The 63,231-nt window shown below is 32.0% G+C and overlaps 1 protein-coding gene and 1 long non-coding RNA gene across 4 annotated transcripts; both read right to left on the reverse strand.

Annotated features, from left to right (window-relative positions):
- Positions 1-6,973: 6,973 nt before the first annotated feature.
- LOC110100358 (factor of DNA methylation 5) lies at positions 6,974-18,223 on the reverse strand. Of its 3 annotated transcripts, XM_028696552.1 has the most exons (7): positions 18,065-18,223; positions 17,091-17,995; positions 16,387-16,568; positions 12,175-12,264; positions 11,777-12,061; positions 11,489-11,701; positions 6,974-7,421 (listed from the first exon to the last, which is right to left on the reverse strand). In XM_028696552.1, the coding sequence occupies exons 2-7, from the start codon at positions 17,980-17,982 to the stop codon at positions 7,194-7,196; spliced, it is 1,890 nt and encodes a 629-aa protein (XP_028552385.1). In that variant the 5' UTR covers positions 17,983-17,995; positions 18,065-18,223; the 3' UTR covers positions 6,974-7,193. The 3 variants fall into 3 exon arrangements, with proteins under 3 accessions (XP_028552385.1, XP_028552386.1, XP_028552384.1); XM_028696553.1 differs by having other exon boundaries at positions 12,175-12,219; positions 17,091-18,223; XM_028696551.1 differs by having other exon boundaries at positions 17,091-18,223.
- A 26,636-nt stretch (positions 18,224-44,859) lies between these two features.
- LOC110100356 lies at positions 44,860-60,570 on the reverse strand. Its single transcript, XR_003701387.1, has 3 exons — positions 60,430-60,570; positions 59,696-60,296; positions 44,860-45,230 (listed from the first exon to the last, which is right to left on the reverse strand). It is a non-coding gene; the product is annotated as an uncharacterized LOC110100356 (long non-coding RNA).
- Between the last annotated feature and the right edge of the window lie 2,661 nt (positions 60,571-63,231).

Here is a 63,231-nt window from a genome sequence, read left to right on the forward strand (position 1 = left end):
TCACCAGCTTCCAACAACCACTGTCAACCACCTTCACCCGACATAGCTACCACCTGCGGCCGACCATCACCGCTGCTGACATCTCCACCAGCCTCTGACCACCATCACGGGCCACCGCCACCTAATAGCTAGCATAACCTCCACTCACCACTAACTATGCCTAGTCGCTACCCTCCGCCACCTCTGTCACTCGATAATCACCACTGGCCGCCGCTCGCCGATCTTCAATGCCACCATCTACTGGTTGTAAGAACTTAAAAAAAAGAAATTAAAATAAAAAGATTTTACAACCATTTGCAAATATTTAGAAGTTTTTTATAGCTTGAAAATGATTGTGTGTGTTCTAAAATGAGTCATAAGAGTATGTAGTGAATTTTGATAAAATCTTTAAAATGTTACTATTTGAGAGCTTCAGTATTATGTGTCCGAGCGCCTTAGCGGTACTATAATACCAAATGCTAAATAGTGACATTTTAGCACTATGCTCTCGGGTTTGTAAGCACCACATCACTCTTATTGAGCATTGTAATACAAGGCCATTATTTGAATTTTTACATATTTAAACTACATTATTTATATTCATTTGAATGCTGAGTCAACCGATGTAAAGAGAGAGGGAGAGGGTTTTTATAGAGAAAAAGTTTGATTTGAGCTACTTTAAGTCATTTTTAGCCGTCAGGACAATTGAGAGAGTTGTCCAGATGGAGGTAGGTCACATTATGCCTATCTATATTTTCAAAAGTTCAAAGTTTTTTGTGGATTTCTAGATTAAATTTGTACTTCCATTAGTGAAAAATGTGAATAACTTTATACTGATAAAAATTTTATTGTGTAACTTTTTATATGTTATTGATATTTAAATTATAAACATTTTGAGCTTTTTAAGAAAATTTTTACAAGGTATTTTGAAATTTGTGTAGTTTTATTGAATAAAAAATAAATTGGACTTCAAAAAATAGTATTTTAGTACGATTAAAGACTTGAAATGATATTTTACATAATCCTTGGTAATTTAATTATATTTTGAAACTATGTATTTTGGCTTAGTAGATATTTTATTTAAGCATATTATTATTCAAGCTTTGAGAATGGAATGGAAAATGTGATTGAGTATTAGTTGGTTGATATTGCTTTTATTGGATTGTGTGAAAGATAAGTAAAGACTGGTTGACCCATTCGATGGAGACAAATTGATCTATACAGGATGGTGAGCCAGCAGGCTCTCCTTTAAATATTATAGTTTTTGTTATCCGATACATACAATGATTTCAGAGCAACAATTAGGAGTTATAAGGAGATGATTACCGTAAAAACGGGCAAAAAGTGACGGCTCTATGTACTGAGCTAATGGTTTACTGATACTGTTATAATACTAAAAAATACAATGAGATGTAGGACTTCTTACTTATTTTGTGTGACTATTAAAATGTATGCTAAAGATTTATTATTTTATACAACCTCACTGATATTATAATATTTTACTACTACTAACTGTATTTCATTGATTTACTATTACTATTATTTGATTTACTAGTATTGATACTGACATTGTTATTGATTTTCTGCACTGAATATTGATCCTAACTAAGTATGCGATACACTGAGCATGTGGTTAAGATACTGATATGGTACTGATATAGATTTATTGGATAGCATATGTACATCAGTATAAGATTTGAGTCTAATAGGCATTTCTCGATGCTTTAGTTGTTTTGCTTTATACAATTGCTTTACCGATTGATAGTATTATTACAATGATTGTTTTATAAATTTGAGCCTGCACTATTTTATTGAGTTTTCCCATAGTACTAGTTTACTGGCTTTTATATCATATTGTTTTACTTCTTTACCGATTATATTACTATGACATATAAATTTTACTATTTCTACACCAATTCTTGATCATATGACAATTATTGTTACGAATTGACTAATAATATGCACATTACTTATCTACCATATTTTGAAGTCAATTATAAAGTTTTAGTGTGACATATTGGACTATTTAACTCATTATATATGGTTTAAATGATTTCAGGTCATGGCAAGCTGACAGGAGTGAGAAATTAATCAAGATCCTTAAGGTTCAATTTCTCTTATTAGCCATTCTTTTGTACTCAGAATTTGAATTAATATGATATGATTGAATGATCCATGAATATTGTATATGATTTTGGAGTAATGAATATAGATGTATATTGATATTTTAGATAATATAATTTATTTATATTATTTGTTACTGATAAATAATATTAGATAGCTTTAATATTGTTATTAAAAGATAAAAGAAAGAATTATTTTAAATTAGATTCTAGTAATGACAAACTTGGTATCAAAGCAGTTGTTACATGAATTGATTGAATTATTATCATAGCTATATGAATTGATCGTGAACTGGATAAATTTAGTAGATTAAGGTGCATTATTTTGCATATATAATTGATTGCATGTATGTATGAATTATTCAGATGATATAGAAGGGTGCAAAAGTGAATAGCTGACATGGTTTTACCAAAGCGAGATGTACCAAACAAGCAAAACAATATAACTCCGGTATCGTTATATACTATTATTCATCGGTAATAATTTATTGATACAAAAAAATAAGATATATTAAGCATGCGATTAAGTTATTGATTTAATACTAATATAAAATATCAGGATAACATGTGTACATTCCTATATGATTTTATTATATTAATTTGATTTCAACAGTTTTTATTAATATTTTAATTTGATGCTTTATCTAATTTTTGTACTTCTTGGTATTACAGATATGATAATTACTTTATAGATTTAACACTCATACTGATTTATTATTTTACTAGCTTCCATATTATAATATTTTATTATTAATAGATTCTACTATTATTATATGTGAATTTTATTATTTTGCATTAATTCAATGATCATATGAATGTAACTATTATGATTTGATAGTTAATATACATATTATTTTTTTACCATACTTTGAATTCAGTTATAGATTTTGGTGATCTGCTGGGCTTTTTAAATTATGATATATGATTAAATAATTTCAGGTCAAGATAAGAGAGCTGGAGTGTAAGGCTCGTTAGAATTTTTCAGATTTTATTTCTTTTTATTCTAATTATTCTTTTGTACTCAAGATAAAGTAGTTGTGATATGATTATATAGATCATGAGTAGTGTGTATGATTTTTTAGAACAAATATAGATGCATATATTAATATTTTGATTTATAGAATATATTTTTTTATTACTGATAGATGATATTAGATAGCTCTGATTGTTATTTATTAAAAGATTAAAATAATATTTTTTTAATTTAGATTCTAGGGTATCACAATTGGTAGATTATAACTACTAAAAAAGAGAAATTTTTAAAGAAAAAGATTTTGCACCCATTTGCATATATTTGGAAGTCTTTTAATGCTTGAAAATGATTGTATATATTCTAGAATGAGTCCTAAGGGTCTAAATCAAATTTGGTAAAATCTAAAAAATGTTACTATTTGAGTGCCTCAATATTGTGTGTTTGAGCCCCTTAGCAGTGCTACAGTACATCAAATAGTGACATTTGAGCACCATGCTCTCAGGTTTGTCAATGCTCCGATTGAGTACCACAGTGTTAGGCTATTATTTAAATTTTTATATATTTTAAAAATAGTATTCTTATTCAATTGAATGTCAAGCTAGTCAAAGTAGAGAGAGGAAGAGGGTTTTTAGAGAGAGAAAGTTTGATTTGAGCCACTTCGAGTCATTTTATCCATTAGGCCAGTTGAAAAAGTTGTTCGGATCGTGGAAGGTCACATTATGCCTATCTCTATTTTAAAAAAATTTGAAGTTTTTTATAAATTTCTCAATTAAATTTCTACTTTCATTATCAATGTGGATAACTTTGCACTGATAAAACTTTATATATTATTGAGTATTTTTTTTTAAATTTATATATGGTATTTTGAAATTTTGTAATTTTTATTGAATACAAAATAATTCGAACTTAAAAAAATAGTGCTTTAATACGATTAAAGTCTTGAAATAATATTTTACACAATCCTTGATAATTTGGTTATGTTTTGGAATTGTTCATTTTGACTCAATAGGTATTCGATTTAAGCATATTATTATACCAACTTTGAGAATGGAAATGAAAATATGATTGAGTAATAGTTGGTTGTTATTACTTTTATTGCAACGTGTGAAAAATAAGTAAAAACTCATTGACCCATTGGTTGGAGATTGATTGACTTATACAGGATGATGATCAAACAGACTTTTCTTTAAATACTATAGTTTAGTTTTATCTGATACATACAATGATATCATAGCAACGATTGAGAGTTATATGGAGACTATTATTGCGTCGACAAGCAAAGAGTGACGACTCTGTTTACTGAGTCAATGGTTTACTGATATTGATACGATATTGAAAAATATCATGATAGCTAGGACTTCTTACTTGTTCAGTGTAGCAATTGAAATGTATGTTACATATTCATTATTTTATACGACCTTATTGATATTGTATTGATTTTTTGTTATTGTATGAATTTCTATTATAACATTAATTTATTGTTACTACTATTGGAGTTACTAGTATTGATACAGACACTAAAACTGATTCACTGTACTGATTACTGATAATGATTAAGCACATTATACACTGAGCATGTAATTAAGATACTGATATAGACTCACTAGATAGCATATGTACAACATTATAAGATATGAATCTGACAATTACTTCTCGATGCTTTAGTTTTTTTTGCTTTATATAATTGCTTTGTCAATTGACAGTATTGATACGACAACTGCTTTATAAATCTGACACCATACTACTTTACTGAATTTCCCCATAATACTGATTTACTAAATTTCATACTGTTTTGGTTTACTTCTTTATCTATTCAACTGCTATTGCATGTGAATTTTATTATTTTTGTATAGATTATTGATCATATGATCATTGTTGTTATGAATTGACTGATGACATGCATAATTCTTCTCCATCGTGTTTTAAATTAAGTTATAGAATTTTAGTGTGGCCTGCAAAGCTTTTTAGCTCATTATATGTGGTTTAAATGATTTTAGGTCAAGGCAATGTGCAAGAGTGAGAGATTGATCAGGATTATTATTTTTTATTAGTGTATCCTTTAGGTTCAATTTTTTTTATTAGTTGTTCTTTAATACTCAGGATTTGGATTGACATGATAGATTGAATGATTCATGAGTATTATATACTATTTTTGGAGTAATTAATATAGGAGCACATTGTTGTTTTTTATTATATAATTTATTTATGCTATTTATTAGTAATAAATGATATTAGATAGCTTTGGTGTTATTATTAAAAAATAAAAGAAAGAATTCTTTCAAATTAAATTATGGAGCATGACACATGTTGCCACAATCTTTAAACTTTATACTACATTCATTTTACTTCAAAAAAAAAAAAAAAAAAAAAAAACGACTGAATTTACTTTACACTCATCTATACAACTCTAAAGTATTTCTTTTATATTGTATTCTTTTTACATTACATTCCTTTTACACTGCATTTCTTCTTTAGCCAACCAAACAACCTCTAAGTTGATTAGGGTCATGTCGTTTATGAGAGTAGTCAGCATTTTGTAAGATGGAAGGTTTGGCTGACTGTTCATGTCTTGGATTCATTTTGCATGTTTGAAGAAGCACTTCAATGTAATTATTTTGCCACCCAATGTTCTTAAATTAGATGTAAGTTTATTATGTTTGATGGGAAATTGCAGTCTTTTGTAAAGGTGGTTGTAGAGTTGTGAAAAAAAAAATAATTATTTTTTTATTATTATAGTATTATAAATTTTTTTAAAAGAAAATTAGAAAATATTTTCTTATAATTATCGTAGTTTAGGCATATTTAGTTGTAAAAATCTGCATTCCATAGCAATTCTTAAAATAGTAGGAAGAAAATAATAGTCAAATCAAAATATGGCTGACATATGGATGTCATTGAATTTTATAATGTAAGCTTCATTTGAAACAACTTTCTTATTAATTAGCCCAAAGCCCTCTAATGTAAATAATGATAAGCTTGGTTGCTCTCTGCTAGTCATCTAAATTCAGCATAACAATGAATCTCAATTGGCCTTTGGAGCCTAAGCCATTTTTTAGCAGTAGACATTTTGCTAATTTCCTTTGGAAGTTTGTATTATACATAAAAGCACAATTTCCACTATGGAAATTTATGAGCTTCTAACTGTTAAAATTTATCATTAAAACTTTAAATAAAATATCATAGACGGCCATTGCAGTCTGTTTGAAACGACTGTAAATCTGATGCAAAAACTAATAGTAACTTTTTTAGAAGCTGTTGCAAAAATATTTGCTTTATAGATTTTTTTTAAATAACGAAAAAATAATAGTCAAATAAAAACTATAACTATAATTTAAAAAATAAAATATTAAAAAAATTATTTCAAACAAACCCTATATTATAAAATTAAATGACATCCGTTAGCTTACTAAGAGTATATGAGAGCAACTTTTTATCTGCTTTACTTTTAAATGCTGTTTTTTACAACTAAATATATCTAAATTGTAATAATTATAAGAAACTATTATCTAATTTTCTTAAAAAATATTTATAATATTATACACCAACAACAATATTATCAAACCTTTGTCCCACTACGTGAGGTCAGCTATATAAAACCTATTTCATCATTGTGTCATGTTAAAAGTCAAATTATCATTTAAATATAATAAAAAAAGATCATTTTTAATATTTTCTAACCAAGTCTTTTTTGGTCTACCTTTAACTTTCTTAATATAAGACAAATCTAATACCTCAACTTTTCTAACCAGGTCATCAGGAAGGCCTCCATTTAATACAATCAAAACGGAGGCCTTCTGATGACCCGGTTAGAAAAGTTAAGATATTGTCGAATAATCATGATATGAATCCTCTAAAAAAATATTTACAATAATATAATAATGAAAAATAATTATTAGTCTTATCACAACTCTACAAAAGACTGCAATTGCCCATCCAAATATAATACATTAATACTTAACATAATAAATGTGCATCTAACTAAAGAACATTGGGCAGCCAAAAAATTACATGGAAGTGATTCTTGAAACGTGCAAAAGAACGGTCAGCCAAACCTTCCATCTTACAAAATGTTGAACACAGACATAAACGACATAACCCTAATCAACTTAGAAATGCAGTCATCGCTTCCGCTTCTGCGACGTCAAATGCTTCATCACAAACTCGATAGCCTCTTTCAGAGTTGCTCTCCGTCCCTCTCTGTAGCTCCAGAGTTCATTGATGACGTATCTGCCGCTTGGATTATACTCATTAATCTCCAATAAGGCCGATGTCACAGCCCTGTAGGCCTCATCGCCCAGCTCGCATCTTAAAGCGACCAATTTCTCATCATCTTCCTGTATGACCTCCTGCATGATGAATCAATTGTGGCAATCATGAGGCATATTAGAAAGAAATGATTTTTCGACTATTTTCACAGAAGCATTATACCATCCCATTTTCAACTTTTCATGATCAGCATGACAAAAGGCTTAGGGCATCTCCAATGGAACAACAAACAACATTTGTTGTTTGCCGTTCTTCTGTAGCTCCAACTGAGCGGCAATTTTGACGCTCTTTCATCGCAGGTGAACAGTGTGACGCCAATATTTGGCGTCGCACGTTTACCTACCATTTAATTATTTATTTTTAATTCAAAAATTAAGTATAAAGAATATAGTATGAATATTCTTTTTTTGATGTTGAAAAATGGAGTTCGGTTGGAGACAAGTTATCGCATTTTGGTGTATTACTGTATTTTGGAGTGAAAAATGAGTTTTTCGGTTGGAGATGCCCTTAACTGCATTCATTCTGAAGAGATAGAGAGGGAGAGGGAGAGCATGAGAGAGAGAGACAGATAGGAGAGCATGATATAGGACTACCAGATTCCAAGTTTTCAAAGAGGCATTCAGCTATGCATAAAGCCACAGTTGCCCCCATAAACTATGCAGTGGATGAACGGTGAAAACAATATGGAAACCACACATAAACGTATTCACTTGTACGATTAGAATAGAAAATTACATCAAGAGTACTAAATAATAAGAGAATATGCTAAAAACTGAAGGTAAATTTTAGAAACTAACAATTAGATTTGCATTAGGGGAGACTAAAGCAGTGATTAAGTTTCTTCAAGTATAAAGATTAGCGAGGTTAGAAGCGGAATAGGTTGTAATTAGAAGATTAAAATGGGCGAATTTTGATAAGCAATCAATGACTATCAAAATAGCAGTAAAACCTTTAGAATTAAGCAGATCAGTAATGAAGGAGAATTATCTAAAAAATATAAAAATTTTAGATTTTGTTTAATATACCTTTCATGAATTTATATTAAGTTAGGTAGATCTAATATCCATTGACCTAATTTCCTAATTTTAAACTTCCTTATCTCTATTGGATTATCTCTGATAAAAGTTGTTCTAGAGGATGCCATTCATCCCCTGTTCAATCCTTATTTTGGTTTTTACAAAAGGGGAATCGTAAAAAGGAACCTTACATTTTGCATTAGTGACCCCGTAACATAGATAACAAAGTGCTTCGAATGCTTTAAGTCTCATTCCCACAGTGTAGTTCACGTTGAATGGGGCTGGGCCACCAAAACACCAAAGCTTTCTATGGCCAGTTTTAACTAAACCTAGAACTCTAGAATCACGATGATTATCTTTGCACAAAAATATCAAGCATATGCTTTTAATTCCCAAGAGGCACCCGAACTTTGCAAAAAGAATCCTAAACAAAATCAAAACCACACCTATTGGTGGCTTTTTTTGGTAGACTAAGTACTAAGAAAAGAGAAAATGCAATATTTAAAATAGCTATGATAAGCTAAGGAAAATTCAGAGATATTGATTAAGATAGATATATAAAAGAAAACAATAACAACAATAAGTCTTTATCTTATTATGTGAGGTCAACAACATGAATCATTTTGCTCCATTGGGTCTATTAATAGTTAAATTCTCATTTAAATAGAACAAAAAAAAATCATTTTCAATACTTTCTAATAAAATCTTTTTAGATCTAACAAAGGCCAGCATTTTATGCGACCAAGCCACCTAAGGCGACTATCTCTAATCTTGTCTATAATTTGAGGTTGAGAATGGAAGTTTAAAGAAATAAAATTTTATGGAAGTGCAAATAAATGCAATAATAAATAATATTACAGAGTGAACCAAGTAAATTTCACATAGCTTCCAATAAAATGCATAATAACAATTTTTTTTTTAAGGTGAGATACCAACTAAGACTTTGAGAGAGAGAAAGGAGATGGTTGAGAAGTTTGTGGGCATTAAAGAGAGAGCGACAAATATATATTAAAGTTACTTAAGTGAGTAGATGCAAGAGAACAAGTTTCTAATTAGTAAAAAGAAATATGATAGAAAGCACTTAAATATACACTTCTTCTAAATAAATGAAGAATTAGAACAATCCAGCAAGCTTGCAGAAGATTAGAGACACACTATTAATAAGAGATAATTTGAGTAAATTACATGATGGTGGATGTGAACTTAATAATTATTACCCAAATTATTGGATGATCAAGTAAAACTGATGTTTAATACATTTAAGTATTTTGGAAATATTATGTAAGATAATGAAGATACACATGAGGATATAATTTCTAAGGTTAAAGCTTTACTTTAGAATAGAAAATTACATCAAGAGTACTATAAAATAAGAGAATATGCTAAAAACTGAAGGTAAATTTTAGAAACTAACAATTAGATTTGCATTAGGGGAGACTAAGGCAGTGATTAAGTTTCTTCTAGTATAAAGATTCGGTGGTTAGAAGCGGAATATGTTGTAGTTAGAAGATTAAAATGGGCGAATTTTGATAAGCAATCAATGACTATCAAAATAGCAGTAAAACCTTTAGAATTAGGAAGATCAGTAATGAAGTCTATAAACAAATCTTTCCAATTTTGCAAGGGTATTGGTAGAGGAGAAAAGAGTCCAACAAAAAGAAGGGTAGATGATTTGATTTTTAAAATAGGAGAATTTTGATAAGCAATCAATGACTACCAAAATAGCAGTATAGCCTTTAGAATTAGGCAGACCAGTAATGAAGTCTATAAACAAATATTTCCAATTTTGCAAGGGCATTGGTAGAGGAGAAAGGAGTTCAACAAAAAGAAGGGCAGATGATTTGATTTTCTGACAAGACAGACATTTTTGCTAACAAAATTGGCAATGTCTTGATGAAGGTCAAGCCAATATAAATTAGCGGAGAACACCTTGATGACCTGCAAGAGGTGTGGAATAGAATTTTGTGAGGATTTGTTGTTTGAGGGAATAATCCTTACTGAGATAAATATGACCTTTATAATAAAGAATTTGATCAGAAATTGTTAGTCTGTATGAGAGAGTTTGTCATTAGAAAGCTAAGAAGCTATATTAAAAATATGTGGAGAATGAAGAGATTCCTTTTTTTAAATCATTTATTAGAGAAAAAAGAAAAAAAGTTTTGGGAGCAAGCAAAAAAGGATGAAGTGTAGAAGTATCTTCCAGCAATCTAGATAACGAATTGGCAACAATATTTGTTTTTCCTGGCTTATATTCAATAGTGAAATTAAAACCTAAAAGCTTACAAAAACAATTTTGTTGATCAGAAGTTTGAATAACTCGAGTATGTAGTTCACGTAAGTTTCTATGATCAGTACCAATAAGAAATTAATTGCCAAACAAATACTTAGGTCAGTTAGAAACAAATTCTATATCCTATAACTCTTATAGATAAGTCAAAGATTTAGAGAGTTTAATGCTTAATTTTTTTACTGAAAAAGGCGATAAATGAAGGTCAGATTTGACGTAGGTAGAAGAGATAATATGACCCAAATATTAGTGGATGATTGACAAATCTATCATTTATTAATCTTGAGAAAGATTTCATTTGTCTATAAGCATTGAAAAATAGTTTTCAGATCCAATAAAATATATTAACGTCTAACAGTAAGCTACTCATTATAATAAAGAAAGCATCTCAAATATACTTCATGCCAAATTTAACATTATTTCACATATTTCTAACTTCTCTACATTTAGTCCTTGACATTTCCTAAGAAAATTATTCCAGCATCTAGAACCATTGGAAGGCCCGTTAAAGCATGTCACATGTGTGATTAATCCAACAAAAAAATGAGAAGGATCAGTTGATGCAAATTTTGGAATCCTGAGGAAATGAGAAAAGTCGGATATATACCACCTGATCAGGTATAATGCTTTTTAAAGAATTCTTTTGAAAATGTTGCCCAAAGAATGGAGAAAGAAGAAAAAAGAGAGAGAATTGTGTAAATATTGCAAGCAGAAACAGCATAGCTCCATAACTGAATCAATGGAATATTACCATTCTCAAGTTGTTAAATATCAAGGATCTGAAAATAAATTATAAATATCAACGGTTTTGTTGGGTTATAAATAAGAACAGTGAGAAAGATACCTTAAGCTTTCCATCAACAGAGGAAATTCTAAAAGGATGCCACTCTGGAATTTTCAATTCATCTTGCCACTTGGAGCAAAATTCAGCAGCTTTTACATCTGCCTCATCTTTCCGATATCTTTTTATACATGCAGCATGAAATATTTTTTCATCAAGTTCGCCCATCCTCTTGATCCCTATCATTGTTCGGTTGCCGAGTATGTCTGAAGCACCCTACAATGGTGAATTAATCTCATAAGAGCAGCACTTATCCTGTGGAAGAAAAAACGAACAGCCAAGTAAACTCACAGATATTAACTCTTTTCTAGCTTCTTGCAGCTCATCATTGCTCTTTCTTTCTTTAACAACCAAAGCTTGATTAAGTACTTCAAGATCTTCCAATTCTTCATTTTTCTCTCTGAGTTCTTCATTAAGCTGGTCTATTTTCTGGTGAACTACCAAATCTTGCCCTCCCATTAACTTCATTACTTCTAGACAGCCTTTCAGCTGCTGTATTTCTAGCTCAAGTTTTTGCTTTGCATCTAGTTGCTTTTGTAGATTAAGTATCTTCTTATTGTTAGCCTCCTTCTCTTTCTGCACGCTTTTTTATATTGATGAGGGCATGCAGTGGTACTCGATTTTGTATAATATTTTAAAAACAAAAAAGTCTCAGAAGAAGAACGTCTCAAGTATTGTAATAGACTGACCTTTTGTTCTTCAACGAGACTCAGAAAATCGTCATCGGCCTTCTTCTGCTCCAAGGAAGCCAACTCAAGTAAACTATTTTTCATAGCATTCTGCAAGGTCAGAAAATAGTAAAAATCATTTCCAAATAACTGCATGGGAAAAGGAAGTTGGTGAATATATGTTGCCTGGAACTTCTTGTCATGCAAAATTAGGTTGAAGTATGTGCTCATCTCACAATTTGGTCAAACGCATTAGCTAGCTAGCTAGCACATCAATCAACTAAAGCACAACATTTTTATTTTGTATTATCAACCATAAACTGTATGATTGCATAGCAATAAACCCTTCTAAAGCGCCATAAAACAGCTAAGGGTTTTATTTGAATTCGGGGAAATTCCAAAGAGAAAGCCTCATCAACAATCCGTGTGCTTCGATTAAATAAACCTAAGATGATGATCCACCTCAACAATCCATCGCTATTCATTCTTCCTTAAATGACTCCCATTAATTATTCATTATTCATAGGACTATAATGTATATATTTTAACACCTACAATTATGTACCTTTTCTACATGATGAAGCAAAGAAATAAGATTCAAATTATTCTTTTGTATTTCTTGACTTATAATTTTTCAAATGGTATTAGAGCATTGATTCTAAATAATCTTCATTCTCTTTCGTCTCTCATATCTTCTTTCATTGGCAAAGATTCCCTTGCGTGAAGATCCATGAGGCAAATTGTTCGCTTGCTGGTGTGCAAGCTCTACTTACCGCTCAGCCTTGCCAACTTTGTGATCCCACAAGAGTCCGCTTCAACATCATGATCTGGCATCAAGTTCCCGCAAGAGCGACCTTTGAACTTGCAACTCCACTTCTCTCCAACCCGCTTGCAATTCAGCCTTTTGGACGATCCCAATCTACTTCAATTCTTCTCTATTAACCATAATCATGGTTAAACACGAAACAACATCCAATAAAAGCTTCTCCTTCAATGCCACCTCAAATCATGAACAAATGATTCATGGCCACATTAGCAATCAAGAAGCTTCACCTCAAATATATCACTAATAAGACACGAACTAAACAGACAAAATTCTCTCCAATAGGCCCAATCAGTTATGATGGGCGAAAGTGATGCGGACATCCGACGGTGGACGATATTCAAAGGAAGAGTCAAAGATCGACGGCCGATATCATTCTGTTTTATTTTAGTTTATTAATTGTATTTTGATTTAATTTTGCAATTTTCATTTTTTACCCTTTTTATTTAAGAGTCTCGTCTTATGTTAGCCCAATGGGCAAATTTGTCTTTTAGTTTCTTTTGAGACTTATATATAGAGGCCCCTTCTCTTGTATTAGGTGTGATAGAATTATAATAAAAAATTGTGTTTTGCACTTGTGTTCTTTTGGGAGGACGTTAGTGAGATTCCTATAGGAAGGAATCAGAGCTTTCAAAAAGCCGCAGGATGGGTCCGGGATCGTGGCTTGAAGTTCCTTGAAGAAGGGCAACGTATCACCCGTCAGTCTTCGAAAGAGTCTAAAGCTCGTGGTTTTGTCTTATTATTATTATTATTATTCTCCTTATTTTCCTAACCGCCACTTCCCAATCTCTCTTTCTCCTATTGGCCGAAAACTCCACCCAAACCCTAGGCCAAAAGACACCCAACCGCCAACCCAATCCCCTCCCGAAAGCCGCCGGCCATCATCCATCTCTTAGCTCCAAGATTCAAAATCTAGCATTCAAATCCTTTGCTAAATTAGCTCCCTTTAATTTTGGAAACTATTTAAATTCATATTCAATTATATTTGAATTTGAATTTTACTTCCTAAATGAGAAAAACTATTTTAGGAAAGTTCCTCAAATCATGCAATTTTGAATTTTAAATAGGAGTTGATTTAAATCCACTTTCCTATTTTAAGATTCTAAATATAGACACCTTTAACCCCTCATATCAATCACCCATAATCAAGCTAACCACTGGCCCTACCCCCCTTCCCATTTTCTCTTTCCCTCCACTTTCAAATTAATTATTGAAGGCATTCCTTATTCGATGCATTTTAAGTTTGGAAAGTTTTTAAATTCAAATTTTAATTAATTTAAATTTGAAATTCTTTCTTAAAATAGGATGAATTATATTAGGAGGCTTTCCTTAATTCTCCCAATTTGAATTTAATTAAAGACCTGTCATAATTCCCCTTTCCTTATCTTAATAATTCAAGTTTGGAAATTCCTCAGGTCCACATTCACCGTATGTGGACACATTCACCGTATGTGGACACATTCACCGTATGTGGACACATTCACCGTATGTGAACACATTCAACGTATATGGACGCCTTCCCTTTTTCCCCTCTTTTGACCGATCCCCTCCGTTCTACATCAGAAAAAAGTCAAAAATGATAATCTCATGGGTGGCCATTCCTCGAAAGTAAGATACAAAATTCAGAACATGGTAATCTGAAAATAACGTTTTTATGTATTGGCTCATTAACACCATGAAAAAAGAAATTGGATAAAATGTCATGCTTTATTACATGACAAAAGAGATCTTCAAGGACATCTTTTTGTCACTAAATACTACAACCCTCTTAATAGGTATTGGCAGCAATTAGATATCTTTGAAGAACTAGATTTGAAAGAGAGGGTAGTCAAATTCCTTTACGGGCTAAATAAAAACCTTCATGAAGTTCAAGAGACATTTGGAATCAAAACCATCACGTCCATTCGGAGCAAAAAGATCATGCTGGAAACTATGTGAGATTTCTTCTATTTAGACATCATGGAAGTGTCTGAGCTTCTTAGCAAATAATAATGAATCCCTAAAACCAACATCTGCTTCCATACTCCCACCCATCAATCAAGACCAAATAGAGATGCTAAAAAAGGTGTTCAGTCAACTTCAATCCAACCTAGTGACACCTAATATCAACATCACATCAATGGCTAAAAAATGCATTATTATAAATGCATTTAATTCAATTATCATAAAAGCTCGTACTTATTATGCCTTTTGTATTATGCACTTGTAGTTTTAGTGCTATCTTTTTTAGCCTATCATGTTGTATAATTCATTTGTATTGTGCTTCGTAATCATTTACTCATTTGCTTGTTTTGTAGCATACAATATAGTTAACTTGTGTGATGACGCATTTGTAGGATTTAAGTATTTGAATACAAGGGTGTACACACTAATATTTCTAAGTGTAAATTTTTTAAAGATTTTAGTTATTATTTAAACACTCTTAATATTACTTTATACACATTGTGTATGTCATTTCATCTACACTTGTACACATAGTTGTGTTTAGTTAATTGATTTAATTATTAGCTTTTGTTTGTTCATTGTGAGGCGTTTGAAATAATAGGATATCAAAAAAAAATCCCAAAATATTCCATTACACACCTCCCTCCCCCCCCTTGACATGCCCTTTACAATGAAAGACGCCATAAATTAATTAATTTGACATGGCTTTTAAATAATATCCAATCATCACATGTGTCAACCCCTTAAAATCGTCTTGATTACACTTAGAAGAATATATTCATATTCCATTCATTATCATCAAAGCACATTGCTCACAAGTCCAAAAAAAATTAATCCTCAATGCAACAGTCGAGTACATCTCAGTTCATAGTCAGATAGTGGATTTGGGCTCTATTTGGCATTGTCGTTTTGTGTTGTACTCAGTTTTCCTGTAAAGTTTATAAGCGTTTGGTAAAATCAATCGAAATTGTTGTCAATAGTATTGTAAGAGTTGTCCATGCGAGTAAAAAATTGTTGTAGTATTGATATTAATTGATAGAATGATTGAAATGTATATAATATGAACTTAATATAATTATTAAATAATGTCAAATTTATAATTAAATAAATTAATTTTTAAAGATAGAAAGCAAAAATCCATATAAGTGAATTTTTTCGGAAGCTATCATACCCACTATTCCCTAAAAAACTACATTTCAATTTCATACAACTAGGCTTTCTCTTGCATTACACTAAACACCTTAAATCTACTTGTGTTGTTCAAACAGGCAAATGCAGATGTCAGAAAGCAATGTTGAACAGAACCTTAGTGAGAAATGATTTTGCAGAATTAAATTTCTAAATGACTTGCAATCAAGCATGCTATAAGAATCCACAGGAAATGTACAGTTTAATCTAGCAGTACCTTCACCAAGGAGTTAACAGGTTAAAAGCTATCTTGCAAATTAAACAAAAATATATTGTACCTTCTTCTTTTCATCTTCAAGTTTCCTTATCTCAGACTCACTTTGAGCTGCTAATGTATTCAGTTGCTTGGATCTGAATGCATGTTCTCTTCTCTTAGACTCCAGCTCAGTCCTTAAGTTCTCATTCTCATCAAATATTCTACGAGAATGATCTTGGACGAGTTGCTGCATTCTTTGAATTTCTAAGGAAGAACACAAGATTCCAGTGTTAACGATGGAGTGTAATATGCATAATTATAATCCAAGCCTGCACCAACCCTTTCAACTTATGTCAAAAAGAAATAAATTCAATCAGATGAACAAATACTAATGATCCAATTTAAAATTGAGAGCAAGTTCTTAGCAAAATTAAAAAAAAAAAAAAATTGAAGGCTACAACAAATTTAAAAGAGATATATCAAACATATCTAATACATAAATTTGAGATACACCACCATCTCACGCCAAAGAACGGAATAAAATAAAACAATTGCAAAGCCAGGTTTTTGTTTCCTCCAATACTTATTAAATCTATCAAATAGCAGTTTACCATGGTACTAAATATCTTAGAGAAAGTGCAGCCAAATTTCAATCTCAATTTTAAGGCTGAAATATCCTCAATCCAAAATATTCATATCAATTTGTAGAGTGGAAAATTCTATGTACTATCACTCATCAGTGCTATTAAGAGCATGAAACAATTAGTAGTCATCTAAGAGAATCACCATTATTATAAGATTCATGTAGTTTATCCCTTTCTTCCATCATCTTATTGAGAGACAATGTTGATGTATTGTATTTGTCCTCAAGCTCCTCAATGTGCTTTTTCTTGACTTCAATCAGAGTTGCCAAATCTTGAATAAGTTTGCTCATTTTATTAGACTCCTCATTAGTTATATCATCAACAGTTTTTAAATCTCCATGTTTTTGCAGATGTTCTCCAATAGGACCTCCTGAATAATAGTCATCAGCACGAGCCACCCATCCATATATTCCTGGAATAGAATTCCTTTTTTCAACCCAATTCATCTTACCAAAGTGATCAGCATAAAAATAGTTCTCAAAAGCCATTGCATCCCTAAATCCAATCCAATCTTTGCTGAAGTTCACAACCACATTTCCTGTATGGCCCCTGAAATTCCACAAAGAGTGGAATTTTATGGGATTGAATTTAGAGAGCAGCTCCTTAAGCCTATTGCCACTTTCACCAACATACTTTCCATTCTTGAATTCTGTTGGAACATTAACAAGGATTCCCATCCAGGGCCAGACAAATTGTTCATCCTGTTCAGCTTTCAGATGCTCTCTTTTAGTAATCAAAAGTTGTGACGGACTTGAATCATCAGAAATATCATTCTTCAGAAATTCTACAATGGCCTGGTGGTTTGCCTTCACCTTTGCGTTCTTGTTAGTAGCAGCAATATCTGTAGCATGCTGAAGCAGATCCTTGTACTTGTAATTTTGCGTCTTCTTTTTATGACAAAAAGGACATCTATAGATGTTGTCTGTGACTTTCACTTTGAGCTCTTCTGACTTCAGTTGCTGGTAAAAGTTGGTCGCATAAACATCTATCTCTGAGTCACAAAATTCTATAGTTTCACTGAAGCTGTAATCCATCAACGGAAGGTCACTGCAGAATGAAAAAGCTAAATCCTGCTCACAACGGCCGAGGGTCCTATCTAGGGCATGCGAAATGTACCTTTTCGCCGTTGAGAGTTGAAGCAATCGACGACAGGGAGAGCTGCAACGGAGAAGAGAAGAAGCTGGAAGAAACTCCAAGCCGTAAGGATGGAGGGAATTTGCGAAATCTCGAAGGAATCAGTTGGAGAAGAAGCTTTTTCACCGCCCCAATATCAAGATTGATGCAATCACGAATAGATTAAAAATGGATATTAAATAATTAATTAGTAGTATAACTAAGTTATCTAATTTTATTTTATTTAATAATAAATAGTATAATTATCATGAAATTAGTTTAATTAATATTTGTAATAGGTTGATTTTATAGTTATTAGTTGTATAATTATCATTAAATTAATATAATATTTAAATATTTAATAAAATCATTAATATGAGTATTAATTAAATAATTTATAATTTTAAAATATAATCAACAAATTAATTAGGATTTAAAAATATAATTATATAATTAATAAAATAATAAGTATTTACCATTATAACTTATTAACTTTATTTTTAATTATCTTTAATAAGTTATAATGTTGAATAATATAATTAGAAGTTGCTCAATTATTACTAATTATCAAATTACTAATTATATGATTAATTATCTAATTATCAAATAGTCCTACAATGCATACACAATTAAAATTTAATTTCCAAATGAATCAACTGTGTTAAATCCTAGATTACGTTGCCAAACAGTTTTTTAGGATTTATCAGTATTTAACTTAGGTCAAGCCAAACAGTTTTCGAGATTTAACATCCTCGGAAATTACTAAATTCATATTTAGAGGATCTACTAAATCCAGATAAAATTAAATCCTACGTGTTCTAAACAGCCTAGAAAAACTTCAATCTATTTCGCTGTTGAAATTTTAATTAAGCAAAAATACTATTTCATTCCATAGTTGAAAAATAAAACAAGCACAAAATTGGGGTTTTTAGAGAGCATTTTACTTGAGCGTGAGGGGTTGTTTGGTAGCGAGATTTAGGCTTCGTTTGGGACGGCTTTTTCTTGATTTTTAGGATAAAAAATAAAATCTGTGTACTTGAAAGCCGCTTTAAGAAGCAGGAAAAAAGACGTCCCAAACGAAGCCTTAACCAGGATTTACGCCGGATTTTATTTAAATCTTGCTAAACAATTTGACAACGCTCAATAAGTTCGAATCGATTGCAAATCCCGTATTTATGAATTTTTTGAAAGAACTTGATAGAATTGCATGATCAATTATAATTTTCTTTGAATGGCATTTCTCGTTACAGAATGCTCTATTTCATTCTATTTCCTCAAATTCTACTAGCAGTTTACACAATGTTAACTTCTTCATTTCTTTCTACAGTGACCTTCTGTTGATGGATTACAGCTTTAGTGAAACTATAGAATTTTGTGACTCAGAGTCAGAGATAAATGTTTATGCGACCAACTTTTACCTGCAGCTGAATTCAGAAGAGCTTAAAGTGAAAGTCTCAGACAACATCTATAGATGCCCTTTTTGTCAGGGAAAGAAGACACAAAATTACAAGTACAATAATATATTAAAATAGTCTCGTTTGTCGTCTCATTATCGGAGTCAAGAGTAGCTGCAAGATTAAAATTAAGAATGAAAAAAAACATGACCCGTAGAGCTTAGAAGACATAAACATTTGTCACGGATGGTCTTTGTTTTGGGGCGAGAGAGGAGCAAAAGGGAAAATGAAAGTCATGCTCGAAGTCGTGACTCGTAAGTCTGGAGAGAAGAGTGAAGGGAAAACGAACAATTGATGCTTTCATGTATCAAAAAAAAAATGTTGGTGGCTTCTCTGAATTAGTAAATAAATTTAAAAGGAAGAACTAAAAAAATTAAAGCATGTTTCCTCATTGGCAAACTTGTTGCTCGTTAAGTCACTAAAACAATCAGCTTTACGTCCCTTTAAGCTTTCAGTTATAGTTTTAGTCAAATTCTTTAGAAGATATCTCTTGTACTAAGTCCTCCCCAACAATTATGTGTCAAAATCTCTTTTTATCATTCCGTCCACAATGGAAAGTCATTCCATCCTCTCTCTTTCAATATTTTACTCTATTAGTCTTTATCTCTCTACTGCTGCATTGCGTGATACGAGTAGAAGGTGGATTGAAGACTTGAAATGGAAGAAGCCTGTAATAAATAACATGAATTAATATAGTAATTAACAAGATATATATATGTAAAATAATAATTAATTAGAAGTAATAGAGTTCTAAAATAATTAATAGTATAATTATTAATTTTAAAATTATTTAAGTAGTACTTAAATAGTTAATTAAATCAGGTAATTATTAAGATTATATTATTTATGATAAGATCTTCTCAGAGGGAAGAGTGCATGAAGACAACAGTCTAAAGAAAAACCCTGAAATATTACAATAAAGATATCAATCCTGTGTAATGGCCTTCCAAATTTTTTTAAATATATACAGAATATAGTATATAAACTATATTATATTATATATAATTAACAATATTATATTATATTAATAAAAATTTAACCACATCAATACTAGCAAATACGTTTATTTAATACTAAATCCGCATTTTTTACTTACTAAGTACACACTTTTAACATTATTTATCATAATCATTTTTTAGGACACACTCAAAATTATAAATCATGACTATAAAATAAATGGGAAAAAACTGTCATAGGAATCTTTGTAGAGAGAGAATATGAAGAGGTCTTGTTTGGCCAAGAAAACTCAAAAAGTTATGATAAGATCTTCCTAGAGAAGAGCATTGATAAGAAGAAAGTACATTGAATATAAAATGATAGCATTTTTAACTGCTATACATATTTTCAAAAAGTTAGGAGAAGCAAAGTATAAAATTTAGAAATTCAATTATGTAATAAATATTTTTTATGTTATATGTATAAATCCTTCTGATAAAATAATAAATATATTTATACAAATCTGTACCAATATATAAATTATTAAATAAATCAAATTATATAGCACACTATAAAATTAATCACGCATTTCACCACTAATCAAGAGATTTTGGATTTTAAGCTTTGGTATATGATGTATAAATTTGGCCTCTTATAGACTTGATACGTTATCAAAAATTACTTTATTAGGCACAAATCTCGAACCTATGTGAATTAGAAACTTCCATAAGAAAAAATTGGGGCCATCCCTTTTACAGAGGAGGATCGGAGCTTGCTCGAATGGACCGGGCCTTTTTTGGTGTCGACGACCTCAAAAATTTTGCAAGTGCGCTTCTCCCTCAATTTATCGGAGAAACATTAGGCAGACTCAAGAGAATCATGCTCTTTCCCCCTCCCCTATTGAGTGTATTTATAGATCAGTGAGGGGGCCAAGTTTGGATTTTTTTTTCTAGATTTTTTTTTTAAATTTTTTTGGGAATTTTTAAAAGCATAAATCATATTTTTCCTTTTTAAAATAAATAAAAAGGAAAATATTAAATTTAAAATAAATAAATATACATAGATTTAATCATTTCCTTTCCAAAAAATGCTCTGAATTTTTTTAATAAATTTCAAATTTTGTACTATTTTTGAAGAATTTTAAATTTGAAATAATTTAATTGAACTAAATAAAAAAAATTTATGCAGGGGCGCCAATACACGTCCCTTGACTTTGCAAGTGGCGCAGTGGACCCGCATGAGGGTGGCCCACCGGAAGGTTGCCGTTGGCTAGTCGGCCGGCCGGTTGGCCCTCCAAATTGCGTCCGGGCATGATTTTCGGGCCGGCCAGTCTGATTCAGGAATTTTTATTGGGTGCGGAGTGCAGACGTAGCTCAATTTTTTACAGACATTTTTTTGTTGTTTGGGGCCATTGTTTTATATTATGAACTCAATTTTTTACAGTTAAATAGAGTAATTTTGAGAGTTTTGCAGCTCAGTTTTCTGATAATTTTTACTCCAATCAATGCGTCAACTTTGAAAAATGTTAAAACTATGATCAATGATATTTTACTTATTATTAGGCTATAATTTAAGCTAATTTTATTATTAGCATCTTCATTAACTTAATTTTAAAATCACTTTAATGATTGTTGTTTATTTGAAATTTTTTAAATTTTCATAATTTTATATCTTTATGGAAATCATATAATTGATATAATTTTTTAAAAAAAATTATGAAAATTTGTCTAATTGAATTCATTATATATTTGATGGTAACTAACTTTTTTTTTTTTTTGCATGATATCATGGGCGGATCCGTGCTTAGCTGAGGGTGGGCAAATGCCCACCCTAAAAAAAAAATTAGTGTAGAGGAGGGGCAGTTTTGGAAATTTGCCCCCCTCAAAAAAAAATATTTGCCCTAAATCTTCCCATCGTAGCCAGGTTGCCCTCCCGTTCCCAGTTTTCTTTCGCATTCCATTTCGAAAAAAACTTGCAGCCCCCTTCGTGAAGAGGTCGCCGAACGGGCGGAGCACTCTCGTTGGCAGTCGCAGCCACCTTCATCTTTGCGTCTAAGCTTCTTAGTGAAGAGGTTGACAGCTCCCCGCAGCCCTCTCTTCCCATTTCAGATTTTGCAGCCGCTTTCATCGTTTTGAAGGTAAGTTTTTTTTTTTGTTTGGCGATTACCTACTACTCAACTTGTTCTATTTCTTGCTTCCATTTTTCCTTGTCTGCATTTTGAAAAAGTCCAGTTTACAGACTTACATTTGGTGTTTACAGTAGGTATTTGAAAATTTTTTGTATATGAATCTGATGAGATTTTTTTTATCAGAATCTGGTTTTTTGTATTGCTTCTTTCATGATTATAATCACAATTTACAATCTTCTTCATCGGTTCCTCGTGAAAATATAATGCTGGAGGTTTCGGTTACAGTTCAAACACTAAAACAGAGTATTTCAATGCTGGAGGTTTCAGTTTCTTCTAATGTCAATGGTTTCTTCTAATCCAACAATCTTATTTCCAGAATAGTTGTTAGTAAAATTTTAAAAATAACTTTAGGATAACGTATTGAATTTTATAAAAATATTTTTAATCATTTTTATGATGTGTGAAAATTCATGGATGAAAATTTAGGTCAATAATGATCATTCTTTTCTAAATTTTTAGTATTAAATGTTAGCAATTTGTTAGTAATTTATTAAAGATTCTTAAGTATTTTTTCTGTCAATTTAGTAACTTTTCAGAAGGACCCCTAAATTTTTTAGGCGTGTTCGTTCTAGTTCCAAATTTTTGATAAAATCCCATGGAAGAGACCTACGCATTAATGAAGAGAAAAAATAACAAGTCTAGAATAACTCCAAAGTTCGCTAAAATACAGCATTTGAATAATAAAAACCTAAAAGCCTTAGAATCCACATAAAAGCAAAAACCAAGACAATACAAAAAGAAGATCAGCCTAAGCACAAGCAAACAAAAAAGGAGTTAGAGGAAGTCACCAATTGTCCAGCAATCAAAAGTCTATATCCAAAGCTACAATGCCATCCAAAGCCGTAGGCCAAAGATCCAAAAACTGGCACTACAACAGCAACCAACACCCCATAGCTCCAAAGCAGCGGTCACTAAGCCAACCCTAAAAAACAGCTATTTTGTGGGTTTCCTCTTTATTCGTTTACCCATCTGAACGAAAGTATAAGCATGAATTTCATTCAGATCAACTAAGTCATCATGTTCAAACACTTCTTTTCACCATCCTCAGAAGGAAAAGAAATAGAGCCTTCAAGCCAATCAATTTGCTAGCTCCAAAATATTTTCCCTCGATCTCACGCCCACATGAGCATTCAATGCGTTAGTAGTGAGTAAAGCAACTGGAACATCAACAAGCTGTTCATCTCGCCCAGTCCCACAGAGGAGAGCGACACAATCAGATCAACAGGCATCATAGGAGAAATAACAGAAGGATCCAACTCATTAGAATCAATATTCACCACCCCCATCTTAACATCACAAAGTTCTTTATCATCCACATTCTGTAACTCATTATCAGCAACAAGACCAACAATGTGAAGACTAGCAATCTCAATCTTGCCCCGAGGGGAAGCCAACAAAACATGGTCACCCACATCACCATCATCACAATACAGAACAACCCCACAATGCTTTGATGGAGGAGTATTAGTAATAGGGATCACTGAATCATCCTCAACCGCCCTCCCTAAGGCAGCAACCGACTCAAGCAGAGGCAAAACAATACCAGGAAAAGCACTATTAAACAGATCATCTTCCTTCTCATTGTGATCAACAACATCCTCATTTTCAACAATACTAAGACCATTATCTAAAAAAGTAGCAAAAATCACATTAGGGGTGACTAAATTATCCACGGTTTCCAAACCACCAGTAATGTTCCCATCAGAGCTAACTTGATGAGGTTTTATAGATGCGAGTTTTGACATGCTAACTTGAGGATTGAAAATAAAACATTCCTTTTTATCATGACCCAAAGCTTTAAAATGATCACAGAAAAAGGCAAATCTTCCATAACGACAGATTGAACATACCCCAAGTTATCTAGGCTGATCCAAATACATTCGGGATAGCATTTTGAGACATCCAGTTCAACTAAAACCCACACAACTGAGGGGTGAGAGCTCACAGTAGTTACATTGTCAATGCGTAGAGGCCGACCAAAAATTGAACTCAACCCATTTAAAATATGAGGGGAGAATAGGTGGGGTTGCAAATTAGGAAAGGAGACCCAAATAGGTATAAAATGAGATTCAACCGATAAATCCAAGTATGGAGACCACCGAACCAACTTCATAATGTAATTATAGATAAAATAAGAACGATACGTAAAAGCTCTATATTAATCCAAATAATTTGCAAGTTTTATCAACACATGCTTTGCATCCAAAATACTCACAGAAATTTCACCATCAAGCTTAAGATTAAAGAAGAACTTTTTGATTGAATCAAAAGAAGATTGCTTAACCGGAAATTTTCAGACCAATGAAAACTCAAAGGGAGCAGCGAGAGCGAAAATCTCCTCCTCCGAAATCCACAATGATGGCATACCCCTATAGGTTAAAGTTTTAAGAGGTGGGAAAGACACCGGCCAAAGCATCAACAAATGTAATGAATAAATATTATGCAAATGTAAAATGAACACAATAGTTTACTTGAATAGAATTGGAATTTACATAAGTTATAGAAAACTAATTGTGAACCACACCAATTACTGTAGAGTTTTTACGCATCGTTCATATTAGTAGAACTAATAATAATAATAAATATAAACTTCATTATTATATATTCGTAACAATAATTATTATGATATATATATATATATAAGTCAGTTAAAAAAATATATAACATATGAATCTTCAGCATAATGAAATCGATGAATGATTGAAAAAAGAAAATAAATACATTTCCAAATTCAAAGGATAGGAACTTTACTATGCATATAAATTAAAAATAAATACATTTCCAAATTCATAGGATATGAATTCAACTAATGTAAATAAATTATTTTCTTATTCATGATATTCAGATAATCAATGATGTTGACCATAAATAGGATTCCTTTTCTAGTACAAGCTGACAATTTTGTAAATTGTACAGAGCCGTCGATTGTAATTATGGTTTATTTAAATAAAATAATAATTCTTTAATCATGCAAAATCTCTCGTTTAAATTTCTATTCTTTTATTACTAAAAGTTTCATATCTTTTGATGTCCAACTAAATTTATTTTCATTGCTGCAAAAATACTCCATGAAAACTAACACTTGAAGCATCTAGTAGATCAAATTATGTTCTAGAAAAAATAATCAAACATGAAGTAAAATTTATAAAGCATTCAAACATATCCAAAAAAAAAAAACTGAGAAATGTCCTTATTGCCATCAAAGAAATTTAATCAAGTTTGAATCACTTTGTCAAACATGAATAATTAAGAATATTTAAATTTTTTCTAATTTGATTCTTTTAGGTTATATTTCAATAACTTCATCAGAATCTTTCTTTATAGATTGAACTATAATTGAACGAAATGTTCAGTTGACATATATTTTATCCTGAGCCATTATAGAGAATATCAACTCCTTATCACAAATATTTGTGATGATGTTATTATTATATCATCTATATTGGACATCTAACTATATATATATATATATATATATATTATTATATATATATATAATATATATATATATATAATATATATATATATATTATATATAGTTAGATGTCCAATATAGATGATATATAATTCAACATAATAGAATGACATATAAAAAATTTTAGTTACCTTTGATTTCCTCTAACTTTGTGCTAGCATGTGAATAAGTTTGTTCAGCTCCTATGCAGAACTAATGAAGAAAAATGTAAATATTACAGTTGAACTATAATCATTCACACACAATTTGATAAGATACATGCATACTTAATTGTGAAATAGATTATCAAAGTTATATTATTTCATTAAAATAGGATAATTTTATATAAATATTTTTTTTTAACTCAAACTATATTTAGAATATTTATTCTTTTTAAACATTAGAGCAATATACAATATCATATTATATATTTATATACTTTTGAATTTACATGTATTGCTTAAATTGTCATATATTTCCTTCTTGATTTAAGTCTTTTACTACTACTATTCAGCATACAATCTGTTGCAATTGAAGCTTTAAATTATTCTTTGATTGAGAGGGAGTGATTGTAATGATGAATAAAAATACACCACAACACTAAGGAGATCTACAAAATTTGTAACTAATCATCTTGTAAGAGTAGTCCTCCTTTTACTGAAATATATAAATATATTTATTAAAAAATCTTGATAAGAATTTAATTATATTTTTGCCGCGGTCTCCTTGTAAATAATATTCCAGATGTGATTGATATTTATAGAACTCTGTTCAATATACTATATACAGTTATCGTGAGATTGTATGAGAAGTATTTTCATTGGCCCTCGTAGATTTGGATATTTAAGAAAATCAGATAAATATAAAAAGAATTAAAAAAATAATTTAAATAAAGAATTTTTACTTTTTTTATACAAATTCCAGGTACGTACTTTTTGTTGCTGGCACATTTTGGATTATTCAAGTACGTTTCGATATTCTATTGTTGAGTAGTTATAGGACAAAACCTGATTATTGTTGGAAAAATATACTTAAAATAAAAAATATATAATAATAAAAAAACATTGTAATAAGATTAGAAATGTACCATTAAAATAATTTGCTAATGGCACCTTTTTTGTCAAAGTAATTATTTTTCAATTCTTTAAATTCTCCCAATTATTTTCTTCTAAGGTTGTCAATGTTTCCCATAAAGGTAATATATATATAACTTCTAAATTATTAAATAAAAATTATTATATCATCATATAATAACGAAGAAAAAGCAGCATTATGTACCTTAAGTCATAGCTTGGTAAATCTTGTTTGATAATTTTCTTTATCAGTAATGTATGTAGAATCATTCATATTCAAACTTTTATAACTAATAGAATGATATATTAATAAATTAAGAATTATAATTTTATATATAAAAATAGAAAAACATTAGGTATGATAAAAGGTAATAAAAATTAATTTACTTACTATAATACAAAATGGAGTGTATCTTTAATCAGCTGTTAATTAACTAACAAATTATTATTTATATGATTCTATATTTTTTAATGTATTCTCAGTTGAGTGACAATGCTTATATTTTTGAGATATGTGTTTAAAATTATCTCAATTCTCATGGATTTATAAAAAATTTTATTTGTTTTCTTTTATTTGCCCATTTGAAAAAAAAAAAGCATAAGTTTTTTTAGTTTCTAAATGTGTTTATTAGAAATGTTTTCAATTATTGATCAATTGAACTATGATGAGAAATGTATTTTTTTGAAACCCTGTAAAAAATAAGAAAAAATGTTAATGCATCATATTATTTATTAAAACAAAACAAAAATACATAAAAAATATTTTTTGTTCAAAATTATATTAGTAATATTAATTGAAATAAATATTATAAAAAATAATTACATCCTTATCAATTAAAGTACGTTTATGAATCTTTCTTTATCCATATTTAAAAACTCTAACAATGTCAATTTGAGTTAGTACAACAATAATACTCCAATAACATTGATATAAAGATAAATTCCTAATAAGACTTGGTCCATCCATTAATCTTTATCTCATATTAATAAAAATTATTAAATAATATTTAAATAAATTTTTTATTAAATAAAAATAATATAATAATTAATTTAAATGTATGTCTATACGTGCTGATTATTCAAATTATATGAAAAATCTCTTTATACATAATATTTTATATATTTTATGTTTATGAACCTTGAATAGAAGTATATTTAACTGGTATAATAAGTAATTTTATTAGGTTCATTGATATACCTCTTGATAATACTATATATAATTGTCCAGAAAATATAATGTGGAAGGTAAATCCCAATATTATGGATTCTTTGAACTTGTGCTTTATTGATAGTCACTATAAAACACAAATGTACTGAAAATTATTTTCTCGAAAATTTGAATGGAAGAGCTTCATTATCACTTGTACATAATGGAATCTAAGATATCATAATCATTTTCCCTGAGAATTGTCCCATTAAAATTTGTGAGATAATAATATTATTTTTAAATGATTCACATATTATTCATATCCCATTGCATAAACCATTTGAAGGGTATAAAATTCTTAATAACATTATCAGGCAATTTTTTTTCAGAATAAGACGATGATGAGGAAGTCCATTTGGTGTCAATGAATTTAGAAATTCAACTTGATAAAGATTACAATTATCATTAGTAACACTATTAAAGCTAAAATAAGTTATTTCATCCCCTAAAAAAAATATTAATAAGATTTTTATTGAGCTTATCAACATACTATTTTTTTAGTAGATATGATAGATTTTTTCATAATGTATTCTGATGATGTAGAATTTTAATGTAAAGAAGGAAAAATAATATTTACCAATGAATCTTCTAAATTCTCATTATTTGAAAATTATATTTTCATCTCATCTAGAATATGCATCAATCCATCTTTATTTTCCTCTTCATCTCCATTTTTAATTCTAAGAATAAAATCACAAAATAAATGATCTATTCTTACACGCGTGTTTTCTTTTAACTTGAAAACTTCTTTTATCTAGCCATAAGTATGACTTAACCATATTGTAGTTACTAGTTTTTAATCTTGAAGCATGTATTACACTTGGTAATACTTGTCAAAAGTCACCTCCAAATACAATCACTTTACCACAAAAAATGGAATTATTTATAATTTCTTTCATAGTTTTATCTAAAAATTCAATAGTTCTATGTTTTACCATCCCAAATTTTTATACTTGATTATCTAAGTAGTTGAGCAAGTTCACTTTGCTTGGTTATTGCACACACAATTGTTTTTATTAAATGTATAGGTATTTTAAACCTTGAATGTGTTGCGAACTCCAGGCAGTATTGATGCAGCTACTCCTGATGTAGCTGTTGTAATTGTCATGTGACCATTATTTCTTAAAGTTGCAATGAGAGCATGATAAAGAAATGCCTTACATGTCCTCCATGACCATCTATAAAAAACATGTCATTGCCTTTCTGATTAACTCAATTGATAATTTCTTTGTACGTGTTCTTATGATATGTATTGAGAATATGTATTATATTTATATTTTTAACTAGAGTAACATTTCTCTCTTCAAATATTTATCTGGTATGAAACTCATCATTATAATCAAGAAAGTCCTATTGCACATATGACAATTTTTGCAAGTTAAAATCATCAATAGATTTTCCCACTCTCTCAAGAAATAAATTAATATTCAATAATATTTTTGACATGTAATTATCATAAGAAATATCCTTATTAGTTTGATAATCATGGGATAAATCTATGTAATCATTACATAAGTAAAGAACATTAGTTGACTCGCAGTTGACAAGAAAAATAATAATTAATTGTCTGAGTGTATTTGGCATTTGATAATTTGATGCATCATTTAAACAATTTGATATATCTTTATCTATTTCTAGTTGACCATGCATTTATGTTGCTTCTTAAAAAGTAGAGCATTTGATTATACTAATTTGTAATAAATCAGAATATGGTATTAGTCCATATATATGATTTAATAAAATTATGAGATAACACCTTTCACTGTCTGATGGATTTGTTGTATTTATATAACCTATTTGCTCATATTTTTGTATTCTCTTACATAGTTTTTTTTTTGCTTTTATCCCAAACATATTTTTCAGGAATTTCTCTATATATGTAGTTCTTTGACTCTGAATCAATTTTATTGAGATTAAAAAACTTAGCCAAGATAGTTTTTTTTTTTCATTATTGATTTTTAATATATCAAGTAAATTTTGATTGTCTTTTTAGTAAATTGATTGTTGCTCTTCTAAATGTAATTGTGAATTACACACTGATGGATATATCTCATTTAAATCAAATTTAAATATTCTCTATAGTGCTTCTTGTGTTGATACTCATCTTGAATCTTGATATTGTTAAGTCTCATCAATATTTTGTTCTCTATTTTCATGTAAAAATGCCGCTGAAATTTTATCATATTTCTTATAAATATATTTTACTATTTTGACATCGGAATATATCTCAACATTTATGTAACAATTATATCTAGATAAGAGATATGAATTACAAGGAAAAACCCATCGATTATTTAAGAAATTATTTCTTACTTTTACTTGTTGACCATCATGTCTTCTCTAATAAATTAGATATGCTTCATTCTCAATTATAATTTGGTTTGAAAAAAATCTGGGATATTTATTTTTACATAATCATTTTTTCATGCAAGTATTATTTTTGTTTAAAGTTCTATATAGATCATGCATCATATGTTTAACAACCAATTCATGTAGCCTCTTATATTTTGAAGGATATGGTAATTCTACATATATAATTCTATCAGACTGTATTAGAATTATTATCTTAAAAGAAGTCTCCAAGATAATTAGAAAATGAGAATGTGGAAGTCCTCTTTTTGAAATTCAATAACATATACATAATCAATTACTGCTCCAACAATAGACTTCTTGAATAATTGATCCTTTAAATATTATAAGTTAGCCCTAAAAATATGTGTTGTTAGGTCAGGTCTATCTTGTGCCATTTGAGTTAGTTTTAACTCATTTTGAATTTCTTGACAAATAGGATTGCATGTCATTGTTATGAACAAGTCAGGTTTTCTAAAGCGCTAACAAAGAGTCATTGCTTCTAAATATTTTTGTTGTATATTACAAGGTCCACCAATAAATGAAGGTGGAAGTATAACATTTTTCCTAGTATTATTACTTAGTGTTTCTCCAACGGGTACGCTATCAATAACTTTTAAATACAAATCAAATCATATTGTATGTTGATTTTGTTTGTATAAGTTTAATCGATGTGTTTCAATCTTCACGTACATGTCAACAACATATTGATGTAGTAATTGATAAACATACAAAATAATTGATTTATCATTTTTCTCAAATTTGAAGATTGTAACTATAATATTCCAAGGATGAAACTCTTTATTTTGATGACTTCTTGAAGCCTGTAATTTCAAAATAAAAAATCTTAATTATTATTAATAGTTTTAAATGTTATATATCAATATCAAATATTTAATAGCATACCATTTTCTTCTTGGTTAAATAACTCATCCTCTAATGGAGATGACCTTATTATCGGTATTGGTATTTTATTCATTCCTTCTTTCAATTTTGGAAATTTGATTTATATTTTGATGCCACCCAATTAACTTCTCCATTTGTGAAAAGAATAGGATATTACGAAGGGTCATAACATCTAAAAAAATGCTTGATCTTTCGATATGTCCCAGAATGTGAAGTCAATATGATATCGCGTTCAATGAAACATGTACTTTGTCCTTCAATCCATATTGCTGCTACTTGTGACATTGTAGGAGCATTATAAAATCTTTGATCCACTCTTACATCAGTTCAAATGCATATTTGCAAGTTTTCTAACATATCTTTATTACTTAAAGATCTGAAGATCTATTGTTGACCTCGATTTTGGCTCGATTATGCTCGAGCACTTCCGATCGATTTAATCGAATCCCGGCGAGCCCAATTCGAGTTCGAATCGACCCGACTCGAGCCGAATCAGACTCGAATGTGTTCAATTAGACTCGATTAGCTTGCTTTCGTTGCATCGCACTTAATTTGATTTGAATTGATCATTATTTTGGACCCGATTTTGTACGATTAATTTCGTTGAGCCGACCCAAGCCTGAATTGAGTCAAATCGGGCCGAATTTGGACTCGAGCCTAACCCAATTTTAGTCGAATTTGACCTGGTTCAGCTCAAATTAATTCCACTAAATTCCTTTTGACTTTATAAAATAATTTGAATTTAATTTCTAGATCATGAAAGTGATCCAACGACCACGATTCTTCAGCCTAATTCTGCCATTGCCAGACATCTCGATCGCATATTAGACTTCGTTTTGGGAAGACGTTCAGGAAGAGGTCGAAGCAAACAGAGCGAGCAGAGCTTCTTTTACGCTTAAGGAAGCCAGGAAATCGTCCAGAGGCAGCAGACAACGGATTCCTTCTTCCCTTTTCTCGGTTCGGCTAGCCCCATATAGGGCATTGACGCTCACGCTCTCTCTTCTTCTCACTCGCTCAGCCCGCTCTCTCTCGGTCTCACAATCTCTTCTCGCTCTGAATCTCACGCCCGATACCTCTCTTCCTCTCCTCCCACGCTCTCTCTCTCTCTCTCGGTTTTGGCAAGGCAAGAGGAGGTGCTAAGACCAGAAATCACCTGCTCCCTTACTCTCAGTCCCTACCACCGTCCGTGAACCCCGAACCCAAAGCCAGGTCCGACGACTCGACGCCGCCCCGACCCCCTACCTTTCCCACTCTCTCTGGTTCGCGAATCACCCTATTCACGCGACTCCAGCCAGAGCCAGAATCTTGCTCCCGTCCGACCTACAGCAACCCAGTCCGAGCTCGTGATTTTGTCCGATGATCCGACGCCTTCCATCTCCCGATCCCACACGCCTGGACTAAGCCCGCCGCCTTCTCCAGGACCCTTTTTCTCTTTGTGAGTATTTTTCTTCTTCTTCTCCTTCTACTTTCCTTTTCTTCTCTTCCTTTACTCCATTCTTCTTCTAGATTTAGGCTCTTTTCATTTGTTATTTGCTTCCCTTTCCTTCTTGCTTCTCCTCATCTGGTTAGTGTATCCTCACTAATACATGGTTAGAATGGTTTGGTTTCTATTAGAATTAGTTTGATAAAACATTTGCTATCTCTTGTTATCTCGTTTTGTTCAGTTAATTCTCAAATGAGATTTTGATGCTTTGAAAGATGAATGTTGTTGTTGCCAACCAAGATGAGTTTATATGGTTTGGACAAAGATGTGTTGGTCTATTTTATTTGAAAAGTAAATAGTTGCTATACAAAGCTTGGACTTGATCCATGTTATGTTATTTGATATCTTGGGTGTAAATGATAGCAAGTCTTGAAGATCATTTTTGTTTCTTTATAAAAGTTTGCACACCAAATATTTGGTAAAATGTCCTTAAGAAATCTTGTGATGTTGAGGTGAATACTACCATGTGAATGCTTTGAGTATTGTATCCTAAAGGACGATAGCACATGAGTCCTTTGCAAAAATCTGAAATTTAATATCTTCTTGGTTGCTTTTTTTTTATGTATACATGGAGGTTTGCATATTGAGTTGATTATGTGATTCATGGAAGGTTATGTGGGCTACTTTTATGATTGCAATCAAGTAAGGGTAAATGTCATTACACCTTTAGCTTTCTTGATTCATAATGATTTTTTTTTTGTTGTTATGTTGGTTTTATGATATCTTGTGTTGTCAATATAGTCGTCATGTGTTGGTTTATATTGTCTCTCAAATATGTTGGTCTATGTTGTTTGAAAGAAGGTAATAGATTCATAAATGACACTTGAAGCATGTTATACAATTTGATATCTTAAGTGTTGTTAAAGCATATATTGTTTCCACGATTGATGTAGTTAACAAAAATGTGAAATTACTTCTTAGCATGCGAATATCTATAAGATTAAAATCACTTCCCCCTACTTTGATGAACTATTTATTAGAGGAATTTTAAAGCATTTATATGTTTTCTTCTTTGAAAGAAGCCCTTAAGCTTGTTGTAATTATGAAAGTGAATGTTCTTTGAATGCATGTGTTGCTCTTGGAGTAGGAATTAGATCTACGATTCTCTTGGGGTAAAATGTCAAATGCTTGTTTAATGCCTTATCGTTGAATTATGCTTAGTTGGGAAAATTTTACATGGCGCTCTAGTGATTGATTTGTTGCATTAGTGGAGTTTGGAGAAGATATTGAATGATTGTGAGTTTTATCTCCTCTTGACACCATGAAAGCACTTTATTAGCATTGAGTTTTGGCAAGAATTAATGTTATGAGAGCATGAATTTCATTATATGAAAAGGTAATCCAAAGTATGTATTGTTATAAAATTCTGTTGCTCTCTAAATTATGTATTCGCAAGCCTTTTTGGATATTTGTTGGTATATGGCATATAAGCTTTTCTCCATGGTAGAAAAGTTTTAAAAGCTAATTTTCATGCAAATTCATGTGCATATATGTTGTGTTGAGAGAAATTTCAAAGTTTTTTTTTTTATGATTGAAATTTGTTCTATTTCAAAGTGATTTCATGTGGCATAAGCAAGGTAGTATGTTGAAGTTATGTCATTTGAGAATGAGCAATTGGTATGAGAAGTTTATGTTTGATTCGTGCCATGCTACATATAGTTTAGATGAGAATGAGAGTAAATCTTAGGAGATCATGTCTTTTTTTTACATCAAACCATGCACTGTTTCACTCATATTCGTACGAACAAAATAGAATAGAGCACAACATCTCTTTACATATCTTTTTTTTTATTAGTGAATCATGTTTCCATCCATACTTGTATGAAGTGTTGTAGTTGTTTTATGGGTCGTCGCTAGTTGTGACATTTGGGTTTCTTTTAAAAAGTCATATAAGTTGTTTTATACTCGGAAAGTTTTATGAAGTGTTTCTCTTTGCTTTTATTGAAGTTTTTTTTTTCTTACGATTCGTTTCGTATTGTCAATTTGGAAAGTCGCTTTTGATTGAAAGATGTCTTGTTTTGCTTTGGTTGGAACGATTTACTAGTGGTTTTGGATTTGTTTTATGCGACGAATTTTATGGGTGCTATACAATGAGAAGTTTTCTTCATAAAACTTTCTCGTTGGAAAGTTTTATGTTTTCTACCCCACTCCAGATGAAAGGAGGCACTTGATTATGGGTTGTTGGGTAGAATTCTGTGTCAAAAGAGAAAATTTTGTATGGATTTTGTAGAGTTTTTTTTTTGTGTTAAAACAAAATGAAAAGAGAAGAGATTTTGGCCGATAATTGTTGTAGGGTTTTGTGTAGTGATTCACTTAGAAATTCTTACATGTCATCTTGGGATTTTAAATTTTATGATTGGACTTGTTTAGTAGGATCCCTTAGTGTCTTTTGAGAATGATTAGTGCTTTACCGTGTGGGTTAGGTTCTCTTAGTAGTCCCTTCTAAGAAAATAAGTGCTTGGATTTGAAACTTTAGGAGCTTTATGTTAGAGGTCTTTATGTCTTTTTGTAGTTTCTTTGATTAATCCTTTCCGATTGGAATTTTCTTCCTTTAGTGTTAGTTTCTAAAGATAAAAAGTAAAGAATTTTGGATTAATATAAAACCAAAGAGAATTTGTTTCCCCTAGTTGTTGTAGGCTTTGTTTAGAATGTGTTGTAGGTAGAGGTCTTAAACATATCAAGTGACTCATTTGGATTGTGGGAACATTAAAGGGCATTATTAGTGTTGTTTTAGGATACACTTGTCTTTAAAGAAGTGTGTCCAAAACAACAATGCCTACATCCCTTTTATATACGATTTTTTTCATTTTTTTTTCTTTTAGTGGCTTTTAGTTGTCTTTTACTTCGTCGTTAGCTTTCTTCGTTGTTTCTTTCGTGCTTTGACACTACGCACTTACAAAATGAGAAGAACCTAAAAGACAAACGGCCCAACAAGTAACTAAGAGGTACGTTCTTTTCCTTATTGCATTTTTTTTCATTTCCTTATATAATCATTTGTTTATAGAACTACTCTAATACATGTCTCTTTTGTATCTTGCGAGGTAAAATTTGAAAAGCAATGGATAAGGAGCATTGGAGCACTTGGAGAGGGAGCTAGGATAATCGGATCCGAGCATCAGTCGCCCCTATTCATTCCGGTAGGGGCGCTATGGGCGGAACCACCGGGTCGTAGCCCCCGGTGCTGTAAGCTTTCTTAAAAACTTAGAAAATCTTTAGGGGCTTAGATGTGTGTACGCCTCCCACCCTTAGGGCCTTAGAAACTTCAATTATATTTAGGATTTCTTTTACTTTTTTATATTTCCCTAAAATCCTGTGACATCCTTATAGAAGTCTTAGGAATTAGAAAAAGAACAACACTTTTAGTCCTACAACACTAGTGACATCTAAGGACAAAAATTAAAGACCGAATCTTAGAAAACATAGACTTAAGATGCATGTTCCTTATAGGATAGAGACTTTTAAAACAAAAATCTAGTGACACGTTTTCCTAGATTTGGATTTTTGGTTTTTTTAACTCACTAATAAGCAACCAACTTTAATCTAATTCTAAAAATCTATTAAAATACTTAATTCTTAATCAAATTATAATTAACATTCATAATCATTAAATTATAAATTTAAATCATAAACCTAAATCAATTCTAATTAAACTAATAATCAACCATCAACCAATCTAGAATTTAAAAGAAGTAGATCTAATTAGGAGATCAAACTTTGAATTAAAATTTATTAGGATGAAAACATTTCTAAATATCAAACTTTAGAATAACTTCTAAAATCAATTAACAAACTTGATTAATAAATGACTAATACACCCTTTTTTTTCTTTTCTTTTTATAACAAACTAAAATAAAATAACAAAGTTAATTAGCACTGGGTAACCCAGGCCTACGAGGCTATTAAGTTAGCCCCAAGGAGGGTGAAATAAACCTCACGGCCTCGGTGTGAAACAAAGGTGGTGGTTAATCAAACATTAAAATAAAACATCCTAAAAATCGATCATAAAACACTAATATTTGAACTTTAATCAAAATCTTTCCTTTGCCCCTTTCAACAAACAAAAAATATACAAACAACTCTAACTAAACTATCCTATATAGGACCTACCAAAACCACACAGCTTTCACCCACTTAGATGAGTTTGATAGGACACGACTATTAGCTTTAGGTTAGGTTTTTGTTCTGCTTTTCTTTTATGTGCTGTGTTGTGATGCTCTGCATGTGACCCGTGTGCTGTTTGTTTTTGCTACTTGTTGTAGCTTTTCTGTGATGTTTTTCTGTGACGCTTTTTCTGCTCTTTTCTTTTCTGCACTGTTGTTGTGAGCGTTAGAATACCCATAGGTTAGGCACGCTTTTTCATACTAATGCTGTCTTCCTGCAGGTGGCCGTGCTTATACAACGCTAAAAAGGTGGCTAAAATTAATAATGTCATTTATAACTGCTTTGGGTACATGCTTCAGCTGCTTAGCCCCCAATAATCAGAGCATGGCCAAGTGTGATTTATTTTTCAGCATTTTCACATATATAACTGCTTGGATGAATTTTTATTATAAACTGCTTAGGATAACCCCTACAGGAGAGTCTAGATTTTCTATTTTTAATAATGTAATGTATTTGAGATGTAAATGTTGTGAAAATCATTAAAATAAGACATTTTTAAAGATGTAGGAGTCCAAAGAGAAAAGTAAACCCCTACAGGGGGTTTTCTTTTTCATTTGGGCATCCTTTTGGAGCATTCACTACGAGGAGCCAGATGGGAGAACAAAGACGATCTATAGATGAATCAAGGAAGGGAGATGAAGTTAGAGGATAACAATGCCTTATTTTGAGATTTGCGTCATTCCCGGGTTGTTGTCGGTGGAGCCCGGCCACCATTACTTACTGTACTCTGTGATGTAATATTGTATGGCACTTACCATGGACACTCTTTTTCGTGGGATTTTTATTGCTTTGTTGTGCTTTACTTACTTTGTTTGTCTGTTCACCATTGATGTTCACTGTTGAGATGCAAATTTAGTAATATTTTTTTGTTTAAGTATTTTTGTTTAAAACAAATGTAAAAATTTTAATCTTTTAGGTGTTTTCTTTAATGTAAAACAAAGGTAAAATTAACATTTAATGTATTATGAATGCATCAAATTAGCTCTTTTACCTACAAAACACATATCTTAGGTTCAGACTAGTTCTTTTTCATTTTATTGTGATCGCCATAGAGCCCCAACATAGCCACTATGGAGTGCGAACTGTAGTTTATAACAGTTAGAAGACTACGTTTTGTAACCAAATCTGCAAACTTAAAATCAATCATGGAGAAAAATATATGTTTTTTTTTATGAAAATGCATTACTATGTATGTTTTTTTCTCTCGCATTTTTACATCTACTTCAATTTCTTACTTTATGTGCATGATGCATATATGTTGTAGCCCACAAGAAATAAATATGATATATTATCTTTTGCTTGAGAATTTATATTTTTGTTAAGAATTCATTTAATTGTTTAAGATGAAAGAAATATTCAAAAAACTAATGAAATGTAATTAAACTCTATGTGCAATTCATGTTTAACATTAATTTTAAATTGCAAAACTTCTAAAATGTATTGATTTGAATTTCTTCAAAAATTTATGGTATTAATTGAATGAATATGAATTATTATTGGCTAGAATGCATTTTCTTCTGGAGAATAACCATATGGACCTTTAGTTAATATTGTAAAAACATAGAAGCAAAAAAAATTATGTTAATTTATGAAGCATATTCAAATTATATATATATATAAAATACTACATAATTGTATGATTATACATATTCAAGTATTAGGTGTATTGGCTACTCCTATGAAATAAACAACCCAAATGTCAAAATTTAGATATGAAAAGCTGAAATTGTTGTCATGTCTCTCTTTATTAAAGGGTTTATTTCTAACTTAGGATTTAAGAAAAAATTCTTCTGTACTTGGTGATTTACTTAATTATGTTGTTAAGCTTTTAAGAAATGAAGTGATTCTTGAAGCGAAAAGAACATGTCGAGATTGATATTAACAATCTTCATGCTGACCCTGGTCTTTGGCCATCAATATGGAATTATGATGTGAATGACATTGATAATGTTCGTAGAGCTTATATGTTGAAAGGATCGCATCAACCAAAAAATCATCTTTTTGTCAAACAATTATTGAAAATATTGCATGTAGGTTTAACTCAAAATGGTTTGAAGAATTTCTCAATTGAATAGAATACAATGTACAAAAAGATGCTACAGTTTATCTATATTGCAACTTCTTTAAGCCTCAAGAGCAAGTTAATACTTGCCAAGGCGGTGGAGAAGGATTTGTTGGTGAGGGATTTAAGAACTAGAAGAGAAATGAGAAGCTTTTGAGTCATTTTGGATAATACAACAGTGCACACAACAAGGCAAGACATAAATGTGAGCTTTAAAAAAGCTTCAAGAGTAGAGTAGTCTCGATTTATGGTCGAGTAAGATAGAGAAGCATAAAAAAGAATATCGCATTATGCTAATTGTAGCTATTGATTGTGTTTGATTTGTTATTCGCCGAGGGCTATTGCTATATGGGCATGATGAATCATCTAGCTCTGATAATTAAGGGAATTATGTAGAACTTTAATTTCTTGCAAATCATAATGAAGATGTCAGAAAAGTTACATTTAAAAGTAAAAATGCTAAGTTAAAATTTAATTGCACCAAAAGTCCAAAAAGAGATTTGTAGTTTTATTACTACTGAGACCTTGGTTGTAATCATGAATTATATTGGTGTTTTTTGCTTCATAATTCTAGTTGATGAATCTTATAATGTGTCTGCAAACGAATATTTAACTGTTGCGGTGAGATATGTAGATAAGTTGGGCCAAGTAATTGGGAGATTCATTTATATAGAATATGAGGTCAAGGTTATGATGGAGCATCTAATATGTGAAGGAAGTTTAATAGTATGAAAGAACTCATTCTAAAAGATAATTCTCAATCATTTTATATTTATTATTTTGTTCATTTACTCCAATTATATTTTGTGCCTGTTATAAAAAATTATTAAGAAGTAAAACATTTATTTGTGATGACTTCAAGAATTATAAATACTGTTGGAACTTCATACAAGAAAAATGATACTCTAAAAGCTATTCATTATGATAAAATATTTTTTCATTTAGGGAGTAGAGAGTTAAATGGTGGTTGAGATTTAAACCAAGAAACTAATTTGCATCATACTGTTGACACCCGTTGGAGTTTGCATTTATAAATATTAATCAGACTAAGCAAAATAAATGCTTTGATACTCGAAGTGCTTGAAATTATCAAGAAAGAGGGGATACATGATCAACAATCAGTTAAAGTTGGTGTTTTAATAAATGTTATGGAATCTTTTAACTTTGTCTTAACACTTCATTTAATGATTAAAATTTTAAGGATTAGAAATGAATTATCACAAGCATTACAAAGAAATGATCAAGATATTATAAATATAATGAAATTGATATAAGTGTCCAAGCAACGATTACAGATGATGAGGAAAAATGAATGAGTGCCTTTACTTGAAGAAGTGTCATATTTTTGTAATGTTTTTAAAATTAAAAATTCAAATATGAATTCTAAATTCAGGGCTCATGGACAATCAGTACAAATATGTGCAAAAATTACATACTTTTATTATTATTGAGTTGATTTCTTCTACGTAGTTATTGATATGCAACTTCAGGAACTGAATAAACCGATTCTCTAAAACTAGTATCGAGTTACTTCTTTATGTGACATGTTTAAATCTAACTAATATGTTTTATGCTTATGATAAGAAAAAATTAATTCATCTTGCAGAGTTATTTCCAATAGATTTCTCTATGAATTATCTTATATCTCTTGAGCATCATGTATCTACATATATTATTGATATGCGTACTGACGATGAGTTTATATATTTGACTAGCATTGCTGCTCTTTCAAAACTGATTGTAAAGGACAAAAAAATATTGTGTATCCCTTGGTTTAAAGACTTATTATTTTGACACTAACATTACAGTTGCTACTGCTACGATGGAGAGAGTATTTTCTGCAATGAAAATCATTAAGCAACGACTGTGTAACAAAATGGGTGATGCCTTACTCAATTACTGTCTAGTGTCTTATAATTCTGTTACAAATGAAGTCATTATGCATCATTTTTACAAAATGCAAAGAAGAATGCAAAGTTTATAATTTTCTTTTTAATTTCATAAATTATAATAAAATACAATGCTTTGCTTTGAATTTTGCTAATGAAATATATAAAAAAACAATTTTTGGTATTTATTTTTTATATATTAAGTTTTTCCACCTAAAAAAATGGGTTGGATTAGCCACTAATTGTAATCTATATTATCATCGTTGATATTTGATCTTAAATATATGTTTATTCAAAGATACAACATATTAATTATTTAGAAGTACAAAATAAATATAGCTTATTAATTATAGTTTAGTAGAAATGAACATGTAGAATTTAATGTTGATGGCAAAAAGGCAATCTTTAAATTAGAATTTTTTTTCTTTTTCTAGCAATATTGTTAGCTTGTACTTTTTTTTTCAATAGACATTTAGCGTATCGTTGTCTTTGATATTCTATTTTTCTTTGTCATTACATTAGGGGTTTTAATATTTGACACCACTTGAAACCCGACACGAACCCGACCCGAAAATTTTTGGGTTTGGGTCAACCCGTTTGACATACGGGTTAGGTTCGGGTTCGACAAGTTAACTCATTATTTAAATCGGGTCGGATTCGGGTTGACCCAGAAACCCGAAGGTGACCTGTTTAATATTATCTTATTTAATATATATATATTTTAATCTTATTTAAAGTTTCAAACTATCCTATTTAATATAATATATAAGTATATTATATAAGTTTATAAACATACCCCCACGGGTTAATTTTTTTAATCTTGTTCCTATTATGTTTGAATTTAAATGCATTGTTTATTTATTTTATCTTAGAGGCATTGTTTTATCCGTCCCATGGTCGAGTGTCCAACAATTTTTTTTTTTAAATGCATTGTTTTATCCTGCGATTTTTTGCTAGCTGACATGTTTGATGTGACCCTGACACCTCAGTTGTAGCTCACAATCACATGACATTGCTATCCCAGGACCCATACCCTACGTCTAAGCAAACACCAAACTCCAACCTGGACGAATTCTTGACCATCCACGTCATTAAAAAGTGGCGTATTTGTGTTCGCAGGTCAGGTCGGGTCAACCCAGTAACCCACACGGGTCAGGTCCAGGTTGGATTTTATGACCCGTTTGTAAAAACCGGTCGGATTAGCATTAACCCGTTTAAACCCGGGTCAATCCGGGTGACCCGAACCCGACCAACGGACCCGTTTTGACACCCCTACATTACATATCAAATATATCTATAAATTTTTTTGATAATCTTAATAAATATCAATGATTTTAAAAAAATTGAAAATTTACTAAATGAACATCACTCATCAGCATTCACCAAAGAGGAAACATAATACATTAAAAATTAATGAACATAAAAATAAATGAATTAATAACTGAAATTGTAAATGAAGAAGGAAAACAAATTGTCTAAGCTCTACTTGATTTGTGAAAATAGAGAGATCTAATTATTATTATTTTTTTTAGAAAGCATGTAAGTTTCATGTTAGTTTGAAACATAAAAAAGAATAAAAACATAATTTTCATTAGTTAAATTGTTATATTCAGTATAAATAGAAAAAAACTTTATATTCAACAGATTTATGTTATATTCTTACTGCGTACCTTCTATGTATGATCCCATAGTGGATAAATACTCTAGTATATGTGCCTATCTAGAATCATAAATATAATTTAATTGTAATATGATATTATTAAAATTCATATTCATTAATTTATGCTAGATTTTGAGGATTCTTAGAAACAACTAATTTGGTCTTCTTTATGTTATATAAAATATATTTGATTTACATCATTGAATTTTGTTTATTTGAACTTTATATAAATTTTATGAATATCAATATTATTGGTGAATCTTATAGTTCGTAATTTAAATTTTTTTCTTATTTTAATAAAAATATGTTGTGATTGATTTTGTATTTATACTTACAAATTTATCAGGCATGCGTCACAATATTTTTTCATCTGAATTATAATCATCATGTGATTTTTTTTTTTTAATTTTTAATGTAAAATGATTTTTTAATTACCATTTAGTATGAGTTATATGTGTTTTCTTATTCGAAAACACTATGAATTTTTTTACTTAGTAATTGTTAATTAGTGGACTGCATGTTTAGTCTTTATGTGTTTGTTTTTTATCAAAACTAATTTTGCATTTAGTAATTCTAGACATAAATATAGATTAAATTTAAGTAAAAAGTATTTTAATGTGATTAGTATTTATTTAAATACTTTAGAAATTGCACAAGTGGGATGAAATAATTTAAAAAATACAATAAAAATAGTTAAATATAAATTCATAAAAATTTCTAACATAATATGAGATAAAATAAGCATAAGCATTTAAAAAATTAATTCATAAAATTTATATAAATCTTTTGGGACTTCAAAAATTATAAAAAAAAAAATATATTATAAAATAAATTTAAAAAAATATTGATGAAATATGTTTGCAAAATGAACATCTGACAATCTCAAAATCCTCACTTGTATTGATATCTGTTAATTTCTTAAAGATTTTCATCATTGCTAAAAAATTATAAAAAAATCATGTAATTAAAATACTATAATTTCAATGTTATGGCGAAGACGGTTTATAATTTGGACTTATATTAACTCATGAAAAAAATTATTTGACTGGATTAAAATATGGACTGTTATAGACTGAGCATATGATATAATGAGCATGTGATTAAAATACTGATATAGACTCATTGGTTAGCATATATAAATGATTATGATATTTGAGTCTGACAGTTATTTCCTGATGCTTTAATTTTGTTCTCTTTATACAATTGATTTACCTATTGACAGTATTGTGCTTTATAAATCTAACCCGTACTGGTTTACTGAATTTTTATCCACAATTATATTTACTAGCTTTCCTACCATACTATTTTACTGTTTTTGTGATTTCTACAACTATCACATGTAACTTTTTATTGTTTCTGCATTAATTCTTGATCATATATATCGTTATTATTATGAAGTGACTAAAAACATGTATATTGTTTATCTACAGTGTTTTGAATTCAGTTATAGAATTTTAGTGTCGTCTACTGGGCTATTTAGCTCATTATATACAGTTTAAATGATTTCAGCTCAAGGCAAAAGGCGGGAATGAGATTGATTATGATCCTTCTAGTTCAATTTTTTTATTAGTTGCATTTTTACTAAGGATTTGAATTGACATGATATGATTGAATGATTCATGAATATTATATATAATTTTTAAAGTAATGAATATAGGTATACATTAATGTTTTGGATTATATAATTTATTTCTCTTTTTTTTTACTAATAAATGATATTAGATAGCTCTAATTTTGTTATTAAAGGATAAAAGAAAGAATTCTTCCAAATTGATTCGAGAACGTGCCTAGTTACCACTTTCTTTAAATTTATACTACATTCATTTTTACTTTAAACCAAACAAAAAAATAATTCAACTGAATTTACTTTATACTCATCTATACAGCTCTAAAATATTTTTTTATACTGTATTTTTTTTATATTACATTCTTTTTACATTACCTAACATAATAAATTTGCATCTAACTAAACAACATTGGGCAACCAAAAAATTACATTGAAGTGATTCTTGAAACATGCAAAATGAATCCAAAACATGAGCGGCAGCCAAACCTTCCATCTTACAAAATGTTGACAGCAAACATAAACGACAGGACCCTAATCAACTTAGAAAAGCAGTCATCGCTTCCTCTTCAGCGACGTCAAATACTTCATCACAAACTCGATAGCCTCTTTCAGAGTTGCTCTCCGTCCCTCTCTGTAGCTTCAGAGTTCATTGATGACGTATCTGCCGCTTGGATTATGCTCATTAATCTCCAACAAAGCCGATTTCACAGCCCTATAGACCTCATCGCCCAGCTCGCATCTTAAAGCGACCAATTTCTCATCATCTTCCTGTACAACCTCCTGCATGATGAATCAATTGTCAAATCATGAAGCATCTTCAAAATTAAATTAATAAACTTTGAGAGAGATTTGCGACATTAGATGCGGAATATGTTGAAGTTAGAAGATTAAAATGGGTGAATTTTGATAAGCAATCAATGACTATCAAAATAGCAGTATAGCCTTTAGAATTAGGCAGACTAATAGTGATGCCTATAAACAAATCTTTCCAAATTTGCAAGGATATTGATAGAGGAGAAAGGAGTCCAACAAGAGGAAGGGTAGATGATTTGATTTTCTAACAAGACAAACATTTGCTAACAAAATCGGCAATGTCTTGATGAAGGTCAAGCCAATAAAAATTAGTTGAGGTTCATTTAATGGGTTTAAGAACACCTTGATGACCTGCAAGAGGTGTAGAATAGAATTTTGTGAGGATTTGTTGTTTGAGAGAAGAATCCTTACTGAGATAAATATGACCTTTATATTAAAGAAATTAATCAGAAATTGATAATCTGTATGAGAGAGTTTGTCGTTAGAAAGCTAAGAAGTTATATGAAGAATATCTTGAGAATGAATATTGCTTACATGAAACAGACTAGATAAAGGGAATTTTGGATAAATGTGAGAGAGGGTCCACACACAAACATAACCGAATTCCAATTACAATATCAGCCTTCTGATGGAATTCTGCCATAGTATGCATCTTTTCATAATTAAGAGAATCTTTAAATTATTTTCTTATATTATCTACTATTAAGTAAGTTATTTCCTTAAATTAAGTACTATTATTTACTTAATTACAAGTACAGTAAATTTTTATTAAGCTTTTAAAATAAGATTGACGATATAATTACTTAAAATTTTTACATACCTGAAAATTTGGATCTTATACTAACCCTCATGCCTCCTCTCTCTCTCTCTCTCTCTATCTATCTATCTATCTCTCACTTTCTCACTCTAACTTTCTCCCTTATCCACCTCATTTTCTCTCTAACCATCATCTCTATACATCTCTTTCCAAATTGATATGAGTTATTTTAGGAAGGTAATTAAGGGGGATTTGAATTTTGAAATTCAAAATTCATGGGGCATTTGGAGGGGCAACAGGCGGCATGGGAGCCAAGGGGAGGCTGGCGGCTATATATGGGATTTGGAGGGGCGGCCGGCGACTAGGGGAGCCGAAGGGAGGCTGACAACTATGGGGTTGGAAGGGGCTCGATTAGGGAAGAGGAGGAGGGAAAGACAAGGGAGAGCAGGTCGATAGGTTTTGGGAAAAGGGGTGGTGGCTGGATGTAAGGGGGAGAATGAAAAAAGATGAGCCGCGAGTCTCAGACTCTTCCAAAGACTGACGGGTATTGCAATAACCCTCACCTAGGATTTTCTTTCTTCTCTCAAAGCTCACAACAATGAAGAAGACAAAAACTCAAAATTTTGTTCATCAAATCATCATCTCAAATATAATAGAAGGGGTCTTATATATAGGCCTCAACTTGACAAAAGAAAAAGGACTAAAATGCTCACATGGCTACAATAACAAGCTAAATACCCATAGGGTAAAATAGAGAAAACTGAAATATAAAAGAAACAATACATAAAATGCATAAAAAATAAAGGCTCCTGATCGTAGCCGTCGATCTCTGATCCCTCCTCTTATAAACGCGCCAAAATCTTCTGTTGATGTCCTCATCATTTTCCCTGGGTGGGAGAAAACTCGACCCCGTCGAGTGAACATCTCGAGAACTCTTGTATAACTCTAAAAGATCTGGATCCAATCTCTGCAACTCATCCTGTTCAATCTACATGTCCTCTATCACCGATTTTCCTTTCCAATGAACTAGATACCTTTAGCGACCACCTTCTTTAGTGGAAATAATTTCATCGTCAAGTATTGCTTCAATCTTCTGTGCATTAGGTAGATGAGGCAGATTGGGGTGTGGAGGTATGCTAGGATTCTCACTAGATAGGTTCACACAAGCCTCATCATATAGAGGATTAGTAGGGTTAAACTCTGGTCCCTTAAACGCTACTAGATCTTCAATATTAAACGTATGATTTATATTAAAACCTTTAGGAGGTCTAACATATAAGCATTACTGTTTATTTTTGAAATTATTTTAAAAGGTCCTCCACTCCTAGTATGCAACTTTTTAACAAACCTTGAGGGAACCGCTCCGAATTAATCTGTACCATTACAAAATTTTCAACTTCAAATTCTTTAAATCTTTTCTTGTGATCAACATTAAGCTTATAGTTGGCATTGCTTTGTTCAATTTTTTTATTAATTTTCTTATGCAATTCCTAGAGATGAGATGCAAATGCAGATGCAGACTCAGATGTTCTAACCTTAGGACACATAGGGATTAAATTTATAAGCTGTCTAGGCTGGTACCTGTACACAATTTCAGCAGGACTTAAACATGTGGCTCGATTAACATAATTGTTATAAACGACTCAGCTACTGGAAGTTTGGAATCCCACTCTCGAATGTGTTCTCATACCAAAGTCCTTAAAAGATTATCCAGACTTTTATTAGCAACTTTGGTTTGCCCATCAGTTTGGGGATAAAAAACAGTGGAAAATTGGAGTTTTGTACCCATCTTGAGCCATAAGATTTTCTAGAAATAATTAGTGAACATAACGTCTCGATCGAAAATTATGGTTTTGGGTAATCCATGCAGTCTAAAAATTTCATTGAAATATAATTCCGTAATCCAAGAAACATCAAAAGTTTTGGAGCACGGGAGGAAATGGGTCATCTTAAAAAATTGGTCAATGACCACACAAACTGAATCATACTTTCTAAGGGTCTTGGGTAGGCCTAGGATGAAATCAATGCTCAAGTCCTACCAAGGGCAATTGGGTACTGGAAGTGGTATGTAGAGTCTCGTATTATGTTTTCGCTGCTTGGCTAGCTGACAAATGGGCATCTACTCACTAGCTTACTAACGTCGTGTTTTAGGCTAGGCTAATAGAATCAGTGTTCTATCGACACAATGGTTTTGGTTTGCCGAAATGACCAGCTAATCCTCCAGCGTGTATTTCACTTACGAGGAATTCTCTAAGAGATGTGTTGGGAATGTAGAGTTTTTGGCTTGAATAGATATCCGCCTTCCAAAAAGAAATCATCAACTCTTCGTTCACATCTAGTTATCAGTAAGGAGTATGTTTTCTTAAAATCAGGGTAGTCTTTATAATCTTCCTTAATTCATTCAAATCCAATCACTTCAGCCCTCATTTCTTTAGTTATCATTATCCGATGGCTTAAAGCATCTGTTGCCTTATTTTCAGATCCGGGCTTCTGTCTGATCGTATATGTATATTCTTGAAGGAATTTGACCCAACGACCATGTCGTGCATTGAGTTTCTTTTAGGAATTTATGTAACGCAAGGATTCGTGGTTAGAAAAGATGACAAATTTTTGGGGGAGCGGGTAATATCTCCAATACCTAAGGGATTGAATGATAGCGTAAAATTCCTTATCATAGGTATAATATCGCTGCCTGATGTCATTCAACTTTTCACTAAAGTAAGCTACGGGATGAACTTCTTGGGACAGGACGCCACTAATGCCAATGCCTGAGGAATCACAGGTGATTTCAAAGACTTTAGAAAAAATTAGGTAGGCGCATGACCGGGGCTTCTACCATTTTCTTCATGATTTCATCAAAAGCTCTACAGCCAGCTAGGGTCCATAAAAAGTCTCCCTTTTTGAGACAGACCGTTATAGGGGCTAGTATGGTGCTGAAGTTCCGAATAAACCTCCGATAAAATGTGGCCAGTCCATGAAAACTCTGAACATCTCTAATATTTTTAGGTTCTGGCTACTCATTAATTGTTCGCACTTTTCAATATCAACAGAAATTACTTTAGAAGATATAATAAATCCGAGAAAAGTAACACTATCTGTGATGAACATACATTTCTTATGATTAGCATATAATTGTTCATTCCTCAAAACCTCACAGACTTATTTTAAATGATTTAAATGTTGGTCCACCGAATTACTATAGTTCAAAATGTCATCAAAGTAGACTACTATGAATTTTCCTAGGAATGGTCTGAGGACCTATGTCATAACTCTCATAAACATACTTTATGCATTACTCAGACCAAAAGGCATAAAATGTCCACTCGTATAACCCATCCTTAGTTTTAAAAGTAGTTTTCATTCATCTCTAGGACAAATCCTAATTTGGTTATAACCGCTCTTGAGGCCAATTTTAGAAAATAGGGTGGCTCCGGTCATCATATCCTAACATGTCATCTAGACGAGGAATAGGGAAATGATATTTGACCGTGATTTTATTGATAGCATAGCTATCAACACACATCCTCAACGAGCCATACTTCTTGGGGGTCAAGAGGGTGGGGATAACGAATGGGCTAAGGCTTTCCTTAATAAAACCACATTGCAGTAACTCATCTACCTGTCTCTTAAGTTCAGCATGCTCTGTAGGATTCATGCAATAATGTGGTAGGTTGGGAAGGGAAGCTCCAGGTACTAAGTCGATGACATATTGGATGTCCCTTAGAGGTGGGAGTTGGTTGGGTAAATGTTCAGGGAAGACGTTACCAAAGGTTACAAGGAGGGGCTTAACCTCTTATGGGATAGGTTCTTGAAGATATGGACTCACTTCCCGAGCTACTAAGGCGTAAAAGGTTTAAACCTAACACTAGTTTAATATCCAGGTCTTTCGTAGTTAATAGGTTTAGGCATGTATTGGGTTTAAGGGGAGTGGATTTTACGTCCTCCTTGGTAGACTTAGGTTGGAAGGGTAAGAACTTAATCTTCTTTCCATTATGCTTGAACATGCAGGTGTTAGACCTCCCATAGATATGAACGTCATTATCGAAAAGCCATAGACAACCAAGGATGATCTGACCAACATCCATGGTTAAAACATCGCACCAGACCTTTTCCTTGTATCCCACAAATTCGACGGGGATAAGACTCCTTTCTTTTACTTCCAAGGCGGTCAAGTTGATCCAAGTGACCTTGTATGAGTTTGGGTGTGGAGTGGTTTTCAGGTGAAGCTTAGAGATCATAGTAGACAAAACAACGTTAATACAACTTCGACTATCAATGATAACCTTATAATTATTATCACCGATTTTGGTGAAAGTATGGAAGATGGAAGTTCTACGCTAATTGTCACTTAGTTTAGGTTGGGATAAGGCACACCTAACAATTTGTATATCTAAGTGATCAATCTTTTGCAGGCAGTTGATCACAACAGTGTCTTCATCACAAAAAAAGTCTTCTTCGTCATTGATGTGATGAACTAGCTTGGTGTTAGGTTCATCCTCTTCATTGATAACTTCTTTGATTATGGTTACCTTATAGGGGCTGAAACATTGAGAGGCAATGTGTCCATACCCATGAAACTTGAAGCATTTGGTTCCCACAGATTTTGAGTGTCTCACATTCAGGGGTTTTGTTCTTAAAATTCAGACGGGGTTGGAATTGTCCAGTAGTGGGTCAACCAGTCATGGGACCAAGTGATTTGTTTTGGGGTCGATTGGAGGAGGGTTTAAAAGGGTTAGGATGGAAGTCTTGGCTTTTCAGGTGGATATGGTTCTTAGATTCTTCTAGGTCTAGCACATGATTACAAACAGCCTCTAAGATAGTGATTCCTCTAGCAAAGAGTTCATTTCAAAGGTCTTCTATAAGTCTAACTCTAAACATTGATAGAAGTTGGGCAGGGGTGGTGGTCTCCTTGCCACTACAGCATATTATGAAGTCATCAAAAGTAGATAAGTAATACTTCACATGTTTACTACCCTGGGCCAACCTATTCCAACGATTTAAAAGTTTGGGGTAGTAGGAAGGGGGAAGATACTTTTTCTTGAGATCTTGTTCCATTATTCTCCAATCAGTGATAGGGTATTCTCCTTAAGTTTCACGCATATGTTCAAGGTTAGTCCAGTACTGACTAGCTCTACCGTTCAACTTCATTTCAGCAAATCTAATTTTTTTGCCTCTAAAATGTTGTACCACCTAAAGTAACTATCCATTCCTTTAAGCCAATCCAGGAAAAAATGGGGGTCAAGGGTACCATCAAAGGAAGGGGCATCAATTCGGATTTTCTTGAGTAACTGAGCATCATTATCTCTCCAAATCGGATCATGACCTACGGGTTCCTAATTGGTCTATGGTTTTGATAGTAATGGTCTCGAGGTGGTCCGTAGTCGGCTCATGGTTCTTCGACGTACAGAAACAAAGGTATAGAATGAGTATACATCGTTGGTTTCCTAACCTTTCAATGTGGTCTAGACGTTCTCCAGCTTGTCGTCTAAAGTAAGCTAACTCACCTTAGGTTTCTCTAATTTATTGGGTCACGATGCCTAACTTTCCTACAATCAAGTTTAAAGTACATTGAATTTATTCCGGGATATACTAGGTGACACTTAGGGATGTTAAGGAATAGGGGCATCACCTAATCATATAAGCCAACACACCTAAAGCTCACTAAATGATATAGAGATGTAGTGGACAACAAACAATAATGTTGTAAAAGTTTTTATACGGAAGTGAATGCAACCTAAGACGTCTATTGAATGTGTATGAAGGGATACTGAAATGAACTAGCATGCGACCATGCTCTGATACCAAGATAATGTGATACAAACAAGAATTGCAAAGAATTATTAAAATTATTGTAAAGCTTGCTACTTTAAGATTAATGAGCCACAATAATTAATTTTAATAACTCTCGATTGACATCTTTCTTTAGCATGCAGTCACAATTTAGAAAAACAAAACAACTTAAAATAATATCAAAAAAATTATAGTAAAACTAAATATGTCGTAATAAGAATCCATGGGTTAATATTTAGAACTTTCACCTAGAGTTTCCACTCACTCAAACTATATGAAAGGCTTTTAGCGGAGAGAGACTTTCAGCAATCCAAATGATGCCACTAAGATGGTTAGGACGCTAACGATCTTGATCCACGGGAAGGTAGCCGAAGAAGGAGACGTAGGTGGATCTCCAACGAGTTTCCATTGTTTAGAGGGTCGTTGTTCGTCGATAGTCTCAGCTAGGTAGAATAGTATGCATTCAACGTAATCGTCAACAAAATCTTCAAATTCCTAATCGGGGTCGAATAACGGCGACTGAAGAATATCGGGTTATTCTTGCGAATCGTACGCGAAACCGTGGTCAACTTCAGGATCGGTCATTCATGAATACGACATAATCCTTTCTTGGGATCCTTAGAGGGGGGGGGGGTTGAGAAGGACGAAGGGAGGTGAGGAACCGACAGTTTGGGGGCTCGGGTAGAGGGAGAAAGGGAGGGGGATGGTTAGGGTTATAGGTGGGGATTCCTTGGGTTTATGGTTAGAGAGGTATAGGAGAAAACTTTGAAAATTTGAATTTAATATCAGATTTTTCAAAGAGAGGGAAAGTGAATAATTTGAATTCCAAATTATCCCAAATAAGGTTATAGAAGCCGGCGGCTTAGGAGGGATTTATGGGAGAGTTAATTGGTGATTAGGAATTATATTGGGGAGTGAAAATGGCAAGGGGAGGGGTTGACCATATGAGGAGGGAGAGAGGGTGTTTAGGTTCAATGTATGTGTATGCATTAATTGGATATTAGAATTAAATCTGAATTTAGTTTCATATTTAATGTAATTGGAAAGACTTCTAAATTAAGGATTATCAAAGAGAAAATTATTTGAAATTCTAATATAGAATTAATTTCAAATAAAGACACTTTTCAAATTGATATGAATTATTTTAGGAAGGTAATTAAGGAGGATTTGAATTTTGAAATTCAAAATTTATGGAGCATTTGGAGGGGCAGTCAGTGGCAAGAGAGCCAAGGGGAGGCCGGCGGCTATGAGATTTAGAGGGTCGGCCGACGGCTGTGAGGTGGGAAGGGGCTCAGTTAGGGAAGAAGAGGAGGAGTAGACAGGGGAGAGCAGGCCGACGGGTTTTGGGGAAAGGGAAGGTGGTCGGATGTAAGGTGGGGAAAGAAAAAGATGAGCTGCCAGTCTCGGACTCTTCCAAAGACTAACTGATGTGAAACTAAATGCGATAGACAATAATTGCAATTAAGATATTAATAGAAGAGGTAAACTTTGCTTTATTATCAATAAACCATTGTTTACTCAAATAAAAGTTTAAGAATATGACATGAGTGATTAAGCAATAACAATGGGTTACACTTAGAGATTAGTAGGACTTGCAAAATACAACAAATGATTAATAAGCAATGCAAATAGAAAGTATAACAAAAGCCTCAAGTTTAAAATCTAGATCTTTCACCTAGAGATCCTTCACTCAACTCTTGAAAGTGGAAGCTAGCAGAGGAGGATTGCAAGCACACTTAAGGATGCCACTATCACACAAGTGATGCCGAGAGGACTAGTCACTGGGGAAGAAGTCGGAGGTGGAGGAACGAGTTGTCGTCCAGTGATTGCCCACTCTTCAAGAGACCTTCCTTCGTTGATGAACTCTGCTAAGTGGGGAAGGATGCGGTCCACGTACTCCTTGACGGTGTCTTCGGTTCCGAATCCGGGATCAAAGGAGGATCGGATGATATCAATCTCCCACGAGAATTGAAAACGAGTCCGTGATCAACTTCTGGATCCGCCATGCATCCTTGCCGGGAGATGAAGGAGTCTCAATGGAAAGAAGAGGGAGAGGAGTTGGCGGCTTGGAAGGAGGAGGGTGTTGGGCCGGCGTGAGGACTTGGGGGGGATCGGCTAGGGTGGGAGGCCAAGAGGTAAATGCAGAAAATCTGAAGTTGTTTAAGATTTTAGAGGTTTGGGAGGGATTTAATTTGAAAATTCAAATTAATCCAAAAGGGGAGGGGCGAAAATGGGGAGGGAATTGGGGCTAATTTAGTGGGGGAATTGGAGTTAATTTGGGAGAGAGAGAGGCCCATAGAGGGGGCCAGCCAAATAAGAGAAGAGGGAAGGAGATATGTGTTAATTAGGTGGGACCTACACACTTAATCAAAGATTTGGAGAAAATCTGAATTAAATTTCAGATTTTATAAAAAAGGGAAGTTTCCTAATTTAAATGCAAGTAATTGGCAATCGTTTGAATTGAAATTCAATTATGAAGATTGCCTAAAATCTTGGACTTATTTTAGGAAAGTTATCAATGCCTCTTGGGAAATTTGAATTTTTAATTTATGAGCCCAAGAGGGGGGCCGGCGGGTAGAGGTGTGGAGAGGGGGGGAATGGGGGAGGGAGGCCGGCAGCTGGGGGGTCGATGGGCGGTGGCCGGTGGCTTGGGCGGCCCAAGGAGGCCGGTGGCAAGGGGGATATTGGGGAGGGGAAAACTAATGCCAGGAGAAATAAGAGAAAGACTTGAAAAAAATCAAGGAAGCTACAAACCTCAAATATCTACTCAAGAACTCACAAAGAGATCTTGGGAATCTCGGAACTCACAAAGATATCATTCTCCTCTTATGAACTCACTAAGAGATCAAACAAGTAGAATAAACTTTCATTAACAATTCATCAATCAATGCAATGCATGAGGCCTCCTTTAAATAGGCCAAGATAAAACAAAACTAAAACGACACAAATGCCCTTAGGGCTACATAAGTGACTCAATGCCCACAGGGGCAAACTAGGAAAATAAAAATGCTAGAATAAATAAAATACAAATACATCAGAAATAAAGGCTCTGGATCGTAGCCGTCGATCTGTGTCTCCGGCGATGGTACACGTGTCGAAATCTGATGTCCTCATTACTGACGGGTATTGCAATCACCCTCACATAGGATTCTCTTTCTTCTCTCAAAGCTCACAACAATGAAGAAGACTAAAGCTCAAAATTTTATTCATCAAATTATCATCTCAAATATAATAGAAGGGACCTTATATATAGGCTTCAACATGATTAAAAAAAAGGAATAGAATGCTCATAGGGCTACAATAATAAGCTAACTACCTATAGGGGTAAAATAGGAAAAAATGAAATATAAAAATAAATAATACATAAAATGCATCAAAAATAAAGGATCTTGATCGTGGCCATCAATCTGCGATGCCTCCTCTGTAAATGCGTCAAAATCTCCTACTAATGTCCTCATCAATAATGGAGCTGCATATGTAATAAATTGTACATTTAATAACTCATGAAATTTTGGCCGACGAATAAATCTCTAAAAATATGTTTGAGGATCCTTCATATAGGGCATTTCCTCACATTCTTCAGTGTTTGTGATATGCAAACCAGCAGATATTACTTGATAATTCATCTCAATCAAATGACTCAAGGTATACCTACCAAGTATAGCCTTGGCAAACTTCAGTATATCAACAACATTTTTCATCAAAACATATTTAGGCTTCAAAAATTGTACGGTAACCATGAAGTCAACAATTTGGTGGTTTCGTTCATCATCTAATGGTGCATCAACATTTCTAGGTGTTAGCAGCTTCAAACGTTTTAGAAATGTTGATGCACCATTAGATGATGAACGAAACCACCAAATTGTTGTCTTCATGGTTACCGTGCAATTTTTGAAGCCTAAATATGTTTTGATGGAAAATGTCATTGATATACTAAAGTTTGCCAAGGCAGGTCAGGGTGGGCAAATGCCAAGTCAAGTATAACATGTCAAGGCCATGGGAGGATCCCAAGTTAGGTCAGGGTGGGCAAAAAAAAAATGTATTAGAAGGGTGTTTTTGGAATCCCCCCCCCCCCTCAAAAATAAATTTTGCCCTAATCTTATCATTGGCACACATACCTGCCCATCCTGAACATTCTAGCAACGCGTTTCCATCTGCGCTGCCCTCGACGGCTTGCCTCGTCTTCGCACTTCGTAGTCACATCAACAACATTTATCTTCTTCTTCGAAGTAGCAGACGTAACCTTTGTCTTCATCTTCGAAGCAGCAACCGCAGCCTTTGACTTCCTATCCTTCACACTTTGAAGCCCTCATCTTCCCAGTTCTTCCTCGGCTCCTTGGTTTGAAGGTTTTTTTTTTTTTTTTTTAATCAACCAAATTGCTTTTTTTTTTTTTTTGCTAAACCATTGTCTGCGTGATTGTGTTACTGTGTTAGTTTTATTCCTGAAACTAGACGAATATTATCAGTGGATAGTCTCATGTAATGCTTATAGGAATTGATTAAGAATATTGTAATAAAGTTTTTGACGATTAATTGGGTTGTCATTGAACATTCCTTGTCTTTGTCATTAGTTTAGTAAATAATTCCCGGTAGCTTGCCTCTTCCCGTTTCTTTTAATGAATTTGGATATATTCCTAGTTTATCTTTTTTTTTACCTTTTATTTTGATCTTCTTTTATTTTTTGGAGCTTCCTTATTGAATGCCTTCAACCCATAAAAAATATTTCTTATCCTTGGCAAACCCTTTCATATCCTCTTGTTTATCCCCAACCTTTATACATATGATCGCCACTTAACAATCACAAGTCTTTATTCCCGTCTTCTCAAAGCATCCTAAACTCATCATAGCTAAACCATCATCTCATCCTAAGCCACATACATCAAACTATATGCTCTAGCCCCATCTTCTCAAAGCATCCTAAACTCATCATAGCTAAATCATCATCATCATCATCCCCTCTACACCTCTTTGCCAACAATGGAAGTGTGATTTTCCAAAAATTTTTGAACTCCAAATCATATTCAATAGCTTATTTTTCATTTCCCTACACCTAAAAAAATAGTCAACCCAATTCATCATAAAAATTTATCCACCAACATATCAATTGTTCTAAGAGTTTAGCCGTGGATTAAATATGTTTCTTAATTCACTACAAAAAGATGTTGTTTTTTGTCTTTATTGTTATGCATTTAAGCCTCAAGAGCAAGTTAGCACTAGGGGTGTCAATTCGGGTCAACGGGTCGGGTTCGGGTAGAACTTAGAACTAACCTGGCACTGTTCGGGTCAACCCGAACCCGACCCGTTTTTAAAAACGGGTGAGGTTTCCGGACCCGAACCCGGCATGATTCGGGTCCGGGTCAACCCGACCCGACACCAATGACCTGAAGTTGATCTAAAATTGCTAGTTTTTTGGTCAAAATCGGGTAAAAAACGGGTCAATGTTGGGTTTCCGAGTCAAATAGGAATTTTCGTGTCATTTTTCGGGTTGCTAGGTCAACCCGAACCTGACCCGATTTTTAAAACAGGTTGATTTGTTGAACCCGAACCCGACCCGTTTCGGGTCCGGGTTGACCCTAACCCAGATTTTTTTGGGTCGGGTTCAGGTCGTGTTTCGGGTCGTGTCAAAAATTGACACCCCTAGTTAGCACTAGCCAAGGTGGTGGAAACACATTTGTTGGTGAGGGATTTAAGAATTGGAAGAGAAAATAGTAGCTTCTTAGTCATGTCAGAGAACACAACAATGCACACAAGGCAAGACATAAATATGAGGCTTTAATGAAGAGTCAAGAACAGAGTATTCCTGCTTTATGGTCGACCAAGGATGAGAAGCATAAAAAATAATATCGCATCATGTTAACTACAACTGTTGATTACGTTCGATTTCTTATTCGACAAGGGTTATCATTCCATGGGCTTGATGAATCATCTAGTTCCGATAATCAAAGGAATTACATAGAACTATCTCAGTTTCTTGCAAATCATAATGAAGAGGTAAAAAAAGCTATATTTGAAAATGCAAGTGCAAAGTTAAAATTGATTGTACCAAAGGTCCAAAAAGATATTTGTAGTTCTATTGTTGTTGAGACCTTGGCTATAATCATGAATGATATTTGTTATTCTTACTTCACCATTCTAGTTGATGAATCCTGTGATGTTTCAGTTATGTTCGGTGGCTATTGCAAAAAATTATTGGCAAATAAAGCATTTTTTTTAGATCATTTCAAGAATTGTAAATACTGTTGGAGTTTCATGCAAGAAAAATGATACTCTAAAATCTATTCAACGTGATAATATAGTTTTTCATTTAAGAAGTGGAGAGTTAAATGATGGCCTAGGTTTGAAACAAGAAAGTAATTTGCATCGTGCTGGTGATATCCGTTAGAGTTTGCATTTTCAAATATTAATCAGTCTAACAAAAATGTATGCTTATGTACTTGAAGTGCTCGAAATTATCAAAGAAAATGGGATACATGATCAATAATCAGTTGAAGCTGATGTTTTAATAAATGCTATGGAATCTTTTGACTTTGTCTTGACAATGCATTTAATGATTGATATTTTAGGGATTACAAATGAATTATCGCAAGCATTACAAAGAAAGAATCAAGATATTATAAAGCAATGAAATTAGTATAAGTGTCCAAACAACGATTGCAAATGATGAGGGAAAATGGATGTGTGCCTTTACTTAAAGAAGTGTCACATTTTTGTAATGTTTTTTAAACTGAAGTTTCAAATATGGATTTCAAATTCAAGGCTCATGGACGGTTAGTACAAAAATGTGCATAAATTATAAACTTTCATCATTATTGAGTTGATTTATTCTACATAGTTATTGATATGCAACTTCAGGAATTGGATAACTGATTCTCTGAAGCTAGTACCGAGTTACTTCTTTGTGTGATATGTCTAAATCCGAGTAATATGTTCTCTGTTTATGTTAAGGAAAATTAATTCGTCTTGCATAGTTATATCCAGCATATTTTTCTATAGTTGATCTTATATCTCTTAAGCATCAGTTATCTACTTATATTATTGATATGCGTACTAGCAATGAGTTTACATCTTTGACTAGCATTGTAGCTCTTGAAAAAAAGATAGTAAAGGATAAAAAAATATTGTGTATCTCCTGGTTTATAGAATTATTATTTTGGCACTGATTTTACCAGTTGTTATTGCTATGGTGGAGAGAGCATTTTCTGCAACGAAGATCATAAAACATCGGTTGCATAGCAAAATGGGTGATATTTAGCTTAATGATTGTCTAATGTCATATATTGAGAAAGAAGTATTTGATTCTGTTCCGAATGAAGATATTATATAACATTATCAGAAAATACAAAGTATAATGCAAAGTTGATAATTTTCTTTTTAATTTCATAAATTATAATGAAATACAAAGCTTTGTTTTGAATAATTTTTGGTATTGACTTTTTTTAATATTGAGTTTGCCTATCCTAAAAAAAGGCTGGATCCGCCACTACTTGTGTTGCTCAAAGAGGTTAATGTAGTCATAAAAAAGCAATGTTGAATAGGGGCATGGATTCTGTACAGTCACCAAACGATAGAACCGTCCGGTTAAGCGTTGGGTTCCCAGCAGTATCGAGCGGTACCGAGTTTGGGTACCGAGCTCGGTACCGAGCAATGGGGTGACGTGACGCATTTTTATTGGTCTTCGGACGCCCTTCGGACTCCGCACAGAATAACAAATCGTTGAATAGAGCCATAGTGAGAAATGATTTTGCAAAATTAAAATTCTAAATGACTTGCAATTAAGCATGCTATAAGAATCCACATGAAATGTACAGTTTTATCTAGTGGTACCTTCACCAAGGAGTTAACAGGTTAAAAGCTATCTTGCAAATTAAACAAAAATATATTGTACCTTCTTTTCATCTTCAAGTTTCCTTATCTCAGACTCACTTTGAGCTGCTAATGTGTTCAGTTGCTTGGATCTGAATGCATGTTCTCTTCTCTTAGAATCCAGCTCAGTCCTTAAGTTCTCATTCTAAAAAAAATTCTACAAGAACGATCTCGGGCGAGTTGCTGCATTCTTTGAATTTCTAAGGAAGAACACAAAATTCCAGAGTGTAATTGTCCTCAAGCTCCTCAATGTGCTTCTTCTTGACTGCAATCAGAGTTGCTAAATCTTGAATAAGTTTGCTCATTTTATTAGACTCCTCATTAGTTATATATCATCAACAGTTTTCAAATATCCATGTTTTCGTAGATGATCCCCAATAGGACCTCCTGAATAATAGTCATCAGCACGAGCCGCTCATCCATATATTCCTGGAATAGAATTCCTTTTTTCAACCCAATTCATCTTACCAAAGTGATCAGCATAAAAATAGTTCACAACCACATTTCCTGTATGGCCCCTGAAATTCCATAAAGAGTGGAATTTTATGGGATTGAATTTAGAGAGCAACTCCTTAAGCCTATTGCCACTTTCACCAACATACTTTCCATTCTTGAATTCTGTTCTAAAATGCAGCAGAAGAACCATCAGCTCCGTGCAGGTGAAAACAACCTGTTTAGAAGCTAAGAACGCCGAATGAAACAGCTAAATCCTGCTCACAACGGCCGAGGGTCCTATCTAGGGCATGCGAGATGTACCTTTGTGCCGTTGAAGTTGAAGCAATCGACGGCCGGGAGAGGCGCAACGGAGAAGAGAAGAAGCTGGAAGAAACTCCAAGCCGTAAGGATGGAGGGAATTTGCGAAATCGCGAAGGAATCAGTTGGAGATGAAGCTTTTTCACCGCCCCTACAGCATGATTGATACAATCGCGCATGATTGATACAATCGCGAATAAATTAAAAATGAATCTTAAATAATTAATTAGTAGTATAATTAAGTTATCTAATTGTATTTAATTAATTAATTAACAGTGTAATTATCATGAAATTAGTTTAATTAAAATTTTTAATTGGTTTATTATTATATGCATTAATTGTATAATTGTCATTAAATTAATTTAATATTTAAATATTTAATTAAAGCATTAATATGAGTTATAATTAAATAATTTAAAATTTAAAATATAATTAACAAATTAATTAGGATTTAAGAAAATAATTAGATAATTAGTAATATAATAAGTAATTTATCATTATAACTTATTAACTTTATTTTAATTATATTTAATAAGTTATAATGATAAATAATACCATTAGAAGTTAGCTCAATTATTACTAATTATCAAATTATTGATTATATTACTAATTATCTAATTATCAAATAGTCTTATAATGAACACGCAAATTTAATTTAATTTCTAAATAAATCAACCACATTAAATCCTACATTACATTGCCAAACAGTTTCTTAGAATTTAGCAGTATTTAACTTATGTCATAATAAATAGTTTTCGAGATTTAGCATCCTCGGGATTTACTAAATCCCAATACATTTAAATACTACTTGTTGCCAAAGAGCCCCGAAAAGCTTCAATCCATTATGTCGTCAAAATATAAATGAAGCAAAAATACTACTCCATTCCTTAGTCCAAATATAAAGCAAGCACAAAATTGGGGTTTTAAGAGAGCATTTTACGAGAGTGTGAGAAGCTGTTTGGTGGCGAGATTTAAGGAGGACTTAAGCCGGATTTTATCGTAAGCCAAACAGTTTGACAGCGCTCAATGAATTCAAATCGATTACAAATCCCGGATTTATGGATTTACTAAATCCCGTCGTTCGACGAATTTAAGGGATTTATAGACTACATATCTATGGACTTGCAAGCGTTGTGGAGAAAATGATTACCTTCGCAGCGACCGAGCTTCTATTATGACTTCCAATCCAACATCATCGAACGAGGTGAAACGCTACTTCACGCGAAGCAGGCGAAGCTAAGCATCATGGAAGAAATGGCCGTGGGAGAAGCACAACAATGATGAAATGGAGAAGCTTAAAAGCAAACCCTACATTTAAATTATAAGTTAATTTAATTTAGCTTATAATTAAATTAAAGGAGACATTTTGCATGTCCATGCTTCCCACTCTATATCACGATAGATATACCCATTCTTCCGAATGGTTCCTGCCTGTTGCAGATAAGTCTTTGAAGCTCCAGCATCCGCCTTCGACTCAAAGTGATGCTCCTCGTCAGGCATATTTACGAATGGTTTCTTTTTTGTTTGCTTGTGCTTAGGTTGGTCTTTTTTTTACTTTCTTGAATTTTTATTTTTAGGTGAATTCGGAGGCTCTTAGGTTTTTATGTTTCAAATGTTGTATTTTAGCGAGCTTTGGAGTCATTCTGGACTTGTCCTTTTTTCTCTTCATTAACGCTTAAGCCTCTTCCATGAGGTTTTATATATAAAAAAAAAAGCTTAATTAAACCTTCACCGGTACTCTCCTCAACAGGAAATATGTCTGACGAGGAGCATCACTTTGAGTCGAAGGCTGATGCTGGAGCTTCACGGTTCTCTCCGCAATGGCGAATTATTGCGTCCGGACATCCAATCCCGTGATGCCACGTCACTCAAATACACTGGGTCGCAATGTATTTTGGTGACGTGGCGACACCGGACGCAACAATTTGCCCTCCTCCGCAACAGGCAGGAACCATTGGGAAGAATGGGTATATCGTGATTAATTAATATAATATAAAATAGTAATAATCTAATTAATTATATAAATAAAAATAAAATTTATATTTAAAATACTTAAATAGTTACTTAAATAATTAGCATTATAATTAATAATCAAATAATTAGTTATGTAAAATAATAATTAAATAATTAGGTAGAACTGTAGAAGTAATTAAATAATTAATATTGTAATTAACAAGATATATGTAAAATAATAATTAATTAGAAGTAATAGAATTCTTAAATAATTAATAGTATGCTTATTATTTTTAAAATTATTTATGTACTTAAGCTAACTCTAATTATATTATTTATGATAGAATCTTCTCGGATGGAAGAGAGCATGAAGACAACGGTCAAAAGAAAAACCCTGAAAATTTACAAGAAGATAATTCCTAGTAATGCCTCGCCAAATTTTTTATTTACTTGAGTTGTCAAAACTGAATTGGACAATGAATGGAGGTCGAATCATATGACTTAATAAATAATAATATTATTATAAATAAATTAATAAAATTAACAAAATAATAAAAAATAATAATCATATAATTTAATATAAATTATTACTAATTTATATTATATGTTTATATATAATAATTTACACCAATTTATACTAAATTCACATTATAAATTTGCATATATAGATCATTCATGCCAGATCATTTATTATTAATAAATAGATTAAAATTATTTTTTATAGTGTCTAAATAAATAAATAAATTAGATATTAATAACTAAAAAATAAGTATTATTCACATTATAAAAAATTAATTAAAAAATATGTGTTGTATCTATTGTGAGTAGGTTGATTTTTTTTTTAAATAAAGG

The sequence above is a fragment of the Dendrobium catenatum genome, unplaced genomic scaffold (genome assembly GCF_001605985.2).
Source record: "Dendrobium catenatum unplaced genomic scaffold, ASM160598v2 fragScaff_scaffold_763, whole genome shotgun sequence".
In the NCBI taxonomy this organism is placed as follows: domain Eukaryota; kingdom Viridiplantae; phylum Streptophyta; class Magnoliopsida; order Asparagales; family Orchidaceae; genus Dendrobium; species Dendrobium catenatum.

Excerpts from the sequence above, each read along its gene's own strand:
- LOC110100358 (XM_028696552.1), bottom strand. The coding sequence starts at position 17,982 with ATGGATTACAGCTTCAGTGAAACTATAGAATTTTGTGACTCAGAGATA. Across the intron at positions 12,062-12,174 it reads GTCTCGTTGAAGAACAAAAG|AAAGAGAAGGAGGCTAACAA; the intron begins GTCAGTCTATTA and ends AAAAGCGTGCAG. Across the intron at positions 11,702-11,776 it reads CTAGAAAAGAGTTAATATCT|GGTGCTTCAGACATACTCGG; the intron begins GTGAGTTTACTT and ends TCACCATTGTAG.